Source organism: Lissotriton vulgaris, chromosome 8 (assembly GCF_964263255.1).
Source record: "Lissotriton vulgaris chromosome 8, aLisVul1.2, whole genome shotgun sequence".
NCBI lineage: Eukaryota > Metazoa > Chordata > Amphibia > Caudata > Salamandridae > Lissotriton > Lissotriton vulgaris.
In genome coordinates this window covers 884,947,653-885,019,741 of record NC_141696.1, presented here as the reverse complement: position 1 = coordinate 885,019,741, position 72,089 = coordinate 884,947,653, and positions in this window count along the sequence as shown.

Below are 72,089 nucleotides of genomic sequence, written 5' to 3'. Positions count from 1 at the left end.
TATGCCGGATTCTTAACGTTTTGGTCTTGTTTTGAATATATAAAATATTGGATTTTTTTTGGTGTCGTATCCTTTTGTAGTGTTTTCACTGTGTTACTTTTGGTTATGTGAAAATGCTTTACAACTGCCTCTGAGTTAAGCCTGACTGCTCATGCCAAGCTACCAATGGAATGAGCAGGAGTTATTTTAGGAGTGTATCCCCCTTATCTTGAAAAGGAGGAAGGGGCCCTATTTGTACAAAGGTGCAAACCCTTGCCAACTAGAGACTCCATTTCTAACAGGGAGCCAAGGTAAAAACAGCCACAGGATAGCTACAAACACATTAATGCTTGTTATGTAGCCTAGTTCAATGCTGCAAAAGGAAGAAGGGATCCTGAAAATGCAACTATGTCTTCCTCTGCAATGCAACACACCATTGCGCTAGGAGGTACGTACACATGTTATCCTGCAGGATAAGCAAGAACCGATTGAGCCCTGCTTTCTGAATGTGGGTTTCCATTCATAGCTGAGCCACAGGGGATCTCTTGAGCACCACAAAATGCAAAAGCATAAAAAAATCAAATGCTTCTTCACCAGGAGAAATGTAAAAACCCAAGTTTGTTTCCCCTTTTTGAAGATGTATTTTTATTTTGTTTTCCCCGAAACCATAAAAACACAATAATAAATAAATGATCAAGGGTGTTCCTAGTGTTTCTTTCTCCATTCCTGAAGGGCTACAAAGGAATTACCTCATCATTTCCGGGCTTGATGCTCTTAAGGGCTACATTTTGTAATCCTCTAATTAGCAATCCCCCAAGGCAACTGACCAATCAACACCAACATTGTACTGAAACCTGACTAACTAATACAAAAACACGGTTCTGGATTGATTGCCATTGATTGACCTATGATTATACTGTTGAATGCATATAGTCAGAAATCTTAACAGTAAACAAGCCAAGTAACAACTGTCGCCTGTCAGTTTGGCACTCTGGAAATCATACATATATTCATATATTATGATTGCAATCTCTTTATCCCATCGTTTCTCCTGAACATAATGTTATGACGGGATTGGATGCAACCTAGACTTCCAATAGTGCAACGAGACCATACTGATGGCAGGCTGTGCGCTGTACAAATGTAATATAATAACATAACCTAATGCAATTTTGGAGGCCTCCTTGTGAGATAATGCAAATGCAGCTGGACTTGTGCTCAAAAGCCAATCTCTATCATACAAGGCCAAATTTGAATAAAATGCATTCAAGAAATAGCAGACATTATATAGATCATTGCTAGAGAGGTGAAAGGAGTATCTCAAGCGTTGTAATGTTAACATTTATGGAATCCATAGTGTTATAAGGCATTACCCACACATCTGCAAAGACACTATAACACTCCATCATGTGGGTGATCCGTAGTGTTGCTTAAATATATTTTAATAATAATCAATCTCGAAGATCAAAAAAGTTTGAAATTTCATCAGAGACTCCAGAAAAGGATCCTGAGGAAAGTGAGGTGCATCATGACCACAGCTCAGCTTCTCAATCAAGGTACAGGCCAATAATAATGCTGAAGTAGCTTTAACCTTTGCCGTCCCTTTACTTCGAAATGGCACTTGAACTTTCCATCTATCAAATTTGATTGCAGTACTTGTAAAATGCAAGAAAAAAGTAGCAGTCTTAACGTGGATAGAGAGCTGCGGGAGGGGGGGCGGGGAGGGGGGGATGCTGAGTGGAGCGACAGTGCAAATAAATGGAGTTCTTGTTTTACAAAGACCTCCAAAAAAGGCACATACATTAATTTAACTATACATTTTTTAGATTCGGAGGAGTGCTATTGGTGTTCTAGGGAAATGAAGAAGTCATGTTGTCTCCCCCTCCCCATTTGGAGGTTTGTATGGTCAATAACCATGTTTTTATCTGGCCCTATACACATCCTTGACCATCTTAACGAGTATACTTTTTTGCTGACTCTCCGTTCCTTGGCTGGTAATCTTTTGGCCAAGACGCACATCGATCAGGCTTTCTAGGGGGGCAGGGCCTTCTGCTATCTAGCCCAAAGCTATGTACCTCTCTTTCCTTATTCAACAGGAAGCGTTCCTAGTACTTTTTCTTCCCTAATGCAATTAAAAAACAATGCTATTTATGACACCTATCACCTGGTAACCTCTCATCTCAGGTTGTGTGTGACAGTGCAAGAATAGGGATATCTTGCTGAGGTCACTGCTGTGCTATACCTAGTACATTCACTCACAGGTGAAGCCTTCTGCGAAAGCCTGAGGCTATCCATGTTCGTACGCCATTAGAAATTGTCTTCTACATATTTTTTTTCTCTCTTCTCATGTCTGCTGTAGAGTGTCCCCTAGGGGACCCGGTTAGGGTCCTGCAGGCGTTATGCATGGGTAGGCCTCAGGGTAGCAACCTTGATCTGAAGCATGGTGTACTGAAAGAGAGAAAGAGGGATGTAAAGTTGAACATCTTCAGAGGGCAAAGGACTAGTTACTGAGGATGGAGGGACAGGAGGCAGTCTGTGATAGTGATGAGCACACAGTTGGTAGTGGAGGACAGTAGCATGCACTAGCACCGCATCAACAATTTTAAGTGCAATGGATAATTACCAGGTGGGGCAGGAAGTATCCATAACACCTCTGATTATTATATTGCAAAGGGAAGAGTGGGTGGGGACAGTGTGACCTCTCCACAAATAATCATCAGAAGAGGAAGAGTGGAGCAGGTGGGGGTAAACAAGGTACTTGCCATCGAGGTCTAGGAGGGATAATCGTAGGCTACAGGGGGCTCCCAAGCCTATGATCTTTTGCAGAAGGAGGCTTGAGCAAATGGGGGTAAAGAGCATAATCATTATAGTACTTGTCAAAGTTAAGAAAATGTAGGACTCTGTATGGGCAAGCAGCGGAGAGCATGAGCTGCAGCTGGAAGGCTATTTCCTCTCTGATATTCTAACTGTGCAATCAGATTAGAAGCCTGTGTTTCTCCAACTGGTATGGAAATATCCTGATGTTTACAGGATTGTTTGGGCACATTTTTAGGATGCAACCAATCTGTCATGTCACGATGATGGCCACATAGCAGTTGTTTTATGGGATCCAAACATAAACAAACAACACTATTTTCTGCTATTAACGTGTCCTTTTGTGGAGTAAACTTCATGTATATGAGTTTTGTGCCATTAGAAATATATCACTAGTCAACAGTGTATTATCATTTGTCACTTTGTTTTGTGCACCAATATTCACCTCTATCCAAAACATTTGCACTGTGCCATTTTCTTTGGAGCATCAATACAGACGTGTACTTCTGTGTTGTAGAAAAGAAGTCAAGAATTGAACAAACAACCAACTGTGTGTGTGATATCTTTAAAAACAAATGCAAAGCAACCATAGGCTGCAAGCTCTCTCTGAGTGAGCTATTTGTTTATGCTGTTATTGCTTCAATTTGAAAGCAATAGAAGAAGGTATACTAGGCATTCTGCCTGGGGAGACATCGTGTACTACGAATGAGCTACAATGCATTCCAATGCAACGCGGTCATTACAACAACCCTGTTGTTTCAACGCAAACCATTACATTGCAAGTCGTTTCAAAGACTTGCTGTAGAGGCCACGCTTGTGTTGGATTTACAATCAAACACCTTCCTGCTGGTGCACAAACTGGAGTAGGAATAATACATTATACTATTCCTAAGTCCAACACGCCCCCTACAGCAAGTTGGTGTAACGACTTGCTATGTAATGGTTTGCGTTTAAATATCGCAGTCGTTGTAACAACTGCGTTGTAATGGTATGCGTTGTAACGCATTCATAGTAAAGAGACATATTCTTCTGCCTGCCATCCATCATTGCTGAAAGGACTACAGAGAGAGGAGGGCATGAAATATCTACCCAGCCCGCTATCATCACTGATAAAAATTGGATTGACTTGTGGACCTAGATAGGGAAGGTCAGAAGAAGGTCATATATCATCAGGGCTGGACCAGAGGGAGGTCAAACTGTGTTTAGAGGGAGAAGTGTTGGACTAGGAATTAGCTGAAGAAGAGGTTCACAACAGGGAAATTTGGGGTGAAGATAGTGAACTGGTGGTTGGAGAGCTGGTTCAAGGAGAGGAAAAGAAGTGTGGATAGGTCAATCAGGAAAAAGGGTGAGCAAGTAGAGGTACTGTGTGAGATAGGGTAGGAAGGACAATGGTGGATGGGAAGTACTGTGGGCCATTTCAAAAGCTGATCAACCCAGAACAGAGTTAAGCTAAGTAAAATCAAATTTACACAATACAAGGTTCAAAGTCAAAGCCATGAAGGGTTTTTAAATTTAGAAGGTAAAACTGGCCAGTTCATATCAAAATGCAAATATATTCTTAAAATAAATATAGGGGAATTATCATAGGCATCAATCTCTATTCATGTTATGAAGCCAAAACAAATACAGATTAGCACAAGGCAAAATAATGTATTAGCAGGAGGACACACATGAGGGGACCTATTTTTGAGGTGCTTTATGTTGCTCTTGCACCAAGCAACATGGTGCGAGAGTGATGCAAACCTTACTTGGGATTTATGAAGCCACACAAGGCCACTTTGCGTAGCCCTACCTGGCTCCATAAATTTGTAGTAAGGTCCTGCCATTGTGCACCAGACCGGACAGCACATCGCTGCTACCTTTTTCATCACCATCGAATAATCTTAGCCGGCGGACCAACCATCCTGGTTAGGCGACCCTGTGGCCCGACTGGCGGGTCCACAATCCTCCGGGAGAGGACGGCGCTGCGTTCTCGTGCTAATAATCACCCCTACAAGTTTGACAGGAGCCCCACGCTGCATACATCCTTGCACGCTGTAATTAAGAGCGGTTGACTCGCTATCATCCCACTAAACCCCGGGCAACTTTGCCCGCCTAGGATTGCTGGACATTCCAAACGTAATATTCCTACTGGCATCTACTGTTCTAACCAGGCAAATGTTATGATCTAGTCCTGATGATGATCCCGTTAAATAATGAGCATGGGATCGAAACGTCGACATTTCTAAATAGTGCCACAAATGTCCATTGTGTCTAACTATTGTAGCGTCTATTTTGGTTAAACTTGCTGCAAAGCATCTCTAAATGCAAGTTGCCACAGCTCAAAGTCTTTGCCTGTATTTTTGTTGTGTTTAAATTGTTTGTATTGTTTTTCCACCCCGCCGCACCTCCCCCTCGTTGCAGGGTACATGCTTATGCCCCACTATAAATGTTTGTTTCAAATACTTTTGACTTAATTCTCAACATTGTATGAATAAAACTCCTTGTCCAGCTGAACATTGGATATATATAGTAACCTATTTCGGTCTATATTTTATCTTTTGTGTTAATTACTGTTTGCTTAGGACCATTGTTCTCTGAAATATAAGTGCAGGGGAATAGGCAGGAATGTGCCGTAGTTTCAAATTTGGCGCATTCCTGCCCTTTCCCTGTTATGCAGTGCAGCACAGCAAGTTGACTTGCTGTGCTGCCCTGCATGACATTCTCGTAAATAGACCCCTAAAAGGGTTTTTTTGGGGTCTTTTCCTTGTCTTTTAAATTGAACACACTTCCGGGCCTATTTATGAGTATATTGCTTTTTTTTCACTAGGCAGCACTCTCCACAGTGAAATGGCTCAATGCTGTATCACAAGGTTTGTGAACAGGGTTTAGAAATACAATCCAAAACTGCAGAGTCCACCCTCAGCCCTACATTAAACAAATGTGTGCTTTTATGCACTGTCCAAGACTTCATCTCCCGTTTCTGCACAGCACAAGACATCTGGGTAAACCTCCCATGTCCTGAGGAGGCAATGGCACACAGAATGGTTTCAGTCAGTCCAAGGCCATCACACAATGCAATTGTATTGTAATTGCATTTATATAGCCCTCATTAACCCTGACAAGGCGTCAAAATGCTTTTTTGGCGAGGAGCATGCTACTCAGGAACCCATAAAGGATTAGTGGTGAATTAGTTTAGTGAACTATGAAAGTAATTTGAGTGGTGGATATTAGTTAGTTATTTGGATTGAAAAGGATAGCGGCGGGATAGAAAAGGGAAAAAGGTTTGCATTCTTATAGTGTTTGCTACCCCTGATGATGCGATGAAGCGCTTTTTCAGCAAGTAGCACGCTACTCTGGAACCCATAAAGGATTAGTGGTGAATTAGTATAGTGAAATATGAAATTTGAGAAGTAGACATGTTAGTCTATTATTTTGATTGAAAATGATAGTGGAGGGATAGAAGAGTGAAGGATTTAGACTTTTGGTTTTTTTTGGAGGTCATAGGAGTAGGAGGATGCTTGGGATGAGTAAACAGGGATGTGGAGTGGAAGAGTCAGAGAGAAGATTTTAGAAAGGCTTGTTTTGGGGGATCTGCTGGAAACAATCCCTGTGATAGAGTTTACAGCTCGCTACATATTCCTTATGTGACATTGTATCTTCATCACATGTCTGAGAGAATGATGCTGATTCTGTGACATGCGGCGTCATTGTGGAAGTTTGAAGCTCTAAAGTTAAGCCTAAGATGATCTATTGAGCTGTAGAGTCTCTGATGGTCCCGGAAGGTGGAGGAGTGCCGACTTGTCTGAGAAGTAAACGAGGACCAGTTGGTCCAGGAGACTGAAGTTCGGACTAGGACGTGGAATAAGTAAGGTAGGACATGTACGGCTTACCGCCAGGCCATACTTTTCACAGCGAACTTGAGGGTAGACCAGGTAGATCCAGAAAGAGGCATGGATAAACTCAAGTGAGTAGTATATCTATGACTGGAGAGAATTACAGGAGTTACTAATTATTATGGTTGGTTATAAGACAATGGAGTTATGTGCAGGTCATATTATATCAGCCTTTTTCGACCATATGGTGCCTGCCATAGACTGAGCAGCGTTTTCATGGGCAGAGATAGCAAGCAAAATGGGGACTTGGGGGCAGACGAAAAGGGAGGTCTGCTCCAGGGCGATTTGGGCGGGTGGTGCAGCCTAGACAGACTGTCTGGCGAGGACTGGAGGGACTGGCCGGGTGTGGGTTTAGTGCCATATCGATCAGCAGCAAGGGATTACCAGCCACCATTTTGCTTGTATAACAGCACGGTAGGCAGTCAGTTAGGCAGGGACAATTTTGAGTCCTGCCCAGTCTCCCTCATCTACTGAAGCTTGGGGGTGATAACAAGGCCCTCCTTTTTCAGGGTCAGGTGCATATAAGAAAGATTTGCATGTGTTATTGGTTTGTTGTTCATAAGGCGGGTTCTGCGGTTTGACAGGAGCTTTTGCGAGTTAAAATGGTTACATTGACATTAGTGCGGGAAACAGTTTGAAAGTGGGGAGGTGGGATAATTTGACATTTTTGCAGAGGACAAGAAATTGAGGGATTACAGCGTTATCATTTTGATGCGTTTTAGGATGTAAGGAGGTCAGGGATGAAGCATGCATTGGGGATTTTGTGGACGGCGGGGAGTAGGGGTGGGGGTATAAGGCAGATAGGTAAATATCCAATGTATAGTCAGGCAATTCTAGTTTTGTAAGGCATGTTGGCCTAGGGATATTGATGTGAAATGTGTACTTGCTTCGTTAAAAGCAGGCTTTTACACACTAGAAGGTGTCAGTGGTCTGTTCTCCGCCCTCTCGCCGAAAGCAGTAGCACCATTATGCGAGCACGCTTTCGTAAAAGGAAAGCATTGTGAGACGTTTTCTTGAAAAATAATGCACTACCCAAAATTGTGTTAACCTGCTTACATCTTTTGCCACAAATATTGGCTGGGAAAAACTGTATATCCATAATAAACTGCTGCCACTGAAATGTTTTGTTGTGTTACCTTCTTTCTATTATTTGGCTACTCAGCCACACGTCATATCTATCTATCTATCTATCTATCTATCTATCTATCTATCTATCTATCTATCTATCTATCTATCTATCTATCTATCTATCTATCTATCTATCTATCTATCTATCTATCTATCTATTATTATCTATCTATCTATCTATCTATCTATCTATCTATCTATCTATCTATCTATCTATCTACACACATATACACACATTTGGTTATTGTGGTTGCAGTGCGCGCCAAGTGTGCTCTACGTCTTGAAGACTCTTCCTTGCATTGACCATTTCAAATAAATGAACTAAAAAACAAATCGTTTTTACATCCACAGTATAGTACAGACCCCTCCCCCTTCATTCCCCCTACTCAAACACCCGTATGTAGTTCAGCTTGCCCGGAGAACGCGTTTCTCGTCCCATTCCTAGAGCGCGGCCTATTGTTTTGCATTAGTGGAGTTGAACGGAGTTAACTAATGGATTACTGCGGGGGTGTGACATGGAGTGATGTCAGACTACGTTCAGTAGGAGAATGTCAGGCAAGCTCTGGCCAGAGGCTGGAGCTGCGGGCTGCCGTGCCTCTGGCCACGCCCACACATTCTTCTTGTCCAGTTCCCACAGGCACAGAGGGGCTCTGGGGGTCAGAGTGGATAAAAACAAAAGAGGACCCCCTGCCGGTGCTGCCAGCATGCTGGGCTGTCACTTCCACTAATTCATTACTTCACCTTTAATCTGGCGGATCCATTATTGGTTAAAAAGAGACCCATTTTCACAGCTGACAGGAGAGAAGAGAGCGCAGCTTCAGGACCAAAAAAAACCAAAAAAAATAAAGTTGCAGTTAGCACCCAAAAACACAATTTTTTTTAACGCATCCTGGTAATTGTAAAATGTATGCATGTTTAAAAATACATCTTTGTTTGTGTGACAATTACTGCAAGAATAGTTTTTGAGAGTGGCAAGAAGACTTGTCGCAGAAAGTAGAGGGTTGCATGATATTTTGTGTCTGTGTAATTTCGGGCATCTAGCAGTCTATACAAGTTAGAGACAAATGACTCGTGCTAGTGTTAGTGTGCGCGTGCATGCACCCCAGAAACGACTAAAAAGTGGGTACTTCGAGCTCACAAAACATTTAAAGGGAATGACAGATAATGTGTGTTTTTATAGATTCGTCAGAATGCACATTAAAGAACTGTGGGGCAGATTCACAAGGCCCTTGCGCCACTTTTCCGTCACTTTTCTCATGTTAAAAATGACGCAAAAGTGGCACAAGGGCCTTGTAAATAAGCCCCTGTTAATCCTGACCTTCCGCATTGCACCCTGAAACAGAGTTGCGATACATTTTAAACACTGCAATCTCTGGTTATAGGTGATATTATTACAACCAATATGGCGCACCTTGCGTTCGCTAATTTAAGTTTAGTCTGAAAACTTTGGGGCAGATTTACAAGCCCCTTGCAACAACTTTACTCCGCTGTTGCATCACTTCTGTGATGCAGCGGCATCGTAAACAATGCGCCACGTTGCGACATATTTACAAAGTGACTCATCTAGGGAGATGCGTCACGTTGTAAAGCCCTGCACTACATTATACATGCGTCAGATATAATGTATGCAGGGTGGGCGTTCCGATGTAAGAAAGTTGCGTAACAGTGACGCAGTGAAATTTACAAGATTTCACTGAGTCACTTTTATGACGCCACTGCGTCAAAACCTTGCGCCTGCCTGATGCAGGCGTAAGGAGGGACGCTGCATGATAGGAATACGCATTTCCGACCATTGCTGGAGTTGCGCCGCATTGTAAATGCTCTGCATCCATGGTGGCACAAGGGAGTTTTTGCATGTCGCAAATTAACTGGCGCATCTCTGCTAATATGCAGAGATGCACCCGTTCTTGTTATTCTGCCCCTTTGAATTTAAAAACAGATTTCCATCTTGGAGAAATTACCGTGATTTCTCTTGCTCTCTTTGATAAGTAGGAGCCCTAGGTTATCCTAGAACAGATGTGAGTACCTCTTCCAGGCTAGTGTTTTTCGTTTTTCTTTTTATTTGTAGTAAGAAAAGATAAACCAGAAAAAAATATTTAAAATAAAAAACAAAAATGAGCAGACTACTCACGTTTAACAACTGGCCACTTAAGATCTCAGGGGCATATTAACAAGTGCTGGCGATAACATTATCGCCGCTTTAGCGTCCGTTTTCGGGCAAAAAGCGACTATACTTTTATTGCAATATCATCAAGGACACACTAGCGCGTGTTTCCTTGACTTAGCGCCCATTTCCAGCACGCCTATCTTTGCATCTCTAATAAGATGCAAAGTGGGCGTCACTGGGCGTACCTCTGATGGACTACCCAGTAAAATATCGCGAAATGTACATCGCAATATTTACAAGAAGGCCCACGCATTTTTGCAGACTTACCGATACCTAACAAGGTGGGTGGATTATGCTGATATGACCACGGGGTCGTATCAGCAAGGTTATCACTGTTTACTATGGAACATCGCTGGGAAACCAGCGCTGTTCCATGGAAAATACTGCTATCGCTGGAAAATTATCGCCATTGCGCTATGCATTGTTAATACAGCGATAATTGCCAGCGATAGCCGGCTAAAAAAAATCTCGCTAAGAGCGGTCAGTGATAATTATCGCTGCTGTTCGATGATATGCCCCTCAGTTTGTTCACTTTTGTGATACTTGCACTGGTCTAAGAGAAAATTCAGTGAGGGCGTTAGGCATTTTTTAGTAGCAAAGTCAGGAACAGAAAACATGTAAACAGCAGAAAATCACACATCACAGCCTAATTTAATTGTATTAAATATATCTATATGTATATCGTGACATAGCATTAGTCAATGAAAGCAAGAAAAGCGTAGGTGCCCCTCAAGGTTTTTTGTCTGTTTCGCTTCTTTTGCAAAACTGCCAGGCAAGAGTAGTGCCGGATGTCTTTCGTGTGTGTGGTGTTCGGTCTTAAAGACCATGAGACCTCGGATGCGTCCTGGTCTTAACAACTCCCAGCTATTTTTATCACCTTTCATTTCGAATAAAATCACATTTTAGAGCAATGTCAACGACAGACAGTGCCTTTTTCAACTTATTTCCATCTGCCTACATTGGGCCGACATTTTTATTATTATTTGGCAAATGCTTATGCCTTTCAGTAAATCTTAAATATTGGCATGTATCTGGTTGTTTGACAGCTAAGACCCCGCCTCTGGAAAATAATTGGGTTTATTCGCCCATCAGTAGGCCTCTAGTTTTTTCACTGCGTAAAATTCGAAGAAGATAGTAGCTTTGTGCTTATTGGGGTTTATTTGTCAGTTCACTTCTGGAACTCAGTGATTCGCAGGGGCTTTCGAACAGAACATGTTGAAAACAGAGGGGTTTACATATATCAGTTCTCATATTTGCACAGCAGAAATGGAGGTTCCAGATAAACCTAAGACATAAAAATATTTTTATAGATAGAATAAAAAATGGCAATTGTAAGGAAATGCCTCTTATTGCATGATCACCGTCAAGTTTTTGGACTGATGCTGCTGTTTTTTCAAGTCTGCCAACCAGGCCTCAGTGCCAGCGCTCTGACTCTTAAAAAGCTATATGTCTAATTGGCTTACCCACAATTGGCATAAGTTAACTTACTTATAAGTCATTAGTATATGGCACCAGGTCCTGTAAGTTAAGTGCCCCCCATGGACTGCAGCACTTGCTGCGCTCACCACAAGTGTGACAAAGCAAATCATGACACCCAGTCGCCATTGCTGGCTGGAAGAGCAGTTTGAAACTGTTAACTCCACTTTGCCTACTAAATCAAAGGCAAAGAAAGGCAAGACCTTCCTTTTTTAATATTTATAAATTACCCCTAAGGCAGGCCTACTGAGCCCTACACTTTGACAACTCAGCAGTGCTAATTCCAAATGGGACTACTAAATGTGACTCTGCGAGGTAACAAATTGTTACATTAAACCCGAATTATTTTTGAAGATACATTTAATGTAACTTCTACACAAATGGCAACTTCAGAATGTTGCCTCTTTGTTGTCCGAAGTTTCAAGTAGCTGTATTCAGTTGCACAGAAGCCACCTTCTGCTCTCCTGGTTAGAGGTGAGAAGGACTCTCAGGAAAAAGAACAAAGGGCATGAAGAGAGTAGGGTGTGACCTCCTCCTGGCAGGATGGCTAGATTAGGTGTGAACCATGGCATACAACACTAGCAAAAAGAAGCTGCTCAGTAGATAGAGCTGCAACCCAGCTCCCCAGAACCAGTGGAGTAGCTATATATTTGTTCACCTGTGTGATGGCTGCAGGTACGAGCGCGGGGGAGGCCAACCCCCCAAAACTCGTGTCACACGGAGCAGACTGCCACTCTCCCTTGCTACACCACTGCCCAGAACAGCAGTAATCTTTGAGCCTCTCAGTCTCTATCCTGGGTTCTGATTATGTAAAAGGGAGCATGATCAAGGCTAGAAGACAAGGAAGACTGGTATATATTAAAAGGGTAGCTAGGTGAAGAAAAGTGTGAAGAAGACAGGAGGAGAAACATGTTGATCGGGAATGGCAAATCAGTTGGTGCCACTAACAGCACTGGAGCGAGGAGAGAAGGAAATGTCGAAGCTGAGCATTCAGTGATGTGAGAGATTGAAGTGAAAAATGGCGAGGGGTGACAGGTATGTTTTTGGGATGCTAGACCAAGATTTTGGACAGCCATTTATATGTAGGAGGAATCACATTATCAAAGGCTAAATTATCCAACAAGGGGGGATCAAATTAGGATCAGTGCTAGAATGGTCATGGGGTTAATCATTGTAACAAGTGTTCTTGTAAAGAGAAATGGTTTTCTAGATTTGAAGGCTACAGGTAACGATATGAGGAGACATAGGTTGAGATTTTATGGCTGCCATTTACAGAGTGGCAGAAACAATAGCCATAACGCACATCATATGGCTCGGGTCTTACACGGGTAAGAGGTTCTGAGGGGAATAGCTTGATCGTTGCAGTAGGATGACAGATTAATATAGTAAACCATCAAACCTACCTCATTGCATTTGTGCTACTTCATATAGGCCCACATGCATCAAGCATTTTTGTAGTCGCAAAGGGTGCGATTCCTTAAAATCGGCCGTTTGCGAATGCAAAAGTGCTTTTTGGGATGCATGAAGCAATTTTAGAATTCGTAACATGTTTGCGAGTTCTAAAATTGCGGGTGTTTTTAAGAAGTCGCAGATGTGCGATTTCTTAAAAGCAATGCATCATTAAATTTAAAACTGTAAATTCGCAATTAGGGTGCCAAATTTACCGAGTGGTTGAACCACTCGGTAAATTTGGGAAAAGTGTTTAAAATGCTTAAAATGTTTTTTTTTCAACATTCATGTTTCACACACACATGTCCTTAGGACATGTGTGTGTGAAACATGATGCGAAAAATACATTTCAGGGGTGCATGGGGGGTCCTTTGGACCCCCCCCTGCACCCATGAAATTTTCAAAGTGCCACTCGCAATTCCCATTGACTCCTATGGGCCTTTTGGCCCATAGGAATCAATGGGAATTGCGAAAATTAACTTAAGAATTCGGTATTCATTTGGGATTCGGTAAAAATTGCGATTTTTACCGAATCACAAATGAATACCGAAAATAATGATGCATAGCATTTTGCACTTCTTAATTTGCGATTCCTTATTTTTCGCAAATTAGGAAGTGCAAAATGTCACAATGATGCATGTGGGCCATAGTCCATAGGATTTACAAGTCTACCAATAAAGGCTAGCAGACAGTGTAAAGGGAAAAGCCCCAATGTTCAACATGTTTACTAGGGACACTACCCTTCTGTTAACCACTCTTCCCTTCCATGATATATAAACCTGTTGTCTCATTAAGTAGCCACAATTGGGAAAGTCAATAGTTTGACCGTTTCTGCAAACCTTTATTGTTGGGGAAGCTTCCGGGTTATCTGCAATCTAAATAAAAAGCATTTTCTCAAAGCAAAAATGTTTTTCTAGTCTCAAAAAGCACACATTGCCATAGTAGTCCCTGGCACATAAGGGTGCTACTTTGTGTGTGAATGTGTTTCTTGTGAAAGGACAGGATGTGATCACTTGCGGTGAAGATAGGCAATTGCTGAAGTGGTCTGACCATGGGGCGGTGAAGATAAACAATTGTTGAAGTGGTCTGACCATGGGGCAGTGAAGATAGGCAATTGTTGAAGCGGTCTGACCATGGTGCAGTGAAGATAGGCAATGTTGCCCCATGCTCAGTACTGTAATGGGCAGAAGAAAAATGTGAAAGACACAATGACAGACCAACGGATAAACAGGGCTTCCTGATTGCCCAAATAAGAAAGTGTACTCTACATATAATGCTAGTAAAATCAAAAGGTCCTAAAACGACCTCCGACAGGGCAAAAGTATTTTTACTCTTTATGTGTGTAATGACTGGATGCACAGGGAGACACCGGGCAGTAAAGTATCTTCTAAGGGAAAGTGATCTTACGGCATCCCCGCTCACAAGAAGGAGGATTGTTATTGTCCTGTCATCTCAGTGGAATGGAGGGGGTCCCTTGGAGCCCCAGTACACGGCATCAGTTCTCTTACAGACCCAGCAATTCTCCTTGCACACAACTACCCAGAAATAGACTTTAAAAACAAACCCTAACCCATTTGTGGTGTGTCCCCTTCATCTGCTTGCTTGGTAATACAGAATTTGTATCCAAAAGCAGGCGAAGAAAGGCAGCAGGACAGAATTTGCTTAGCATACCATCCCTTACACATCTGGACTGTTCATACAGCCAGCATTAACAAAAGGATGCAAATCTCGACCCTCCCGGTCCACTGGCAGTGATGAAAGGAGGTTTCTGCTCCCAGAACTCCCACTGAACCAAGCACGGTCCTTTGCCAAATGCCTGGTAATGCCTGCCCAGAGGTCCTGGGGTGGTGGTAGCTCCACCTTCCATCAGAGTGGAGCTCCCATCCTTTCTCTCATGAAGTCTCACTCTTGCATTAAAAAAGAAATTGAAAACTTCTTGTTTCCTTCTCTTACAAAATTATTTTAGGTGGTGTGACAGTAATCATCAATTAATATTGAAATAATGACATGGGATATCTTCATTAAAATCTGTATTGAGGGAAATTGCAGCAAGCAGTAAAATATGTTCACTAGTGATTCGTAGCAGCTGAAGCTTGGCAGTGAATTACTCCCACCTAATGTCAATCATTCCCTCATGTATGATCTACTTCTGATTCATTGAGTGGAGACAAGTGATGCATCATCTTAAAGACAAAAGTAAAAGTGCTTTTGAGAAGTGCCTAAATTAACACACAGTGTTGATGGCTGCTTAGCAACAAAGGACGCTGACCATTCTTCTCTTTACATTAGAAAGAAGGTTTTATGTGAAAGAATCACTTAATGAAGCTGTGTGGGAGGGGTACAGTGGACGTTCAGGTAGAAAATAACATTTGGGTAACAAAGGAAATGGGAACCACCTCATGCCATATGTTCAGTTATACTTTCTTGCTCTCGACCTTTTACCACCACATTATGTGGGAGCGTATGGGGAACAAGAGGAATAGAAAATGAAATACGAGACATATAAAAGCTAGGGTTCTTTACTTTCTGATATTCTCATACCTTCCCTCTAAATCAGTTTAAATAATGGCCATTTGCCTCCTTGGTACCTAAATGCTCAGAAGTGGTGCTCCTTTCTTTTGTTTGAAAGACCCTCTACAAACTGCTTGTATATATAGTTGCATGGTACTGTCTGACCTATGTTTTTTACCTCTATTATCCAGCCGTGAATGTCCTTGTTGTTTGTTTGGCTTTTAAATGAGCTATTTACTATTGCATTTAATCTACTGCCTGATCCCCATTACTGATGTTTTCAGGTACTGGAATATCACCCTAGAGGTCTCGATCATGGTTGATTTATCTTGTGCCTTTTCACCAAAAGCTGTGATTATACCGAGATGAGGGATAGTTTTGCCCTGAGGAAGACAACCGACAGGGTCAGGAGAAGCAAAGACACAATACTGAGTACCCCATCTTTGTTGTTTGGGCCTGTGAGGAGGATGTTCCCCGGTACTTCTGGTGTATAGTGTTTGATTAGGGTGTGTAATCTGGCAGAAAGCTGTTTGAGAGTGCATTTTAATTCCAAACTGTATTACATATCTGTATCTTAATACCCCAGAAACGTCAAGAACATTGAAAAGAATCCTGTAAAAGCTCAGCCACTAGTACCAAAATGCAGTTTCCTACAGGGGATATAGGTGTAGAATATTCTACTTCTGAGTCCTTGGCTACCCTGTGGTGTCAGTTAAATGAAGTAACTGTTATGGGTGAACAAATGTCAGCCTGCTGTGTCCTGTAACCAGTAAAATCAATGCGTGATATATTGATTGTAACTTTCTATCTCAAGAGATGAGCACTACTATTCAGCTTGTTGATTGTGAATAACCTATTTTTGGGGATTTAACATTTGAGACTTTAGCTGTATCCCCAAGCTTCAGAATTTATCTGGGCAGCTTTGGGTTTTTTACGTTTAGCCTCGGGACCCGAGCCCGCAGCCTCTTTACAAAACCGATCTCTTCCATTGAGTTGCATTGAGCACCGAACGCTGTATTGGCACTCTGCAGCCAGCCACCACTCTGCTCCTGAGGGTATAAGTTTGGTGCTGCCACCCTCCTCCCCTTTGCTTTGGCCACCCCAGAAGATTGACGCCTGACGCCGCTTTACTCATCTGTGAGCAGAGCATCTTCTTTCACCCCCATTCTCCATTGGTTAACATTTTGCTCCTGACCCCGTGTTTGGCCTCTGCACCTGGCCTGGTGGACTGGATTTGTAAATTGTGTACTTACCTGCAAAACTGCATTCTTGTTGCTGAACTAAAATATTGCACAGAATTTTTGAATGTGAAAAGTATTTTTCTTTAAAATGAACTTAGCTTTTAACATACATCTTGTTCTTAAAGTAAATCTTGAAAGAAGCTTATTTTTACAAAATAGGTGTGGATCTCCTTTTTGTCATTTTAGTCACTGTGTGCATAACAAATGCCTTACACTCCTCTGAGTTAGGCCTAAGGCTGCTCGACCACCCTACCACAAACAGAGCACTTTGGGTTTACATTGAGCCCCGTACACTTCTGAGGGAATCTCTGGACTCTTTACACTATATACCTAGTTATTGGTATGCCACATAAAGAGCTAGCTTCCTACAGTCTTTTAAAAGTTTACGTGTAGTGCAATTTTCAGGAGCTGCAGTGTAATCCTATGGGAGGAAAAGCAAGTGCGGCATTCAGGTGCAGTACAGCGACTTATGGGACCAGTCTCCAGGAGTTAAGGTGAGTGGTAGGCAGGGTCCAAAGCAGAGTCAGCAGAACACCACCGGGGGCACTGATGCGGCCGGGTGCAGGGCATCGTTGGGTGCCCAATTCTACTCTATGGTGAGCTGTCTTTACGTAAAGTGGTTTCAGGCTTTGTCTGTGAAGCCAGGTGGGCTGAACCAACAGTGGGGCTCAGGCCTCACGTTGCTTTGGAATGTAGGGTGACCTTTGGTCCTCTTCTCCATGGCCCGGGGGCGACTGATGCAGAGGTGTCTTTAGACGTCAGGTTTTCCTTACCGGGAGCAGTTTCATTAGAAGGGGCCTGCATGCAGAGTCTGCAGGCGACGTCGGAGTTCACTGGGGGCAAAACCACAGTGTACTCTGTCTCTGCAGAGCTGGGAGACCACAATGGCACAGTTGGTCCACTTCAACTCTGGCTTGGAACGATGGGTGCAGCTGTTTCTTCAGGCATTGGGGTTTCTGCGGTCACTGAGTCCTCTCAGAAGTCTTTGGGTGACTGCAGTATGCAGGGAAGCAGGTCTGCTACTTTTCGGGAGTATTTGAGTCCTGGGTGAAGAGCTGTCAGGTCTCCTGGACTTTGGGGACTCAGCAGCTGTAGGCAAGCTGTAATTTGGCACAATTATTGAAGTCAGCAGGCAGGCTATCAGAGTTGGCGCCAAGTCAGTTGCTGGGGCTTCAGTTCTTGCTCTTAGAGACGCTTTGTATTCCTCCTTCAGGCCGGCAGGATCGGATTCTCTGGTGCCAAGGGCTCCCCTAAATGCTGAATCTAGGGGAGTTAGGGGAGTGTAGGATAGTAGCCAATTGGCTACTTACCCCTGGGGTCACTATATGCCCCCTACATCATTTTTTTTCTTCATATTCTCTTATGTATTGGTCTCCTTTTAATTTCTTTTTCTGCCTTTTTGTTTGTGTGTTTTTTTTCTTTTAATAGCTCTCCATATAGTGATACAGGGTTGCTCACTTGCAGTTCGATTGATCACCAGTCCTACATGGCTTCTAAAATGGTCGGACATCTTGGAATAGTATTGTCCATAGGGTATCATTATTTTCCATTTTAAGATGGTGGCCAAGCTTAGATGCAGCATATTCCTACATCTTGGGTTGGAGGAACAGGGATCTACTATGCACGGTGCCCTTCTAAAATGGCTCCTCTGTGTGATGTTTGCTGAGCTGCCATCATGGAATGGTTTTGTGCCGGGCGTATTGTTGGTTTACCATTCCAAGATGGCTAATATTTTACAATGTAGGAACTTTAAAACTATATTATGCACAATACCATTCCAAGATGGCCATCTGCCACGAAGTTTAACAATGATAGTGCATTAATATTATTGAGTGGAACTTGTATAGACCCATCACAAACTGGAATAAGCATTAACTGTTTGTCTTCACTTTGCTCAGTCACATGCCTTAATGGAATAATCTGTATTGTATTCAGTATTCTTCTTATGGACGATGTTAATAAACAACTGAGCCAAGCCAGACACAACCCAGTATTCACCGAATGCGCCCAAGAATGCCTTTCATACTTCACAATTTATCATTAGCCCAGTCGAACGCTGCTCTTCTTGGTGCATTCTAACCTCAGAAAATTCTATCACATTATCACATCTAATCCTGGCTTGAAAAATCATAAACATTTTTACCATACCTCCAGTTAAAGTGACTTGAAGAATCTACTCAACCTAACTGTAATGAAATCCTCTTAACCTTTAAACTGGTCACAAGTTGTGTGATCCTGGGCAAATATTTTATTTTGCTGAGCCCCCCTTTCTTCGTTATTGCATTTGAGAGCACCTTTAAATGTGGGAGCTCAGCATGTTTGCTGTACAAACAAACTTGACTGATTTAATTGACTAAACATTTTCCCCATGTATAATGAGAATCTAGCCCGCATATACAGTACACACGGCCCCATTCATCAGGGCGGTGGCAGGAATGTTTTTCAGTTCATGTTTAAAAATTCTCACTTGTAATAAATACACTGAATGCAGTGATGTCATCTGAAGTGCTAAGATGGAACACTTCTGCATGTGAAAGAAATACACTTTCACATTTTTGGAGATCCACTTATGTTATAATATGATCTCAGGTGCATGATTAACATTCCAAATATTTTTAAGGCTGTACACATGCTCAGTGATAGAGAGCTGACCCTTGTCTCGCCTCTTCCTCTTAATTTGTTGGCTTGTCCACCTATACAGAGCAGAAGGTGTCAGGTGCAGCACACGAGGGATGTTGGTTTGGGGAGAATGGAAAGAAAAAATTATGTTATCTAAACTCATAGGAACCTATATCAACTAAATCAAACTTTTAAGACACAAATAGTTGTGCAGAATTGTGTCACTGCAAATAATAGATCTTACGTTGTCTTGCCCAACAAAGAGGCATTAAAATGATGGTACTCTTTACCCCTTAATATAAGATCCACAGACTTATCTTCAGAAAATGACCACCACACACAAACAGATACAAATATACAGCATATCTCTCTGTATATAAGCATTTATTTGTACTATAGATATGTACCAACATATATGCCTTGCTTTGTATAAATGTGTAGAATATTGTATGTTTAAAAATTATTGTATATAGATATTTATTAGTTCTGTTTTAAAAATGTACATATTACTGATAGTTACATTATTCTGTTTTTAACATGTATAGAAGTGACTACATAAATAGCTACATCATTTTTATCATAACTATGTATCTACAATTGTTCACTATTGAGCTAAAATATATATATATATATATATATGAAAATAAATAAAACGAATTTAAAGTACAACATTTGAAAGCTAGATTTTATTTAATGCATCTTTAATTTACATATACTGCCTTATTTTGCTCCCACGAGAAACCTCAGTTCAGCGACCTCTCCCTGACCACCATCCCACACTTCTAGAGGAACAGAGCGGGTGGAAAGTCCTTCTCCAACCTTGCAGTCAGGACCTGGCACGACCCCACCCTCCGGCTAAGTCCTGTACTGCTCCAGTTCAGGAAAGACCTCAAGACTTGACCTCAAGAGATGACCCCAAATGAGCTGCAACCCCTCCCCCAGTGCCTTGAGACCCTAATGACTGAGTAGTGCGCTTTACAAACCCTTGATTGGTTGATTGATTGAAAACAAACTACAACAAAAATTGTATAAATTCTTCCCTCTTCTATTCCTCCACTACCCTTTCCAATCCAAATGACAGACTAACATGTTTGCCTCTCAAATTAATTTAATATTCCACTATACTAATTCACCACGAATCCTTTACGGGATCAGGAGTAGCATGCTACTCGCCGATAAATCACTTCAAAACCTCATCCGGGGTAACAAGCGCTATATAAATGCAAACCTTTTCCCTCTCCTATCCCTCCCCTATCCTTCTTAATCCAAATAACTGACTAACAAATCTACCACTTAAATTATTGTCGCAGTTAACTATACTAATTCACCCCTAACCCTTTATAGGTTCCGGAGTATTGTGCTACTCTCCGAAAAAAAGGCTTCAACACCTCATCAGAGGTAGCAAGCTTTATATAAATGCAAACCTTTTTCCCTCTTCTATCCCTCCGCTATCCTTCTCAATCCAAATAACTGACTAACATATCCACCACTCAAATTACTTTCATATTTCACTATACTAATTTACCTCTAATTCTTTATGATTTCCAGAGAAGCGCACTTCTCACAAGAAAGCGCTTCAACACCTCGTCAGGGTTAGTAAGCACTATATAAAAGCAATTACAATACAATACAGTATACCTTCCATGTACTTTTGGATCTATATCGTTATTACTTTTGGATCTATATATTTATTATTTATACTTATTTATTACTGTTCTTCTAATTCAGCATATCCAAGGCACTACCCAATTTTTACCCCATACCGCTCTCAATATATCATCTAGCTCAACTCTACCTCATCGCAAACCTCTTGCTACTACTCTTTCCAATGCACTAGCCTATTTCTCACTCTACAGCTCTATCAAAATATCAATCACCTCCACACTCTCATTCATCCTAAACCCTCTACCACTACTATGATCCCCAAAATAACCCTTCCAAGACTCTTCCCTACTCCACCCCTCATTGCATCATCTCATACTTCTTTTTACTATTCCGATACCCAAAACAAGTCTTTTCAAACCCTCCCTCTGACTCCTCCCCCTCCACATGCCTTCAACTTATCCCCTCCACCTTCCTTTTATAGATTCCAAGCCTCCTTCTACTGCTATGAGCTCCAAACCAAACAAGCAAACAAAACAAATGTAAATCTTTCCCTGCTATCCCTTCACTATCCTTTTCAATCCAAATAACAGACTAACATGTCCACCACTCAAATTAATGTCATATTTCACTATACTAATTTACCACTAATCTTTTATGGGTTCCAGAGTAGCATGTTACTCGATGAAAAAGCACTTCAGCCCTTCCCATCAGGGGTAGCAAGCTCTATATAAATGCAAACCTTTTTCCTTCTCTGTCCTTCCACTATCTCACTCCAAATAATCTGACCAACATATCCCCCACTCAAATTACTTTCAGATTTTCACTATACTAATTAACTACTAATCCTTTATGGGTTCATAAGTAGCTTGCTAAACACTGAAAAAGTGCTTCAACACCCCCTCAGGGGTAGCGAGCCCTATATAAATGCAAACCTTTTCCTCTTCTCTATTCCTCCACTATTCTTCTCAATCCAAAGAACTGACGAACATTTTCACCACTCAAATTACTTTCATATTTTCACTATACTAATTCAACACTAGTTCTTTATGGGTTCCGAAGTAGCGTGCTACTTGCCAAAAACGCACTTTAGCAGCCAATCAAGGGTAGCAAGTTCTATATAAATGCAAACCTTTTTCCCTCTTCTATCCCTCCCCTATCTGGCTCAATCCTAATAACTGACTAACATATCCACCACTCAAATTACTTGCATATTTTCACCATACTAATTCACCACTAATCCTTTATGGGTTCAGGAGCAGCATGCTACGTGCTAAATAAGCGCTTCGACACCTGGTATGGGGTAGTAAGCGATATATATATATATATGCAATTTCAATTCAATACAATACAATATACATATCCAATTTAGAAGGCCTTGAATAAAGGGTCAGCCTTTTTGGCACACTCCTAACTTTGGCGCATATTTCAAACAGAACACTGATATTAAAAGGATTTGTCCAAGATCACACAATTTAATCAGCATGGCATTCTAAGGTCGGAAGCCTGTATTTGAGGTTCCAAACTGCCAACTGAATCTCCAGACTACCCTGGGCATAAAACTCCACTCCACTCTTGGCTATTGCGTAGTTTTGGCAACTCCACTTCCATGTTGAATACAGAGTTGCCAAAAAACTTTCTATGCCACTGCATTGGACACCAGGGTTTCAAATTACCTCTATCGGCCACAGTTTCTCATACCAGCCAATGGGTCTCATCCCTCGAGGGATGATAGAACGCCGATCACGCTCCGACTACCGATAAGGATTACGGAAGGAGTGGCTAGGTTACTCACGAATGGAGATAACCTAAATACCTTTTACCTAAGACCCATTGGCTGGTATGAGAAACTGTGGCCGATAGAGGTAATTTGAAACCCTGGTGTCCAATGCAGTGGCATAGAAAGTTGTTGCCCTGAAGAAATTGCCTGAATATCACCATGGCAATGAAACATGTTGGCAAGGAGAACATGGCTCTATAGGTAGTAGCCATCTTCACTTTTTTAATATTCGCAAACAGCATAGAAGAACAAGAATAAAGTTATCTGTTCATGCTTTTTGCGGGGTTTTTGTATGTATATGGTTTATGGTGTGTGACATCACTGTCTTTGTATATTTTTCCACTGCATTTATCACTGGTAACACAGTTGTTTTTATTTTGGACACGTTTCTTTAAGCCCGATAGCACCGATGATGATAACAGGGCCGTCCTGGTGAGTACCTACCAGGGGTCCCATTGGTGGTGCGCCCGTGAGGTGTTATCGTGCTATCACATATTTTTTTCATCACATTTGGGTGAGGGTTTCGCGTCTGTCTGGATAGGGAGCGGGCTTGTTTTTAAGATGGGCCATTGACTGGTGTATTCCCTACCTCTTACTGTTGAGAAGTGGTTGGTGTATCTGTCGAAAGAAAATTATGATAAGCTATACGCCAGCTCTCTTAAAATTTAATACCCTAAACTGACCTAGGTCATTTGTATATTGATGACTTTCTGAGTGGAGGGTGACCTAGGTCTGGTTTTCCCTCTTAGCTCCGTGTTTGATGTGGCCATTTTGTGAAGGCAGCCAGTGTGCTTTTGCCATAGGCCTGCTTTGTCTGTCTTGCCTTTCTTGTTGTTGGGGCCTGGCCATATGGCTGGCGGACATTTGGTGAAGTGGCAGGCAGTGTGCTTCTGCATTAGGCCTGCAAGCCTTATTTGTGGTGGCCATGCCTTTTTGCTGGTTGTTGTTCTGCAGGCAATGTTGTCTTCTTTTATGCAGCAAAAAATGTAGCACAGTTCACTACATTTTCTAATAAATTTGCAATATTATCGAGTTGAATTGATTAACTAAGTGGCCTTGTCGGCCAATGGGTTTTCCACTCAATAGGCCCGGAGCTACTCATGGGTGGATGAAACAACTGTTTCTGTGGTGTGTGTTGAATCTAAACATCATTGGATTGAAATGCAAAATGTGTTTTTTGGTATTTCACTTTTTTTCATGTGTGTTAAATAAATGCCTTTCTTGGCCATGTGTGGTTGCTGTAACTTGCAAACCTTTTTTAGCTCTGTGGATTTTCATTTTTGGCATTGTTGCATTAATGATTAACGCTGTGTTGTTTAGCATGCCTCCTTTGTCTGGTCAGTGTGTGAGTGTGTTTGTAATAGTAGACCAGCATTTGCTTTGGCTGAGCCTCCCCATGTGATCAGGGGCCATTTTGTAAAGTCTGTGTCCATATAGGCCTGCTTGAGGTAATTGTTTTCCATGCCTCCTACTTGTTGTTCTTTTTTTGTTCTCATATGCCAGAAGATATTCTCAGAGTACCAAATCCATGCCATCTACTACGCAGCAGATAGGCCCCTCCTTAAATAGATTGTAAACTCTGAAGATCTTAATGGATGCACTTTCTGCAGATACCCACAAGATACCAAAAAGAGGTAGTCAATTCAGTTCATCTATCTTCCCAGGCCCTAGAACTGATCCTGGGGTAATTCACACTGCAAAAAGGCATAATCATTGGACACCAACAGTTATATCCTATCCAGCCAATTGATACAGGGAATCCAGAAATGCTTCCCTCTCTTCCAATCTGCCCTGTCTAAGTTCAATGTGTATTTGATTGCGTTTATCCAATCTAGGTATGAAGGTGCAGTATCTTTAACCCAAATTTTGCATATTTCTCTGCGTGCCAAAATAATTAAATATAAAGACAACTTATTTATATCTTGAGGAAGGGACTCAAAAATACCAACAAATACAAGTGATATACAAACCTGCATATCAAAGTTACAGTAGACCAAAAATTGCTTAGAACAGGACAAGTTAAAAACATGTGAAGATCGTCTGATTTTTTCCTGCTTACACTTTGGACAACAGGGAATCGGGCCTTTAGAAAAGTTACCAAGCCTAGCAGGAGACCAATATACTCTGTGAAGAGAAAAAAGATGGTTGCGTTTTAAATTGGCGGGAGAGACTGTGGTATGTAGTAAATCAAAGGATACTTGCCGCATCCGGAACATGCTCTCCCCATAGTTGAACTGGCAAGGTAAAATCGCCATCGTCTGCTTCCAGGATGGTCCAATACAGAATTGATGTCTTGATCTTCCTGCTCTTCCCCTGAAGAAGTTCCTCCAACACAGTCTTAACTCCAATTTCCAATCCAATCACCTGACTCCAGCTCTTGATTTGTAAATATTTGAACTTAGATAAATTATTCTCGGTCAGGATGCAGATCTCATCCCAACTTAACAACAACCCTTCAGGCATCAGCTGACCCCAACATTTTAGATTAACTTCCAACAGGGGTGTAACCAAAGAATCTTTAGTCCACTCTGGAGAACCCGGCGACTCCCAAATAGGAGCCATAGCTGAGTAATATGGAATGCTCAACGATCTCCTTACTCTGGCCCAAATATAGGCCATATCTCTCAACTTCTTCAGACGAACTTTCTTTAAGAAACGCGGATCTCCGAACTTCAGAAAAAAACCATAAGATCCTCCTTGAATTCCTGATAGCATTGTCTCAAACATTATACCTGTTTCAGTACTATCTGGATTATCAAATAGCATTATCCCTGCCTTTAATAACAAAGTCAAGGCATAAGGTTTCAAATCTGGAGCACACAGGCCTTCTTTACTTTTCTTTCTTCGCAGCTTTTTCCATGCGATCCTTATACCCTTTGAGGCCCATACAAAAGAGTTCCATTTAGCTTGGATTTTCCTTAACTTAACTTCCTTGAAGGCTAACGGGATGTTCTGGAATAAGAATATTAGTTTGGGCAGCAGCATCATCTTAATGATATTAACTCGCCCAATTAAAGTAAGAGGAAGAAGTGATCAGCTCTTCAAGGATTCAGCAGATTCTCTCTCTATTTTAGCCAAATTTCTGTCTGTTAATTGTTCTATATCCTGCGTGATTTGGACCCCCAGGTATCTTATTTCGTGTTTCCAAATCAAAGTTGAAGTTGTTAGGTTCCAGGCCATACATTCAGACTTGGACTGATTAATCTTGTAACCTGATATTTGACCAAACTGGGCAGCAGCACTATAGATTACGGGGATTTCTTGTGTTGGATCTGAGGTATGTATCATCAAATCGTCAGCATAAAGATACACTTTTTTCTCCCAGTTCTTATATTTAAAAGCGGGGATATTCTGATCCTGCCTGATTTTTTTAGCCAGCGGGTCTATATATAAATCAAAAAGCAAGGGTGAGAGGGGACACCCCTGTCTTGTGCCTCTATTAATTTTTATGGGTGCTGAGAGACCGCCACTTATCAAAACTCTATCTATTGGACAATGATAAAAAGAGGATATAGATCTACAAAAATTCCTACCCAAATTACATCTTTCTAAAACTCTGGCCAAATATACCCAGTTTACGCGATCAAATGCCTTAGTGGCATTGAGTGTTATAATCGCCATTGGAAGTTTATATAGAGATGCAACATAAATCCACTAATGCTTGAGTCAGATCTTGTATGGTCCGCCCCCTCACAAAGCCCTTTTGATCCGAATGTATTATTCTACCAGCTACTTCATTTAATCTCTCTGCTAATATTTTGGCAAGAAATTTATAATCCAAATTTAGCAATGAGATAGGCCTATAAGAATTACACTGCGACGTGGGTTTAAGGGGTTTAAGGATAAGAACAACCGTGGCCTCATTCCAAGAAGAGGGAATTTCACCTCCCTCCTCAAAAATAGATGCAAAAGCATCTGAAGAACGGGAGAGATAACTGGAGCTAATGATTTATATAATTCGGACGGTAGCCCATCCGGACCCGGGGCCTTACTCCTCTTTGCCGAATCTATTGCACCCACCACTTCTTTTGAGCTAATTTCTCTATTTAGATTATTAGATACCTCATCATCGATTTGCCATACTGCATATTGTTCAAGCCATGATTGAATTAAATTGTCCTGTGGGGCTAAGTCTTCCTTATATACCAGATCAAAATAGTTAGAAAAGGCTCCCTCAATGTCAGAGATATTTTCTGAGATCACTCCCGTATTACCCAACTGAACTCCTTTGATCGTATTCCTGCATTGCTCTTTTTTTGTTTTGCAAGCTAAAAGCTTTCCACTAGCTTCCCCATATTCGAAATGAGTCAGGGAGCTGGCCTGCCATCGCTTTCTGAGTCTGGAAACAAGAATCTCTTCTAAATATAATTTATATACTGACAGTTCTTTCCGAGTATTAACTTCCGCCGGTAAGTTTGGAACTAAGAGATCGCACTCTAGCTTGGTGATTTTGGTCTCGATCTCAGATATCATTGCCTTAACCTTTTTATGTCTAGAGGACTGAATGGCAAAAATTATCCCTCTCAAAAATGCTTTATAGGAGTCCCATACAATTGGAAGTGCGGCCGTCCCTAAATTTAACTCAAAAAACCTTTCCGACTCATCCGTCAGTTTCTCTACTACCTCCTCCTCAAGCAAGATACTTCTGTCCATAGTCCATCTTTTATTACTTTGCAATCCCGAGAGTTTCAAAACTAAAGAAACTGCCGAGTGGTCTGAAATGTGCGCTCCAACATGATTAACTTTGTGAGCAGCACCGCATAGCTCATCTGCAATTTAAAACAAATCTAATCTAGACTTATGTCTCAGTTTTTTATTATGGAAAGTCAACTCCTTTTTTGTCCCCCATTTTTTCCTCCAAATATCCTTCCAGCCTAAATGATGCATTGCATTTATTAGAAGAGATCCGGTTTTAAGATTATGTGTAGACTTAAGTTTGTATGTTTTATCCATTTGGGGATCCAAAACTAAATTAAAATCCCCTGCTACGATTAAGGGATCATTCAAGTCTAGAAGCTCAACCAACAATTCTCTAAGGGGGAGAAGATCATCTGAATTCGGACCATAGTATCCTGCTAGTGTAAATTTATAAGAATGATACTTTATTCTTACTATGACCCATCTCCCTTTTTTATTGACTCTTGATTCTTCCACTGTAATAACTGAGTTTGCTTTGATCAGAATTGCAGCCCCTTTTATAGTAACTTGGTGTGATGTGCATATAATGTGCTCGATCCATTTTTTGCTACTGCAGACCTCTCTTAACACTTGTTCTGTACAATGCGTCTCTTGAAAAATAAAAATATGTTCGGGCGCATCTTTCAGATATTGAAATAGCCTCTCTCTTCTATGTTTTACCCTCAAGCCATTCAAATTCCATGTTAAAACCTTCATATATACCTGCGGGGCTAATTTAGCCTGTGACATATTTTTCTAGATAGGCGTAAACTATTAAGTAACCTAATTTGGCGATTTGGACATTTTCTTTCCACATGCTCCCCACCCAGTGCCCTTCTCCCACCCTATTTTAACCCTCCCTATCCTCAAGGTGCACCCCTGGAGAACACCCCTTTTTCTTCTTGGCCCTTCTGAAGGCCTTGAGGCTCCCTCCCCAGATATCTGGATGAGCTGTTACATCTATAATAAGAATAACCAGAATTAGCAAGAGAAATAAAAAAAATTAAAAAAAATAAAACGAAAGTGCGGCTATTTACAAAAAATATTCTCGAGAGAGAAAGCCGAGTTCCTTAGCCTTTATCCCTGGGTCCCCTCTGCTATCCTATCTGTTACCAGTTGGAGATAAGCTTCAACCTCATCTACCCTTTTAAAAGTTCTCATTTTATTCTTATACATTACTTTTAAGGATGCAGGAAATTTCAATTGAGCTGTGGCACCCGTTTGCCAAAAAGGATCTAGTAGTTTGCCAAGCACCCACTGTCTAGATGCTGTGATGGTAGAAACATCTGACCTAATCTGAAAAATGATTCCTTCTTCTGACAGGGAACTGCATTTTAAAGCTTTATTAAGGATTTCATCCTTTAAAGTGTAAGTCAGTAAATGAACTAATATCTTCCTGGGTCTAGTTTTATTCGGATTTAACTGAAACAGATCTCTATGAATTCTTTGAATGTCTCTAATCAGATATTGTTCTGAGACTTCCACTGCAGTAGCTTGCTTGATAAGTTTAACAACAAACTCCTTAATATTACTTCCTTCTGCCCCTTCCGGGACTTCCAGAAGACACAAGTTGTTCCTCCTTTGTGCATTTTCTAAAGATTCAATTTTCTCCTGGTATCCCTGTTCCCGCTGTCTTAAGTCGTCAATTTTCTTCATGTGTTGCAGGGCCAGCACTTGTAGATCAGTGACGATAGATTCTAGTGCAGTGGTTCTAACCTCTAAGGAATCAATGTTTTCCTCTAGCTTCTCACAGAATGATTTTATTTCTTGCTGATTCTTCTGTGAAACCGCAAACCCGTTTTTCATCTCACGGCTTAAGGACTGAAGGATTAACAGAACAGATTGATCACTAAGCGTTGGCTCCACATCCTTGTCCTCACCCTCGGAAGACATAATGCTCCTTGAAGATATAGTCCTTGAGATTTTAGCCAGAGCTATAATAGCTGGTATATCTTTTACAGCATTAGCATTAGTTGCTAGATCATCATTATCATATATTGCTAGTTTTGGGCTATAATCACTTTCGCCCATCTCTGGGCTCTGCATCCTTAGGATATCTACTTGATCTAGGTCTTGATCTTGATCTAATTCCCTGAATAAGTGATATCTGTTAGGGCTAAGGAGGCCCTCTGGAAAATCGAGAGCAGTAGAGACCGTTGAGGTAGACGCTACAAATGAGGGTTTTAACTCCAAAACAGAGGGGATTACTTTGAAATAGGTTTTAAATGAGGGTGGAGGTTTAACTTTATACACAGCCTCTTGTACTTTAAGATTACTTTTTAGGCCAGTCTTCTTGGTTTTTTTGGACTTATATTTAGCTGATGCAAGTGGTGAAATATCTGTCCGTCCACCTCCTTGTTTTCCCCCTTTACTTCTAAGCGTATATCTGGAGACCTGGTCCCTCTGTTACTCACTACTGGACATAGGCGAGGAAACTCCTCCAACCAAGCGCACTTCTCCGACTGGACTCACTGATATATTTTTAATGCTGTTTTGAGCAGCTTCCCTAGTGCATTCTGGGGGAGATAGTCCTTGCTGCTTTAAGCCACAGTTTCTCCCCATGTTTGATATCCTTGTTGCTGCCCTACGACCTCTCCTCACCTCACTAGCTGCTCTTGACCACTGCGCGACCCCCCTTCAACCCTAATGTTCTTCTGCCCCCTCACCTTCAGACAGTCCGTGTGCGGGCTACAACGTATGGCGGCTTCCGCCGCTCCTTCACTGTGTGCTCCCTCCAGGTCCACGAAGCCAGAAACACAGCGCCAGGAATAAACCCGTCTCCAGCCTTCTCCGACCGCCGCACCACTACCTAGAGCTGCCTCCAAACCAAACGACAAGCAAGATCCAGGGAAGCCACCGACACCTCCTGACACCTCCCTCTCCTCCAAACAGCGCAAACCGCAGACTGCAGTCCACAGACGCTGCCGCTCCCAGGCGCGGCGGTGACTATAAACTAATCAAAGTTAGTTTAAATGTGCATTTTTTTACAGGAACAAGCGGGAACAAGCGGTGCCTCTACTTCACAATACCATCTTCCTCACGTAGAGATTTTACATTGAGATTTTCACAGACGAGCCATAATCAACCGAATATCTGAGCCTCCCAGAGTCTCCCGACTAGTTGCTGCTGCTAGCCGCCATGTTCTACTTGTTGTTGTGAGTGACCATGTGGCTAATGGCCATTTTGTGGTGGCAGTTAGTTTGCTTTTGCCATAGGCCTGTATGTTTTTCCTTTGTTTATCTTGGCTTATTGTTTTCATCCATTGTCATTTGAAAGCTGCAGCTCCCTGAATTCTGCATCCCACGTTATGCACAAATTGTATTTTTGTTGTTGTTGTTCTTCTTTCCAATCCTTCTTGAGTGTACTGTACAGTACACCATGAAAGCCCTTGTTGTTGTCAGAGTCTCACAAATGGCTACACAATATTGTTAATTGTTTTAAAAACGGAGGTGATACAAATAATAATATTAATAACAGTAGCAAGTGTGACCACATACTAAGTTATATTATATTTGTTTGTACTAGTAGTAATTGAACCACAACAATGAATGCCATGTTTCACTGATGTTCTTCTTGTTTCTTTGCTTTTGAGTGCACAAAAAAGGAGGAGACATCACCCATTGTACTACCAGACAGAAGGCCTGCACACAATGTCACATGACATGTGACCACAGATATCTCTTCAAATTGTGCTACTGTGTGCTGACATCTTCAGGATGGCCCTAAAGAAAGGTACCAGGTCCAGTACCAAGAAAGTTGCCAGTGAGAAGAAGACACTGCCACTTACAAAGACCGGTATGTCGCCCAAGTCCTCGGCTCGAGAGTTGAGAGGACGCCGACTGCTACTCTAAAACCGTGACTTGCTGGTACGGAGAGTAAGGACCATGTTCACCTAATGGGAGCTGGTTCCCGTTTTTAATATTACTTCATCACTGGTATGAGAGGCAAAACTGCATGCAGGCACTCAAGCTTCAGTGTCTCTTGCAGTGGCATTCAAAGTGTATTGCCCTGAAGAAATTGCCTGATAAAAACCAAGGCAATGAAACATGTCGGCTGTGAGTAGAGAGTAAATCGATAGGTAGTATTTACTCTCTTCTTTTTTAGTATATGTGTGTTCACTGTTTTGCAACAGAGAAAGGGAAAAATAGTAAAGTTTATGGTCCCAGTTGCCCAGTGTCTTATATGTTAAATGTTGTCAGTTTTGTCACACATAAGTTGTGTCCACTGCACCATTCACTGTCTTTTTATTTTTGAGGTTTGAGACACGTTTTTTGGTTTTAGCTTGATGACACCGATGATGAGAACAGGGCCGTCCTGGTGAGTACCAACCAGGGGTCCCATTGGTGGTGCGCCCGTGAGGTGTCATCTCGCTTCTCACACATTTTTTGTTTGTGCTGTCTTGTATGTATCAATCAGAGAGGTTGTGGTTTTAATGAGGCAATAGATTGAAACATCTTAGGATTCTCTCGAGACTAAAGAGATCCCTTGGATAACAAATTTTGACCATAGATGTTTACAGTGTAGCGTAAGAAAATTGCCATGAGAACTAGGACCTTTGTTGTTGACTAGCTTTCAGAGTGGAGGGCGTCCTAGTTCCGTCTGTCTTTCCCTCTAGACTCCCCTTTTTTTGTAAAACCAAAAATTGCGCCTGCAGCAGTCGTGTCTAGGGAACAAGTTGGGAGCAGCACCCACGCATCAGTGGACCCACCCCATCAACCTAAGCCCAAGCCCAAGTCTGTCACAGAAGCAGCCAGTCTAATCACAGGTCCAATGCCGACAAGCAGTGATGTTGAAATTGACTTATCGTTATCGCAAAGTACTACTCAATCAATGCAGGAAACTCAGATAATTGTGGCAAAAACAGCTGTAACCACCCCCAAAGGTAGTTGTTCCTCCTGAAGTAGTGGCAGTTCAGGAGATTTAACTTCCTGCAGAGGAAGAAAAGAGGAAGCTACTCTTTCAGAAGTTCCATTGTCTTCCAGATCCCCAGAAAGAAGGAGGGTTAGTCCATCAACTTCTTCTGCAAGCCCCCCTTCTGATGATCTAGACCGGAAACAGCGTTTGTTACAATGACCGCGTTGTTACCACATGTGGCTTTACATCGCAAGTCATTTCGGCGACTTGCACTAGGTGGCGTGCAAAACCAGGGAATATTTTGGATTTTAAGTCCAACACATTCCCTGCTGTTGCGCTAGTTGGAGTAGGAATAGTAATTTATTCTATTCCTATATATAGCGCGTCATCTAGCGCAAGATGTAGAAAACACTTCCGATGTAAAGCCACGCGTGGTAACAATGCGGTCATTGTAACAACCGCGTTGTAACCTACCGAATGGTATTTGCTCATGTAGTAATGTCATACATTCATCTAGACACCACTTGGGAGCCACCTCAGTCTAAGAGTGAGACATGCCAGGCGAGGCTAGGGAACAGGAAGGTTCCAGAAAGCCTTAGAGTTATAGAAGTAGATGTAGACGAGGATGATGATGATGATGAGCCAGTCATCATGTTAGTCGATGTAAGCTCAGTACAAACGATGGTACCAGAGGCCAAACAACCCATCTGAGAAAACACCACTTGATCCAGTAGGTGGTGCACCTTAGCGGCCAAAAAACTACAAGTGTTGTTGATTGAGGGGATGAAGAAGAGGATCCGATCATGGTGGAAGGTGAACAAGAGAGATACATTTTCTCTGTTACACAAAGTAGCCCTGTCCCTAGCAGTGCAGGGCACTACCCACATCATCATCAGCAACATCGCATTGGCACAAGAGTCAGGCTGAGAGTATTGTGATGAAAAAATACGCATTGAGCCTAATATCTTGTTTTAAGAAGTCACCTGCATCAGTGACTCCAGAAAAGAAAGAATTAAGGCTACCATTCTCAGCATGTTTAGGTCGGAGGGGCAGTATGAATGCAACCACCCAATGGCACGTTTTCACAAAGCGAAGCTGGCTAAAATGTTAGCGCTGGACCTCCTGCCTTTTTCTTTTGTGGAAGGGATGGATTTTCTTGAATTTGAGGCAGCCATGAGCCCATTCTGGAAGGGTCCCAGACAGTCCTATTTCACGAGAGTTGCTGTTCCAGCACTCCACCATGATGTGCTGGAATTGCTTTAAAATATTAAAAATCACAATTAATATTTTTAATGAAATGTTTAACGTTCTATATCTATATTTTTTAATGATTTTTTATCACTGTGATAAAATGTCTATATCTGAATAAATACACAAAGTATATATATATTTTTTTCCAAAAAACTACTTTCTGGTTTTCCATTTTTTATCCTGTTTTTGACATTATGTAACGTGTGCTATTGTGGTTTAAGCTTGCAACTCTTGATGGTTTAATGACTATATTAGTTGTCCTATGTTTTGTAACTCAGCCCCCTGCATCTTATACAATTGTGTGATTGGTATTGCCAAACATCAAAAACTCACTTGGTACCATTATTCCACTCTTTACCAATTTAGAGGTAAATCGGTGGGACAATGTTTGTTTACAATAAATTAAATTTACACCAATTATTGATCACACACTTGCTGGGGCGAATGTGGTAAAAGCAACACTAACTCAAGGAAGGGCGAGGATCTTCTTCTGCTCTACGTATATATACTATAGCACACAATGGCAATATATAGAGATTAGACTGCCCACCTATGCACAGTATTCAATATTCATTATTTTTTCCAGAGGATGATAATCCAATATAATATATTTGCCAGCAGTAAGTCATCAGTCATCCTAGTTCCAGCACTACAAAGCTGCATGTCCACTTCATAGCTTGACTCAACATCAGTTAGTAACTTGTACTAGGCTAGCCATCCATTTGGTTTTATTTTACTTTAGCATTGCTTATCATCATGGTTTCTTGTTTGACAGTCTTCTTGTGTGCTATACTTTTACTGCTCGTTCCCTAGTCTCCCTCAAGCAACTGACGGTCTCATTTTAATTTTTTGCAAATGCTTCTGTCAGTGTCTACTACTTTTACCATCAGCATGGCAACTTGGGAAACCTAACCATCACCATGCAGCCTTCACTTTGTCTAAGTGACCTCTGACATGCCTTTGGTCAGGAGCTCGCTCCCCCACGCGTGCAGCACCACCTAGCTGTGCCCGTGTCCCTGACCCCCACCCACGCTGCTGTTCGCGTGTTCGAGGCCCTCCTCCACCCGCAGGCACCCACCTGTGCCTCATCCCTGGTGTCTAGTGGGCTGCTGGTAAGCGTTACTAGACTCGTGTATTTGTGCCTTGTTTTGATTGTGCCTTGTTTTATTGTGCCTTGCTTTTACTGTGCTGCTATTGCAATCGTTTTTCATTTTGTGCCATTTTCACCCCTTGTACACTCCCCTTGCTGGCTCTCCCTGAGCTGCTCTCAGCCTTCCTGCCGCTGCGTCCCTGCGGCCCCGCCCCCTAGCACCCCCATTCGCTTTCCCCTCCCCCTCCTAGCTGCTTCTCCCTCCCTCCTCCCTTCTTAATCGTGGTCGCCACGCGTCACTGGTGTGTGACCTCTGACCTGCCTGTGGTCAGGAGCTCACCCCCCCACACGCGCAGCACCACCTAGCTGTGCCCGTGTCCCTGACCCCCGCCCACGCAGCAGTTCACGTGTTTGAGGCCCTCCTCCACCCGCAGGCACCCGCCTGCGCCTCATCCGTGGTGTCTAGTGGGCTGCTGGTAAGCGTTCCTAGACTCATGTATTTGTGCCTTGTTTTGATTGTGCCTTTCTTTTACTGTGCTGCTGTTGCGATCGTTTTTCATTTTGTCCCTTTTGTGCCATTTTTGCCCCTTGTGCGCTCCCCTTGTTGGCTCTCCCTGAGCCTCTCTCAGCCTTCCTGCCGCTGCGTCCCTGCGGCCCGCCCCCCTAGCACCTCCATTCGCTTTCCCCTCCTGCCTCCCAGCTGCTCCTCCCTCCCTCCTCCCTTCTTAATGGCGGTCGCTGCTTGACTGTGCACAGCGGGCGCGCCAAAGGCAAGCCCGTCTGTGCCCGTCCATGCCTGAACCGCACCCAGTGCCAGTCCCCCTGGCCCGGGCCCCCCCCACACCCCCAGACGCCATTACACCACTAGCAACCTCCACGCCTTCAACCCAGGACGCTCTTCCACCTGTTTCCAGTCCTCCCCCAGGACCACCAAAGGACCCTTCGCCTGCCAAGCCTGCCACTTCACCTGTACCTTAAAGCACCACAACTGACCTGCCAACAACCACCTGAGCTGCATTCTACTCAACACCCGCTGCATCCACAAACACGCCATAGAACTTTGGGACCTGCTGACCTCCACGTCACCGGGCATCGCCTTCCTCACCGAAACCTGGACAAGCTCGGCCTCTGAACCTGACATTGCCATTGACATTGCCATCCCTGAAGGCTACAAGATCACCAGAAGAGAACGCACCAATAAACCAGAAGGAGGAATCGCCATAGTCCACAAAATCACCATCCAAATCTCGACCAGCACCCACGACACCCTCAACTCCGCCGAACACCTTTACTTCAACATCTACGTCAACGTCAACACCACCCTCAAAGGAACACTGATCTACAGACCCCCAGGCTCCCGAGCACAATTCTGCGATACCATTGCTGACATCATCAGCGCCCAGGCCCTCGCCTCAGCGGATTACCTCCTACTCGCCGATCTGAACTTCCACCTAGAAAACAACAACGACGTCAACACCAACCACCTGCTGGATATTCTCGCTAACCTCGGCTTCAAACAACTCGTCACTTCGCCAACTCACACTGCAGGCCACACACTCGACCCCATCTTCGCTGCCAACAGCCACGTCTCCATCAGCCACACCACCGAACTCGACTGGACAGACCATCACTGCATCCACTTCTCCTACCAGAAACCACCTACTCACCACCACCGCACACAACCCCCCCGATGCAACTGTAGCAAAGTCTCAACAGAACAACTGATCTCCACCCTTGCCGAGACCCCACCACCAGGAACCTCGGACCCCGACACAGCCGCCACCGACCTGCATCGCTGGTTAGCAGACTGCGCCAACACCCTCGCGCCACTCAAAAAGTCCTTAAACACCCAGCACAGTGCCAAGGCCAGCTGGTTCACTCCTGATCTACAGAACTCCAAACGAGAACACCGCAAAAGAGAGAAGGCCTGGCGCATGGATCCTACCGAACCCAACCACATCGCACTCAAAGAGTCCATCCGCAAGCATCACCAACTGATCCGCACCGCCAAAAGAACCCACTTCAAAAACTGCCTAGACAACAACGCCCACAACAGTAAAGAACTCTTCGGCTTCGTCAAAGAACTCTCAATCCCCAGTACCTGCTCCAACAAACCCCCTCTGTCACAAGAGCTCTGCAACTCCCTCGCCACCCACTTCTGCCACAAGATAGGAGAAATTCACAACAGCTTCAGCCCCAAACAGACCACAGACACCCACAAGCCTGACCCCCCGAGCAACACCAACCTCCTCCACACCAGGACCCTCGTCAACGAAGAAGATGTCACACACACCATGGCCTCCATCCACTCCGGATCCCCATTGGACCCCTGCCCTCACCACATTTTCAATAAAGCTATCAACATCATCGCTCCCCACCTCTGCAACACCATCAACAGCTCCTTCGAGTAAGCCACCTTCCCGGAAATCTGGAAACACGCAGAAGTCAACACACTACTGAAGAAGCCCAAGGTGGACCCAGACGACCCAAAGAACTACCGGCCGATCTCCCTCCTAACCTTCCCGGCCAAGGTCATCAAAAAAGCCACCAACACCCAGCTCTCCCGCTTCCTCGAAGACAGCAAGGCGCTCAACACCTCCCAATCCGGATTCTGAAAAAAATCACAGCACCAAGACCGCACTCATCGCTGCCACAGACGACATAATGATCATGATCGACAAAGGAGAAACCGCAGAACTCATCCTGCTGAGCCTCTCTGCCGGATTCGACAAGGTATGCCATCACACCCTCCTCACACGACTCCACAACGCCGGAATCCTTGACAAGGCTCTCAATTGGATCTCATCATTTCTCAAATGCAGAACGCAGAGAGTCCGCCTTCCGCCATTCCTGTCTGAGGACTCCAAGACAACCTACACAACAGACTACACGCCATCTCCAACTGGATGGAATCAAGCCGCCTCAAGCTAAACATCGATAAAACAGAGATCGTCATCTTCGGCTCCAACCCCTCAGCATAGAACGACTCCTGGTGGCCCAACTCCCTAGGCACCGCACCCTCACCCACCACCCACGCTCGCAACCTGGGCTTCATCTTGGACTCCACTATCAGCATGACTCAGCAGGTCAACGCAATCTCCTCCTCCTGCTACAGCATTCTACGCATGCTCCACAAGATCTTCAAGTGGATCCCCGTCGAGACCAGGAAAACCGTCACCCATGCCCTGGTCAGCAGCAGATTGGATTACGGCAACGCCCTATATGCAGGAACAACGGCCAAGCTACAAACCAAGCTACAACGTATCCAGAACGCATCCGCCCACCTCATCCTTGACGTCCCACGTTGCAACCACATCTCCCCCCACCTCAGAGACCTACACTGGCTACCCCTACCGAAAAGGATCACCTTCAAGCTCCTGACCCACGCACACAAGGCTCTCTACAACACTGGTCCAGCCTATCTCAACGACAGACTTTCCTTCCACGCTCTCACACGCCATCTCCTGACTGACCATACTAGTAGGACAAGTGAAGGTACCACATTTATCTGTTGGTGTGTTACACTATCAGCAAATTTCAATCAAAAACTGCCTGGGCCCTGCAGCAAAGGAAACAGTGTGAAGTAAAGGGTCAAGACTGATTGGCATATAGCTGTGTCTGAACTGGGGTGGCAAAGTGAGCTAAAGAATGATGATGGAATCAACTCAGATATGAAACTGGGGTGAGTGTTTGAAAAGTTTCAGCACTCCATCCATCATCTTCTTGTGTTTGCTTCGTTCACCCTAAGCTGGCAGGGTATGCCCAGACATGAGTCCCTTGCTCACTTTGCCACTGGATTCAAGCTAGCCTGGCTGAAGAGATCTGTTAGCCCGAAACCGGTCCCAGAATGCTTGTTTCTGGTCCAGGGAAGACATGGCTTGGCAGTTCGGGCTGGACTGTTCCCATGAAGCACAGGGTCAAGACTGATCTGCGTAAAGCTGTGTTTGAACTGGGGTGGCAAAGTGAGCTAAAGAATGATGATGATTCAACCCAGATCTGTGACTGGGGGTGAGTGTTTAAGAAAAATTCCTAATTTACGACAAAATCCTAACTTAAGACAAAATCCTAATTTAGGACAAAATCCTAATTTAAGCCAAAATCCTAATTTAAGACACAATCCTAATTTAAGACAAATCCTAATTAGGACAAAATCCTAATTTAAGACAAAATCATAATTTAGGACAAAATCCTAACTTAAGACAAAATCCTAATTTAAGACTACTAAATGCCTTCTGTGAATACCAAAAGTAGTAAGTTTAGGATTTTGCTGTAAATTTGTTCTGTGAATCGGCCCCTTGTGTTTGGGTCACCCTAAGTTGGCAGGGTATGCTCAGACGTGGGTCCCTTGGTCACTTTGCCAATAGATTCGACCTAGCCTGGCTGAAGAGGCTGTTAGCCCAAAACCGGTCCCAGGATGCTTGTTTCCGATCCAGGGAAGACATGGATTGGCAGTTCGGGCTGCAATGTCCCCCTGAGGCCCAGGGTCAAGACTGATTTGCGTATAGCTGTGTCTGAACTGGGGTGGCAAAGTGAGATAAAGACTGATAATAGATTCAGCCCAGATCTGTGACTGGGGGTGAGTGTTTGAAAAGTTTCAGCACTCTGTCCATCATCTCCTTGTGTTTGCTTTAAAAGAGAAAACCCCCACTAAAGATTTACATCATATGTGAAATGTAAATAATGTATTCACCTAACAAATAAACTTGAAAGAGAAAAAAAACACAACACCTGACCCACCCCTCTCTCTAACCTCAACCTATGTCCAGCATTAAGACCAATTGTCCAATGTCCATAAATTAAAAACTCAAAATGTCCATAAAGACAACCAAGTTTTCACCAATACCCAATTCCCACCCACCAAAAAACTGATTTAAAAAGGGTCAAGGGTCAAGACAGAGGTCTTGCCAGATTTTCCTCTATAGGGTGCTGAATTGCTCTTCAATCATGGCCTCTAGATGCGCAATCCGCAGTAGCATGCAGTGCTAAAATGTCTTGCATGAACAACAGGGGTAGGAAGCAGTGTTTGAAGTGTTGTGGGCGGCGCCAGACCACGGCGCCGTACCACCGGAGGCCCTAGGGGGCCTGGCTGGGGTCCGGGGCATTGGAAGAGGCTGCAGCTGCTACGCCTCCTCCGCCAGAACCACCTGCCATCGATAATCATCCCAGATGGCCTCCAGCTTCCATTGCTGGTACTTGGCTGCTAACTCTTGCCTGATGGGTTGTTTTTGTTGGGAAGGAGTACCTATATAAAAAAAAGGAAAAAGACAATTATAACCAATACTGTTAGCAAAACAGTAACACAAAATTATACACATAAAAGTTTAGTGGTACAGTACCGCTAGCAAGCACAGCACATAACATTTGTGGTATCTTCCCACTTCCTATGACCCCCAAAAATTGTGGAGGTTTAAGACATTACTAGGCACTATGGAGTAGACAAGTCTTCTTCTCTCTCGTGTTTAGCTAAATCAGCTTGCACCCTAGACAGACATACTCATGTCGCAACCGGAGTTTCATTTTACTTTACTATTGTCTGCTAGTGGGGCAGCTATACTACACAATTATCTATTTTTCTATTATGGCCATCTCTGTTAAATCAATGGCACCTGTTCAATTTCACTTTCACCCTGACTAATACAACAAGGCAGATGATATCTGATCACTAATATGAATAATGATATAGGGGACGACGTGAGGTACTACTATTGTTTAATTGTGTAACTATGCAGCCGACAGACCACCCATGGCTGACACTGTCGAAATGACATAGGAGGGGAGTGGGAGTGGCCTCGGAGTCTGAGGGAGGGGATTGATAATGGGCGGGTATGCTTGCATACAAATACAATATATATGTTGTGCTTGCAAACTACTGTGAGTCAAGGGAGTTTTCTGAAATACAACCTTCAATCAAAAACCTTGGAAAAAACAGTCCTTGTTTAACATTGCTATCATTATTCTTAATCTCAACAAATCTTTCTCCAACAACATACATTTGTCATTTTTTTAACCACCACCCTTGTGTCCTTTCTTGCCTTTGAGTTTGACCCATCAAACCCCCCTGGAGAATTCCTTTCACCCACAACATTTTACCCACCCAGGCAGGCATCCTTTCTTTCATCTTTCACCCATCCTTCAGGCATACATGTGCCTGATAGGATTCATGGGTGGTTACCCATGCATCCCATCAGCCACCTGTCTGCATCCCGGGCCCCCTTCCTTCACTCACGCATTCATCTCTGCCAGTCATATATTGCATGTCACCCGTCCTTCCTCCTTCGATCCTTCTAGTTCTTTTTTATCCTTTTGATCCAACCCATCCATCAAGGTCGTTTGACTCTTCTTAATCTTTTTCATAAAACTTTCTCAGCTGAGTTGAAGTCAGATAGAAGAGGCCACTAGTTACTCAACTCCGGCCGCTAATGCTATTGCTAATGCTAAGTAAATGGTTTCTTCTTCAACCGTTATTCCAACAACTTAGTCTCTCTCAACAGTACAGTGTACACCCTTGCAGCAATATAACTTACCACCACTCTCCACTGCTGCTGGCTCACCCCCTGCAAAAGCCTCATCTGCTGCTCCCTCCTTATTGGTGTCGCCTTTGCCACTGGCAAATGCAAAAACCACAGTTGATGGACAGAATGCAGAACAATGTATACACTCACCCCAGTACAGAGATCTGGGCCCAAATCCATTGATTTTTTGCACTCCACACCACCCCAGTTCAGACAATGGCTATATGCAAATCCGCCTTGACCCTGAACTACCAAGCCATGTCTTTCTTAGACCGGAATCAAGCATCCAAGAACCGTTTCTGGCTATCAGCCTTCTTCAGCCTGGATAGTTCTTTTTTCTCCTTTTGATCCAACCCATCCATCAAGGTCGTTTGACTCTTCTTAATCTTTTTCATGAAACTTTCTCAGCTGAGTTGAAGTCAGATAGAAGAGGCCATTAGTTACTCAACTCCGGCCGCTAATGCTATTGCTAATGCTAAGTAAATGGTTTCTTCTTCAACCGTTATTCACAACAACTTAGTCTCTCTCAACAGTACAGTGTACACCCTTGCAGCAATATAACTTACCACCACTCTCCACTGCTGCTGGCTCACCCCCTGCAAAAGCCTCATCTGCTGCTCCCTCCTTATTGGTGTTGCCTTTGCCACTGGCAAATGCAAAAACCACAGTTGATGGACATAATGCAGAACAATGTCATACATTCACCCCAGTACAGAGATCTAGGCCCAAATCCATTGTTTTTTTGCACTCCACACCACCCCAGTTCAGACAATGGCTATATGCAAATCAGCCTTGACCCCGAACTACCAAGCCATGTCTTTCTTAGACCGGAATCAAGCATCCAAGAACCGTTTCTGGCTATCAGCCTTCTTCAGCCTGGATAGTTCTTTTTTATCCTTTTGATCCAACCCATCCATCAAGGTCGTTTGACTCTTCTTAATCTTTTTCATAAAACTTTCTCAGCTGAGTTGAAGTCAGATAGAAGAGGCCATTAGTTACTCAACTCCGGCCGCTAATGCTATTGCTAATGCTATTGCTAATGCTAAGTAAATGGTTTCTTCTTCAACCGTTATTCACAACAACTTAGTCTCTCTCAACAGTACAGTGTACACCCTTGCAGCAATATAACTTACCACCACTCTCCACTGCTGCTGGCTCACCCCCTGCTAAAGCCTCATCTGCTGCTGCCTCCTTATTGGTGTCGCCTTTGCCACTGGCAAATGCAAAAACCACAGTTGATGGACAGAATGCAGAACAATGTCATACTTTCACCCCAGTACAGAGATCTGGGCCCAAATCCATCGTTTTTTTGCACTCCACACCACCCCAGTTCAGACAAGGCCATATGCAAATCAGTCTGACCCTGTGCCTCATAGGAACAGTCCAGCCCGAACTGCCAAGCCATGCCTTCCCTGGACCGGAAACAAGCTTCCAAGGACCTAAGGTGGTGTGGAGTGCAAAAAAAAATGATGGATTTCGGCCCAGATCTTTGTACTGGGGTGAATGTAAGACATTATTATGCATTCTGTCCATCAACTGTGTTTGTTGCAATTTTCACCCCGAGTGGGCTGGGTATGCTCAGACGTGAGTCCCAGGCTCTCCACATCACTGGAGTCAAGCTATCCAGGCTGAAGAAGGCTGATAGCCAGAAACCGGTCCTTGGTGCTTGATTCCGGTCTAGGTAAGACATGGCTTGGTAGTTGGGGCTGGACTGTTCCCATGAGGCACAGGGTCAAGGCTGATTTGCATATAGCCATTGTCTGACCTAGGGTGGTGTGGAGTGCAAAAAAACAATGGATTTAGGCCCAGATCTTTGTACTGGGGTGATTGTAAGACATTGTTCTGCATTCTGTTCATCAACTGTGTTTTTTGCAATTTTCACCCCGAGTGGGCTGGGTATGCTCAGACGTGAGTCCCAGGCTCTCAATATCACTGGAGTCAAGCTATCCAGGCTGAAGAAGGCTGATAGTCAGAAACCGGTCCTTAGATGCTTGATTCCGGTCTAGCAAAGACATGGCTTGGTAGTTCGGGCTGGACTGTTCCCATGAGGCACAGGGTCAAGGCTGATTTGCATATAGCCATAGTCTGACCTAGGGTGGTGTGGAGTGCAAAAAAAATGATGGATTTAGGTCTAGATCTTTGTACTGGGGTGAATGTAAGACATTGTTCTGCATTCTGTCCATCAACTGTGTTTTTTGCAATTTTCACCCCGAGTGGGCTGGGTAAGCTCAGACATGAGTCCCAGGCTCTCCACGTCCCTGGAGTCAAGCTATCCAGGCTGAAGAAGGCTGATAGCCAGAAACAGTTCTTGGATGCTTGATTCCGGTCTAGGAAAGACATGGCTTGGTAGTTCGGGCTGGACTGTTTCCATGAGGCACAGGGTCAAGGCTGATTTGCATATAGCCATTGTCTGAACTAGGGTGGTGTGGAGTGCAAATGAAAACGATGGATTTAGGCCCAGATCTTTGTACTTGGGTGAATGTAAGACATTGTTAAGCATTCTGTCCATCAACTGTGTTTTTTGCAATTTTCACCCAGAGTGGGCTGGGTATGCTCAGACATGAGTCCCACGCTCTCCACATGACTGGAGTCAAGCTATCCAGGCTGAAGAAGGCTGATAGCCAGAAACCGGTCCTTGGATGCTTGATTCCGGTCTAGGAAAGACATGGCTTGGTAGTTCGGGCTGGACTGTTTCCATGAGGCACAGGGTCAAGGCTGATTTGCATATAGCCATTGTCTGAATTAGGGTGGTGTGGAGTGAAAATGAAAACGATGGATTTAGGCCCAGATCTTTGTACTGGGGTGATTGTAAGACATTGTTCCGCATTCTGCCCATCAACTGTGTTTTTTGCAATTTTCACCCCGAGTGGGCTGTGTATGCTCAGACGTGAGTCCCAGGCTCTCCACATCACTGGAGTCAAGCTATCCAGGCTGAAGAAGGCTGATAGCCAGAAACCGGTCCTTGGATGCTTGATTCCGGTCTAGGAAAGACATGGCTTGGTAGTTCGGGCTGGACTGTTCCCATAAGGCACAGGGTCAAGGCTGATTTGCATATAGTCATTCTCTGACCTAGGGTGCTGTGGAGTGCAAAAAAACGATGGATTTAGGTCCAGATCTTTGTACTGGGGTGAATGTAAGACATTGTTCTGCATTCTGTCCATCAACTGTGTTTTTTGCAATTCTTACCCCGAGTGGGCTGGGTATGCTCAGACGTGAGTCCCAGGCTCTCCACATCACTGGAGTCAAGCTATCCAGGCTGAAGAAGGCTGATAGCCAGAAACCGGTCCTTGGATGCTTGATTCCCGTCTAGGAAAGACATGGCTTGGTAGTTCGGGCTGGACTGTTCCCATGAGGCACAGGGTCAAGGCTGATTTGCATATAGCCATTGTCTGACCTAGGGTGGTGTGGAGTGCAAAAAAAACGATGGATTTAGGCCCAGATCTTTGTACTGGGGTGAATGTAAGATATTCTTCTGTATTCTGTCCCTCAACTGTGTTTTTTGAAATTTTCACCCCGAGTGGGCTGGGTATGCTCAGATGTGAGTCCCAGGCTCTCCACATCACTGGAGTCAAGCTATCCAGGCGGAAGAAGGCTGATAGCCAGAAACCGGTCCTTGGATGCTTGATTCCGGTCTAGGAAAGACACGGCTTGGTAGTTCGGGCTGGACTGTTCCCATGAGGCACAGTGTCAAGGCTGATTTGCATATAGCCATTCTCTGACCTAGGGTGGTGTGGAGTGCCAAAAAAAGATGGATTTAGGTCCAGATCTTTGTACTGGGGTGAAATTAAGACATTGTTCTGCATTCTGTCCATCAACTGTGTTTTTTGCAATTTTTGACCCCGAGTGGGCTGGGTATGCTCAGACGTGAGTCCCAGGCTCTCCACATCACTGGAGCAAGCTATCCAGGCTGAAGAAGGCTGATAGCCAGAAACGGGTCCTTGGATGCTCGATTCTGGTCTAGGAAAGACATGGCTTGGTAGTTCGGGCTGGACTGTTCCCATGAGGCACAGGGTCAAGGCTGATTTGCATATAGCCATTGTCTGACCTAGGGTGGTGTGCAGTGAAAAAAAAATGATGGATTTAGGCCCAGATCTTTGTACTGGGGTGAATGTAAGACATTGTTCTGCATTCTGTCCATCAACTGTGTTTTTTCCATTTTTCACCCTGAGTGGGCTGGGTATGCTCAGACGTGAGTCCCACGCTCTCCACATCACTGGAGTCAAGCTATCCAGGCTGAAGAAGGCTGATAGCCAGAAACCGGTCCTTGGATGCTTGATTTCAGTCTAGGAAAGACATGGGTTGGTAGTTCGGGCTGAACTCTTCCCATGAGGCACAGGGTCAAGGCTGATTTGCATATAGCCATTGTCGGACCGAGGGTGGTGTGGAGTGCAAAAAAACCAATGGATTTAGGCCCAGATCTTTGTACTGGGGTGAATGTAATATATTGTTCTGCATTCTGTCCCTCAACTGTGTTTTTGCAATTTTCACCCCGAGTGGGCTGGGTATGCTTAGACGTGAGTCCCAGGCTCTCCACATCACTGGAGTCAAGCTATCCAGGCTGAAGAAGGCTGATAGCCAGAAACCGGTCCTTGGATGCTTGATTCCGGTCTAGGAAAGACATGGCTTGGTAGTTTGGGCTGAACTGTTCCCATGAGGCACAGGGTCAAGGCTGATTTGCATATAGCCATTGTCTGACCTAGGGTGGTGTGGAGTGCAAAAAAAACGATGGATTTAGGCCCAGATCTTTGTACTGGGGTGAATGTAAGACATTGTTCTGCATTCTGTCCATCAACTGTGTTTTTTGCAATTTTCACCCCGAGTGGGCTGGGTATGCTCAGACGTGAGTCCCAGGCTCTCCACATCACTGGAGTCAAGCTATCCAGGCTGAAGAAGGCTGATAGCCAGAAACCGGTCCTTGGATGCTTGATTCCGGTCTAGGAAAGACATTGCTTGGTAGTTCGGGCTGGACTGTTCCCATGAGGCACTGGGTCAAGGCTGATTTGCATATAGCCATTGTCTGATCTAGGGTGGTGTGGAGTGCAAAAAAAACGATAGATTTAGGCCCAGATCGTACTCGGGTGAATGTATGACATTGTTCTGCCTTCTGTCCATCAACTGTGTTTTTTGCCTTTGCCACTGGCTCCAGCACTGGTGGTATTTTCACCTCGAAAAAATATTGCACATTTTTTATATGCTATATACACCTTCCCCTAAGTTTTTTTTCACTAGCAAGATTGTAAATACAATACATACATACACAACACACCTTTCAAGTACAAATCGGGTACTTGCATAGAGTAGACAGTATGTCCTAGCCTATTAGAAATAATAAAATATCTGGTTGGGCAATTTGTTAGTGGCAATTTTCAAAAAGCCCCTCAAGAAGAGGACAACTCAAAGGGCTGGACTCAGTGGCTAGAGCTATTGGTGAATCAGAATTATTTAAAAAAAACAGTGGCCAACTGGGTGGACAATCGGATATGAGGTCTCTCGAGGCCTCTCTCTTGGTTGGAAAATGCAATGGTGCCCACCACCTCCTCATACTTAATTCCAGCCATGGTGCACAGTAATCAGTGGTTCACTATCAACGGCTGCTAATAAGGGTACTAGGCCTAGACAAGAAAAAGTAAAAATACACCACTTTGTGTGTCCAATGTGACCATAATTTTATTTACTGATTGAGCATGAGAAAGAAAGTAAAAGAAAGCCTTCTACTCTTAACAAACATGCATAGCATACCTTAGTTGGGCATGCAATCTACACAGCAAAGTAGTAGTACTACTAGTAGTAAGCACTAATGTGTTCTCTGAGTCTTACAGTAGTACCAATAGGCAGCCTACAAAATAGTAGGGCAGAGGGAAAGCTGATAAAAAACCAGAATAAAGCAAGCTATAGACAGACTAATAGTACAGAGTCAGAGGAAGTTAGATTTGACATATTTAAAAAAACAGACAATAAATAACTAAGTTGGTAGGTAATGCAGGGGTAACAAGACTTTAGAAACAGATAGATCAAAGAAGATTTGGTAAAAAATAGAATTAGAAAATGGAAATATTAGTTCGAAAAAAATAGGGTGCAGTAAAAGTTAGGGAAATACAATTATTAGTATTAACAACAGATGGGCTTACTGGGGCCAGCAATGCCATCTGCAGAGGAGTGATCCTAGGAAGCACCTCCAGCTCCCACCTCAACAGACCCCGTCTTCTTCTTGCCCCTGGATGCTGATCATGTAAGACATAATTAAAGAGACAAATATTGATTTGTTTGGAATAAATATAAAAAAATGAGTTTTTGACAGGAAACAGCAATTGAAATAAAATGTACCTATCTAATCAGATCGACTAGTAGTAGACTAGTATTGCGGTCGCATACCGTCCTGTCTCTTAATTATTCCACTGTTCCATTCCGATTCCGGAATCCTAAAGCTAAGCACCACCTAGCCCGCCTATTCCAAAGACTTTGGAATGAATTGCCCTAAAATTATATTTGCTTCTTCTAAGTCCTGATCTCATTTGCAGTCATCAACCCCCTTTGATGGGTCAATTCACTGAGTTTGCATTTATTTTAGTCCTCAGAAATGCATAGATGGACACATGCATATTGCATAAACCAAATTGCTGGTTGGCTGCTATGTTGCTATACTCTTTACTCACTAACAAACTACAAAAGGTTCTACAAGGAATCAGCAGCATGTGAGAGGAGGACGAGCGACTTGGACCGCCAAAAAAATTACCACCTAATAGTAAGTAACTAACTAACTACCTACCACTATCTTAGTGACAGAAGAAAGAAAAGGAGTCTCTTTAGTCCGCATTACCTAACTTAAGTTCTCCAACCTCTCTTACATAATCAGCCCAAGCAAGAACAAAGTTGCAAACAAGTAAGATTAGTGACACCAAGCACCTGCCTAGAAGAATAACAATCACATAAAATAAGATTTTTATACGTAACTTACCTGCATGTAAGCAACAGCAGTCTTCTTGCTATTTGGGAAAAAATAATATTTGCAATAACACAGAATAGAACACACAATAGTAATATAATTAGCTACTCACCAAGCCCCACAACCTCAACACCTAGCAGGTCCAGCAGGTCCAGCAGGTCCTACTCCCGGTCCAGGATGTCAGACCACCGGTGCGGCAGTTGGTTATGGGTGCGTCGGACCTCAGAGCAGCAAAACACTTCCCAGAGCACCCTCACCCACCTGCAGTGACGGTCCTGGATCCCGTACCCTAAACCAGGCCTGTCCCCTGCTGCCAGGGTTATAGGGAGGTGGTGCTGCACAAAACACTTAGCACAGCCACCTCCACCCCAGAGGATAAGGCCAGAGGCTGCATCCCTTCCAAGCGCCGCCTCCTCCTGTTTTACCAGGAACTGGAGGAAGCACTCTTCGTAGTCTTGGCTTTGGTTCTGGGGGGCACGGTCGGATAAGAAAACCTAGGAGTAAAAATTAAGTCAGGAGAAAAAGAAGGGAAGTGAAAAAATACATAAACTAGTATTAGAAAAACAGTACAAAACTCATTAAAACACACAAAAAGTAGAAAAAGTAGAACAAAAATGCTAAATATACACTAGGGAAGAATGAGGGACAGATAATAAATAAAAAAGATCAGAAAAAAAGTTTTAAGGACAAAGGATTGGAAAGATGCAGAAAGGATTGAAAAACAGGCCCCAGAACCATAACCAGAAGAGAAAAAGAAGATGGTCGCACTCATGTGCGAGTTCCTGGTGAAGTTTGTGTGATATTTTCCCCCGAACACGCAATCCGTGTTGCCAAATGTCAGAAACGTCTTGCAAGCATGCAGGACAAGCAACTCGGCATGCTTGCAGAGTTTTTTTACTGCTTCATGGAGTCCCGCGTAGCATGACTATGCAAACCCCACCCAGGCTTACTCCAGACCACCTCTCTTTTAATTAAGTTGTGAACTTATCCTAGTGTATGGCAAATAACTTGAATCTGCCCCAGATACCCTTTCAGTGACACATCTGGGCCAAATAATAGAGAGCCTCATATATTTCCATCTGGAAGAAAATACCATATGAGTTTTGTAATTGTGACAGTAAGGTATGCCCATACACATTTACTAACAAAATATTTAGAGGCATCATCATTGGTAAGCAAGCACTGTAAAAATTCCACAATTCAACAGATACAGCAGCACCTGCAAAGAATACCAGAGATGTATTACATATAATTCTGTTCAGTAGTTTAAAAAACCTTCCACTTCATCCATCACTTTTTTCCAGTAAGCTTTCTCTCTTACAGATGCCACTATGAGCCCCCTTCCTGCTACCCTCTAGTTCATATGACTCTGAAGACATTTAATGACAGCCCTCTCAGATTTCATGCAATAGTCAAGCGCATAAGATAATCTTGTGAAAAAAGTAAACTAATCCTATCTGCATCCAACTGCACCAGAGCACTCCCCCAAGGCAAAACCAATATACATCATACTCTCCTCAACCAAATACAACTCTAGCTTAAAGGCACAAGACTCCACAAATGGTAGTAGTAATGGCCTATGGGTGGTCCAGAAGAAGTATTTACAATATGGATTAAGCATGGGATTAGTTATAAAATCTGATCATTACACATTAGTGACCCCTACATCATGGTAATACGCTTGGTGGTAAGCCTCTCCCACTCCATTAACAATGATAGAGGGAAGATGGGCAGATTGAAGTCTAAAGCCTTGACACGCCTAGAAAATCACCTAGGGGTTCAATATGGCACGCAATTCAATTAAATTTAGCTTAATTCGGTTTGAAAAATACAACCATAAAAGCATTCTAAAAACAGTTATCACATGAGAAGTCAGATAGCTAATACCATTAAATAACACATTTACATAAAAATAAGTTATTTTTAAAATAATTCATAAATCAATTAACATGATACCCCAATTATGCAATATATGGGATAAGTTACAGTCCAATTACTCGTGGGAGTCTTGATGGAAATCAATAGGAATTACTAGGTTGCTTTACAAATATTAGTATATAGCCATTTTTTAATTATTTACTGTATGGCATGTGAGTATTTATTGTAAAGTGCATCAGTCTATGGTAGGTACTATATTTTTTCATTAGGGCCTCAAGATGTGAATCGTCTTTTCTTATTTTGATCGCCAATTCTATAAAAACAACTACCGCATTGCATACTTTTTCATTTTCTAAACCACAGATGTAGTCAAAACTTAAGCGGATTTAAAAAAATACAATTTACTGTCAATAAATAAATGTTGTAAAACACACTTCCTAATATCTCTGTAAAAATTACAAAACAGGATAAAATGCAATGTCCACTGCAGTGACTTTCCGTCACAAGGGGAATTTGGAAGGTTTCAGTTCCATTTACCCATAATAGGAAATGCAATCAAATAACAAACAGTACTCGTTCTCAACCTTGTGAGACAAAAACTGTGTTGTAGATTTGTTACTCACAGTAAGTATTATTGAGTACCTAACATAAAAGGTCCTTCACAATATAATTTAGTCATCTGTTTTGAGCTTGCTACAATATCTCTAAGTGTTTCTCTTTCTCCTACAAGCCCTAATTTAGGCCCCTTTTACTATAGTGTGAAATATCCGTAGGGTCTTTAAAATCTGGCCTTCCCATCTAATAATTGCTGGTAAACTTTAATTCCACGTTCAAGCCTTTGAACACTGAAGATAAAAATGTAGCTTTGGAGGAAGACGAGATGTCGGGCCTCCTCGCTTGGATTCACGAGTGAGTCAGCACTATCGACCAAGTCTTTTGCTTTTTACTTTTATACTGTTGAACTGTAGTTATAGGCAAGGGCAGCAAGTATGATGCCTTTGTCAACCTTAAATCGACTTTTGATCGGGTCTCCCGCAACAAGCTTTGGCTGGTTTTATCTGAATTAGGCATGCCATGGGATCTGTTATCCTTGCTAATTTGACTACATGTTAACCAACTTCACCCAGGTTCACTGAGCCATCCTGGGCGAGCTTACTGACCACTTTCCTATTCACAAAGGGGTTTACCAAGGTGTGTTTTGCTCCCTACTCTTTTCTCATTGTTCCTTAACGACATCTTCCAACTTCTCTCCTGCCTCCCTACCAATGCTTGTTCATGGGCATTTTCGAAAATCCCCATTTTAAAGTTAGCAGATGACATGGTTTTAATTTAAAAAAATCCAAGTGGATTACGGCATGCTTCGATGAAGGTATTGTTTTTAGCTACTTGGGTATCACACTGGCTACGAACATGTCCTGTAATCCACAAGTAGAAATAATGGCCCCACAACACCGACAAATTGCTGGTGAGTTACTAAAAGAATTTCATGGCTCCTTCTCAAAGCCTATTAGCCCAGTCCTGCAGATATATGACACCAAAGTTCTCTGAATAGTTTTTTATGTCTAGGAGCTATCGGGCTTCTCCAACGTAGCCACTCTTTTTTTTTTCCTCGTATGACCTCCGTAGCTACTGCCACCTCTCGACCTGTCCTGCCACTGGCGCAAATAGCTTTTGGTGGATACTTTGCCTCAGCTGATTTATTTAAAACGGGGATTACCCGTTTATACTCAACTTGGGCTGACCCAGAGGTATTAATCATTGGAAGTGTATTAGGTCTAGGTCTAACCAATCCAATCCAAAAATCTTTATTTCGGCCATTTAGACCATAAAAGATACATGCAAATACATACAACAATATTAAAATCATCATTGGGATATAAACAACTACAAGTAACATTAAAAAAATCGAATAGATAAAATACATGAACAGGGAACAGCACAGTTCATGTCATGGAGATAGAAAAGACAATATGATAAAAGGCATTTACCAACGGAAGCCATAGGTTACAGTGGGGCAATGGCAAGGACATTCATTCTATGTTGGTTTATCCTTAATCAACTTGGACCTAATACGCCACATGGCAAGGAGAAATTTTGAAACTGCAAAAACAATGTGGGTGGAGTCAGATTTCAATATTCTGTAGGATGTCAAACAGTTCCTTATAGCCATGTTCCTGCATAAGGGCACCAACCAATATTTCCTTGGGGATTTATAGGAGGGGCAAAAAAACAGAACATGGATTTCCTCCTCATCGCACAGGTTGCAGCCAGGGCATAATTTATCCCCTCCATTGGTCCATTTACTAGTGAAGGATTTAATAGGTAGGGAGCCAAACCGCCACTGTATAAACATCTTCCTTGCCATGATCGGATAAATAAAATCCAAAAAAGTTTCAAACTTGTAAGAGTTTTTGGATTGAGTAAAACAGTGAGTTAAGGTGCCGATATTAAGTGCAGTCATGTGGGATGCAAGATTTTGTTCCTTGTATACTTCCACTAGTCTTTTCCTGGGGACCTTGTTACAACCAATTTCTGGAGTCACCCACAGCTCGTTAAAACCAAGCCTAAACAATTCTTTTTTAACAAAGGCTAGCCAGGGGATCTTGTCATTGTTGTTTAGGTTCATAACATGTACAAGATCTTGCCTATAGTGACTAAGCTCCTTTGTTGACCAGAGTCTATGCCAGAATCTTATGGGTTTGGATTTGAGATCCTCCCTGATAGAAGGTAAACCCAGGTCAAGACGTAAGGGAAGTAGGGGAGTTGCAGTTGGGAGGGCCAAAAGACGCCTCATAAAGCTATTTTCGGCACTTACCAACTCAGTTGCCGCTTGGTGCCCCCATAGCTCGCTACCATAAAGTGCGGCAGGTTTCACTTGCACTTTATACATCTCAACTGCAGGAGCTATAGGTTTGTATGTTGAGGTGTTAGTAACCTTTAAAATAGCCCCAGAGAGTTGAGAGAGCCTTGATCGCGAGCTTGCGATCTGTGGGCCCCATAGGAGGTTCTCTTGGAGGGTTACGCCCAAATACTGAAATGTTTTAACCCTCTCTAGGACCGTAGAATTTAGGGATGGGTTAGGTCTAGTTGTAGAGGAGGGGTTAAAAATCATGTATTTGGTCTTCCCTGCGTTTATCTCACGGCCATACTGCCTGCAGAAGAGATCGAAGCCATCAAGGATTCTCTGGATTCCCATGGGTGATTTGGAAAGCAGGAGGGTGTCATCAGCAACATGATTGCTGGTACCCTCCTGCCTGCCAAGACTGGGGCGTCATTATCCCCAACATTAGCTAAATGTGAGATGACGCTGTTCACATATAGACAAAAAAGAGTAGGGGCAAGGCCGCAGCCCTGCCTGACCCCCCGGGAAACAGGAAACCTATTTGTCAGTGCTCCGCCCCGCCCACAACGTACCTGGGCGAAGTTGCCCTGGTGCAGTCTAATTATAGCCTGGAGTAGATTAGTGGGCACTCCCATCTCCTTCAGGACCTCCCAGGGCTTTCCTCGCGGTACCAGATCGAATGCTGACTTCAGGTCCACGAACACCATGTACAATCTCCCGCCCTCGATGGTCACCGTTTTCCAGAAGAGGAGAACTAGGCGGAAGATTTGATCCATGGTGGACGTATTTTTCCTGAAGCCAGCCTGGAGAGGGCTTAAGATTTCATTTTCCTCCATCCAGTCCATCAGTTGGTCCAGTAGGAGTCGCGAATAGATCTTCTGGGGGACATCTATCAGGCTGATCGGCCTGTAGTTGGATGGGAGCAGAGGACAGCCCTTCTTGAAGATAGGGACTATCTCTGCCCCCAGCCAAGTACAGGGGATCGCCATACCACGTGCAAGTGAATTAAAAAGGATGTGAAGGTAAGGTGCCCAGATCTCTGGATGGGACCTAAAAAGGTCACCAGGTAATTTATCAAGGCCGGGGGCCTTACCCATCGCTAAGCCATCTATTGCGCTTGCCACTTCCCCTAGCGTGAACTCCAAAGTATCTCCAGGGAGGGAGAGGAGTGTTGCAACAGTGGCATCAGTATTCTCAAGGACATCTGCATAGAGTTTCCCGAAGTGATCTTCCCATATTTGTGCTGCTATATTGGGTTCGACTGCAGCTTTGGGTTCCCCTGAGCCAGTAGTAACTAAGGACCAAAATCTTCTTGAGTCCCTAGTTATTAGGGCTGCTGAAAGGTCCTGCCATCTGTCCCAGTCCCAGTCTGACCTCACGCGAGCCATTGTGTCTTTGTACTGTCGCCGCAAAATGGACACCCTGGTCCGGGGTAGACCCTCTTTGATTGCAGTGATAAGGTCAGCTTTGGCCTTTCTGCAGTCAGAGTTATACCAAGTAGATGTTCTAGTCTTGTGCTTGGGCTTAGGCACCTCTGGATAGAGGACCTCTCCCAATACTCCCACTAAGTCTTCGTGAATGGAAGGTAGGGTTTTCTGCAAGACCTGGGTACTAGATAGACTAATTAGTTCTTCCAAGGCCTCAAATTTGGGCAGCACCAGATTATAGATTTTCCCAATATTTTCTTCCGATTTGGAAAATTTCTGCCATCTCACCCTACGCCTGTTTGAAGTTAGTACCAGGTTTCCCCGGTCATCTCTTTCCTCTGAGGGAGAGGGTCCTACAGGTTCGGGAAGATAGGCCAGGAAGAGTAAGAGAGCATTATGGTCGCTATCAGTATGGGGGTTTATACTAAAATCCTCCACCTTTGGCCATAGGCTGGTATCAACAAAAATGTAGTCCAGTCGTGACTCGTGATTAGGTCTATTAAATGTGCACTTAGAAGGGGTGTCTGAAGGAGTGCGTCCATTACAAGCTCTTAACGCAAAATTAAGAGTTAATGACATGATTTGGACCGCAAGTGGAGACCAGGATCTAGGATGGGGCGAGTGACACACTGGTATACCCCAGAAGTCGTCTTCTGTAGTGAGGGCCCCTTCCCTCAAGCCCTCTAAGGGCTCAAAGTGGCAGTTAAAATCACTGCCCATTACCACCTTGATGTCTGTCGGCAACTGGCCCAAAAAGGACGCAAGGTCTTCTAATGTGGTGGACTCCGCCATTGGTCCTACTGGGCGGGAATAAGCATTTATTATTGCTAACTTAGGGGCGCCTTTCCAGTTTAGTAGAACGCACTGGATGTCTTGAGAAGACGTAGCTATAATTTCCGCTTTGCAGCCAATATGAGATGCTATCCACACAGCCAAACCACCCGAGGGCCTCCCCTTGCCATTCCAGGTAGCGTGAATTTCAAATATGGCATAGCCAGTTTTAAGGACCGGCTCCCTCGCCCATGTCTCTTGGAAGAGGCAGATATCATTGTTTGTTATTAGGGAATCCCATTCTTCCGTGTGTATTTTGTTGAAAATACCTGCAACATTCCAAGATAGTACCCTCAGGGCTCTAGAAGGAGTGTGCAAGTTAGGACCCTGCCCCCCTGAGGTGTTACTACCTCTACATACATTTGAGATGGGAACCCCTAGAGGGGAGGGTAGACTATAGTTAGATGTAACTGGGAGGGGTGGGATCGTACCATAAGGGTCACCTGACAGCTGGCGAGGGGAGTTGGCACCGGGAACATGAGAATTTCCATTCGGTCCACTTAAGGCCCTCTCTACAGCAAAATAACCAGGAAAGGACCCCAGGCGTCAATCACAGGAGTCCAGGCCAGAGAGGACTCCAAATCTATTATTAACTTCCAAAGGTGTAAAAGGAAGCAAATGGTCCATCCCCCCTGATTGAGAAAAGTGGTCCATACTCCTATAATTAGTGCCATAGCCTCTTTGTGGGACAGGTTCCCACCCATGAGCATTCTTTGGGATCGTGGGGCCTGGGTGTGGAGGGAGATAGTGGTTAGTCTGTTTTGGACCATTAATCCCTGTCGGGGGCATGGGGGACCATGGGCATGACAGGGGAGCTCTAGGGTAGAAATAGGTGAGATCGCACGGCATAATTGATTTGCCTAGGTTCCCCGGCATCAGCTCAGAATATGCCTAACAGCTTCTGGGTCCCTGAAATTAATCACAATCAAGTCACCATCTATATCTTTCTCCCGCCCCCCTAACCAGGAGAGTCGGCGCACATGCACTATGTCCCCATTAACATTCGCCGGGAGTGGTCTATTTTTAGACAACCAGTACATGGTTTTGTTTTTGAGTTGCTCTGGACCTTCTCGCTTATCAGGGTCCAGGGTGGGCACACCCGTGAGCACCACTACATAAGGTAGTGATTCTGGAGGAAGTTCAACCTGGGGGATCCTACGTTTATGTATATTGCTAGAGGGTACCCTCTCTCCCGCCGGGTGGCTTGGTCTTGTGGCTGTACTATTTCCACCCTTCGAGTTGGTACCGTTCTTGTTCGTGGCAGCTCTAGAAGGAGTGGCGGGGGTTGTAGTACCTAGGGGGATATGGTACACTGTTTTAGTGGGAAGATTAGGCATGGGAATTGAGGCTGTTGTAGTGATGGTGGAAGTTGTATGGGCTGCCTTGGCTAGATTGGTAGATGTTGGATGGGGCGTCTTAGAAGTAGAAGGTTTTGAGCTATTAAGTGAACTGCCTGCAGTTAGAGCTATACTAGATGTTGAAGGGGCCGGTCTATTTAGAATAGCCTGTTCCAAGTTCCCTAGCCGTTGTTCAATGGCCAATAATCTATCTACAATAGGGGAAGTGAGCGTCCTGAGCATTTGCCCAAGGAACTCCAAGGTAGGGGCAAGCGGGAGAGTCTCCTCCGGAATTACAGTTGGAGGGGTAGTAACTTGTATAAGGGATGATGTTTCTCGTGCAGTCACTGTAGAAATAGTAGGTCTAGTACCCGCAGCTGGTTTAGAAACAGAGGCTGGACCCCCCCCTTTCCCCTTGCCAAATTCAGAGTGGCTAATTTTGCCCTTTTGTGTTATACCCCCCTTCCTCATTCTCTTTTTGGGCGGAGGACCATGGATTATCTGGGCCTCAGTTTTCCTCAGTTGAATTTTTGCGGTGGTTTTTCCCATAAGGATAGGAGCTGGCGTAAGTTTCTGGGCTGCATCAGGATTGCAGGGTGGTGGGGGAGCGACAGTGGGCGAATTAGATAAGTTCCCAGAAGGGGGTGGTGTGGAAGTAATATCCCTTAGAAGTTCTGGGATTCCCTGGGATGTGAAGGGATCCTCAGTAATAGGGGTCACCTCTGTACTGGGTATTAAAATATGCGGGGACGTAGCCAGGGGGGGTCTTGCCTTATAACCCTCGATAGAGCGTCGACGCTCCACACTTCTCTCCACTAGGGCTTCTTCTCTTTCAATTTCTGAGATAGATTTCTTGAAATAGTTATCTAGTGTGCCCTTGTTAGGGTTAGCCCCCACTGTCCCAGGAGAGGCCGTATCCATATGGCAAGAGGATGCACAACTGTGATAGTTATACAGGGGTAACTATCCTAGAATAACCTAACCGGCAATAATAAGGGAACTTTACTAACACAAGATAGTAGGTTCAGAAGCGCAGTGCAACACTTAAACAGAATGTACAAAACAGTGTTAAACGTGGCGAGCCCGGGTCTGGATAACACACATAAATGGAAGGGACGGGGCCCAGCCCAGCCTCACCAGCCACCTAACGGCCACACAACGGCCCGCTCTTTGCCCGGTCTTCGCCCGCTTCCTCGTCCGCACGCGTCCCGCGTACCCGTTCAAGGCGGGGTTAAAGTAGAGGAGAAGAGAAGGGGGCGGGAAGAGGAACCAGGTGCGCGCGGTGGACGGCGCAAGCACTTCTGGACCTCGCAGTCCCGCTCCCTATGCAGGTGGCGTTTCAAACACTCCCCCAGCCGAGGTGACCGAGCCGAAATGCTCCCAGGTCACGAAGAAGGTCTAGCAAAGGGCTCCGCTGCAGTTAATGCCCCTAAAACGGCCACAAGCACAGTCCAAAGTTCCTCACGCTACACGAGCGGCTCCCGCGCCAGCGGGGGCCGCGAGGAGTTTAAAAAGCTTCCAGGAAGGTCCAGGGAGGTCGGAGGGAGAAGGGGCGGGAAGAGGAACCAGGTGCGCGTGGTAGACAGCGCAAGCACTTCTGGACCTCGCAGTCCCGCTCCCTATGCAGGTGGCGTTTCAAACACTCCCCCAGCCGAGGTGACCGAGCCAAAATGCTCCCAGGTCACGAAGAAGGTCTAGCAAAGGGCTCCGCTGCAGTTAATGCCCCTAAAACGGCCACAAGCACAGTCCAAAGTTCCTCACGCTACACGAGCGGCTCCCGCGCCAGCGGGGGCCGCGAGGAGTTTAAAAAGCTTCCAGGAAGGTCCAGGGAGGTCGGAGGGAGAAGGGGGCGGAAGGAGGAACCAGGTGCGCGCGGTGGACGGCGCAAGCACTTCTGGACCTCGCAGTCCCGCTCCCTATGCAGGTGGCGTTTCAAACACTCCCCCAGCCGAGGTGACCGAGCCGAAATGCTCCCAGGTCACGAAGAAGGTCTAGCAAAGGGCTCCGCTGCAGTTAATGCCCCTAAAATGGCCACAAGCACAGTCCAAAGTTCCTCACGCTACACGAGCGGCACCTGCGCCAGCGGGGGCCGCGAGGAGTTTAAAAAGCTTCCAGGAAGGTCCAGGGAGGTCGGAGGGAGAAGGGGGCGGGAAGAGGAACCAGGTGCGCGCGGTGGACGGTGCAAGCACTTCTGGACCTCGCAGTCCCGCTCCCTATGCAGGTGGCGTTTCAAACACTCCCCCAGCTGAGGTGACCGAGCCGAAATGCTCCCAGGTCACGAAGAAGGTCTAGCAAAGGGCTCCGCTGCAGTTAATGCCCCTAAAACGGCCACAAGCACAGTCCAAAGTTCCTCACGCTACACGAGCGGCACCCGTGCCAGCGGGGGCCGCGAGGAGTTTAAAAAGCTTCCAGGAAGGTCCAGGGAGGTCGGAGGGAGAAGGGGGCGGGAAGAGGAACCAGGTGCGCGCGGTGGACGGCGCAAGCACTTCTGGACCTCGCAGTCCCGCTCCCTATGCAGGTGGCGTTTCAAACACTCCCCCAGCCGAGGTGACCGAGCCGAAATGCTCCCAGGTCACGAAGAAGGTCTAGCAAAGGGCTCCGCTGCAGTTAATGCCCCTAAAACGGCCACAAGCACAGTCCAAAGTTCCTCACGCTACACTAAATTGGTTAGGTCTAACCAATTTAAGCCATGAACTATGAACTAATCCCCAGCCCGGGGATCGTCCAGCCAATTCCAGAATAACCCCAACTCAGGCCTACCCCTTGAGATAGTAACCCTATGGCCTATGACTCGATAGAATTAAACAGACTTCCACCAATCATTCCAGCTGGGGGATGTTTCTTGTCGCCACAACAGGCAGATCTCCCTCCTTGCCTACAATATCAGTTTGAACACCAATTTACATTGAGACCCAGACTGAGTTCGTGTCCCAGCCATCATGTCTACCACACCAAAAAGAATAAGAATTGGGCTTACCTCTATTTCTAGACCCATAACCCTGGAGATGGTCTTACCGACATCCAACCAGAATTTATGTATTCTGGGGCAGGAAGTAAAAATATGGACGTCATCCGCGCTCTGGAAGTCACACCTCCAGCAAGTTGCAGCACCACCACCCTTAAGTTTAGAGATCTTTAGCGGAGTCCAGTATATCATTTGTACTGTAAAAAAATGATTTCTTCTGAGAGCAGCAGATTTAATCACTGAATAAAACATGTCAATAAATACTTGCCATAACTCCTTCCAGTTTTCGCATGGCAAGTAGCTCTCCCAGACCCGATACGGCTTATCCCTTCTTTTTTCTGCAGCAACAATAAGATGGGAGTACCAAAGGGCGAATTCTTTCTTCCTTAACAGTCGATTTTGCAGATCATTGTCCATTTCATCTTCCAGACTACCAGACCATCTTTGAGAGTTAAACCATGACGCGAGCTGGTAATACTTGAATATGGAGAGAGTTCCAGCAGTGGTTTGGTTCCAGAATTCCCAAGGAAGACATTTACTTCCTGTACCAGGTCCCCCCATACCAGAACTCCTGCCGCTTTTCAGGGATTAGATAGGGCGCCTACAAGGCTGTCCGGCGTTCCGGGAGAGCCCCACACAGGGGCCCACTTGCTATAATAGGAAAGCCCAAGACAGAAACAACAGTCCGACCACAATTGGGCCGCCATCCCCAGTGTTTTCAACCGCACCTTTTTGTAGAATTTGGGGGACCCAAATTTATACATAAAATCAGATTCCCCCATCCCCTCCAACATGACTTTAAACATGCTACCAATGAGGGACTCATCTGGGGAGTGTAATAACATCCGAGCATTTTTTAGTTGGTAGGCCCATCAATAAAATTGAAAATCTGGTAAACCCAAACCACCCTGTGAAAGTTTGTATCTAAGTTTTTTCCATGATAATCTAATCCCCCTTCCTGCCCAAATAAATGAAGAAATCCTACCCTGGATTTTCAGAATCTCGGTTTTTGAAAACTCCAAAGGTATGTTGTTAAAAAGATAGGTGTATTTAGGGAGAACACACATCTTAATTAAATTAACACGAGCATAAAGTGATATTGGTATGTTCTGCCATCTCTTTAAAAGAATCTCCACTTCCCTTGAGATTCTAGCTAAATTCACCGTTGGAATTTTCCTAATATCTTGGGTTATTGTGATTTCAAGGTATCTTAATTCTGTCTCAAAGACTACTCCCTGATTGGCTATATTCCAGGCCATTACCTTCGTTTTATCTTTATTGATCTCATACCCTGAGAACTTCCCGAAGGTATCAGATTAATTTATAAGCTCATACAGGGTAGTATCCACACATGAGGAGGGCAGGACTAGATCATCTGCATAAATTGCAAGTTTCCTGACAAGCCCGCCCACTTTAAATGGGTTAATCTTTTTGTTTAACCGTAAACTCTGAGCAAAAGGTTCCAAATATATATCAAATAGAATGGGGGACAGCGGGCAACCCTGCTTCGTTCCCCGTTCTATGTTCACAATCGGGGATAGATTACCAATAACTAAAATGTGTGCATGAGGTGAGCTATACATTTTTTTTATTACCTCTCTAAAGGCTCTAGTAAAGCACATAACATTCAGGGTTCTGTCCAGAAAATGCCAGTTGACGCGGTCAAAAGCTTTGGCCGCGTCAACCGTAATAATTGAGAAGGGGCAACCCGAAGCTAAGGCCAGGTCCACAGAACCAATCAGAGTTTACACCAGCTCTGACATTTGCCTACCCGGAAGAAAACCCTTCTGATCTTCATGGATTATCTGGGGTATAATCTTGCACAGCCGTTTGTTCAAAATCCCTGCAAATAATTTATAGTCCACATTTAATAAAGATATCGACGATACGATTGACACTCCAGCGGGTCCTTATCCGACTTCAGGATCAGAGTTTGAACCACATCAGACCATGACTTGGGTAAAGGAGAAGTGCCCTTTAATATTTAATTAAACACAACCAGCCAGACCGGAATACTTTCATGTTGAAGCATGTTATAGACCTCAATCGGGATTGAGTCTGGGCCTGCAGCTTTCCCCTTTTTGGCCAGGTTTAACACATCCAGTATCCCACTCCCTGATATATCTCGAGAGAGAAATTCTTCACTAGCCTCTGTTAACCGCCAGGTGTTTGTAAGCTCACCAACCCTTGGAGATCTTCATGGTATAAATCCTGAAAGAACCCTGTGAAAACCTGGGCTATTTCATCTTTTTCCTCTATTATTTGGGTGCCCCTCTTAATCTTACCTACATACGTGCTAGCTGTATCAAACCTAGACTTCATAGCAAGAAGCTTGCCGCAGTTTTCCCCTTGATCGAACTCCCTCATTTAACTTAACTCCAATTTTTGGCGCAAAATTTCTTCTGATTTTACTTTAATTTTAATTGGCAGTCCTCCACCTTCTTTACCCAATGCTCATACCACGGATCTTCAGGAGATCTCGCCCTAAGCTCAGCTTCGGCCCTTGCTATCTGCAGTTCTAACTCAGGCCCTTCTTCCCTCTCTGACCTGGCCCAGCCTGAAACCGCCCCTTTTAGTGTCCCTCTAAGCCACGCCTTAAAAGTATCCCAAACGATATAGAGTGGGGCCGATCCAAGATTATTCTGGAAGAACATATCGGTTTCTAATTTCAAGAAGCCAGGCGTAGTGGTTAATAAGAGAAACCGCCTATTCAGTGTCCACCTCCTGATTGAGAAATCTGGAGGAAAGTCTAGATTAAGGGCCAATGCACCATGATACGATAGATGAATTGGCATGTGTTTAATTAGGAGGGCCTTATCGATATCAGCCTGTTCCATAAATATGTAGTCTAGTCTAGAATAATGGGAGTTCTTCTTACTGTAGAAGGAGTACTCCTTAACCTCGCCATGTTTTTTCCTCCATACATCACATAAGTTAAACATTTTCAGAATGTTTAGAAGATGCGCTTTTACCCGGGGACTAGCTATCTGAATACGTTGGGAGGACCTATCTAACCTATTATCTAGCAGTACGTTAAAATCTCCAGCCAAAATGAGCGGAGCCTAGAAGTCTGCGAGGGCCAAATAGAGTATTCAGAGAGGAGATATCATCTTCGTTAGGCCCATAAAAACTCACGAAAGTCCGTTTTATCCCCCTAAACTTAATCTCTGCGATGACCCAACGTCCTCTGCAATCTACGTGGGACTTAGTTACCTCCAGACCAGAATTTCTTTTCATTATTATCGCAGTCCCCTTTGAACAGCATTGCTGATGCGAGTCAACAATTGTGTCCACCCTTTTATATTTGCCAAATAGAGCTTTACTCTATGCTTGCATGAGATGAGTCTCCTGAAGCAAAATAATTTTTGCGGGACTATTCCTTAAATACTGAAAAATAAGCTGTTGTCTTCTAGTTACCCTCAATCCATTGACGTTCCAGCTGAGACAATCAAGTTGTTGAGTCCCCACCTGGGTAGTACTATCCCCAAACATTAAACTGGGTCTACTTTCTACCACAGCTACTAGAGGTTGTAATGTCACGTGCCTTTATTACATTTTTTTAAAAACATTTTCCCAATGCTCCCCACCAACCAACGTGAAAACTCCTGAAACTCTCAAACCCCCTCCAACCACCCCCCCACCCCTTGGGAACCCTCCCATACTACCTACTGGCAATAAGTATTGCCTATTTGAGCTTAAAGCCCATCGCCTCTATATATATACATAACATTAAAATAAGCAGATAATGGATGCCAGATCCCTGACCCCATCCTCAGACATCTACTTTATGTTGTGCCAGAAAGCTGTCTACCTCCTCCAGAAACCTAAAGTTATACATCTTATTTGCGAGGACTACTTTCAGAAAAGCTGGAAAACACAACTGCACCTGGGCCCCTAAATCCTTTAGAGCATCCATCCTTTTTCCCAGCTCCCATCTACTGTCCTCAGTTACCCGGGAGATATCTGAACAAACTCTGAAGGAGGCGCCTTGCACCTGAATAGAATTAAGTTTAAGAGCCGCCCCCAAAAGCTGCTCTTTAAGAGTGTTAAGACTGTATCAATACCAGAATCTTTCTGGGTTTTTTCCGAGCACGATTTAGCCTGAAGGGGTCTCTGTGTATTAGCTGTATTTCTACATCCCAGACTGCGGCGGATGCAATCTGAGGGAAGGCATTGGTCAGAATGTTAACAACATAGGACTTTAGATTGTCTCCTTCCAACCCCTCCTTTAGGTCTAGGATCCTAATTTTATTCCTCCTAGACATATTTTCCAATCTCTTCGTTTTTTATGTCTAGGAGCTATAGGGCTTCTCCAACGTAGCCACTCTTACTGGTTCTGAGAACAAGTTTGTGAAGAATATGGTGTGCCTTCCGCAAAGCACACCCCTAAAATCACTGATGCTAGACCTAGGCATGAAATCAGTAGTCAACAATGCTAGAGTTCACCCAATATTATGCTGGTAAGGACTGTGGTCTACCCCAGAGTTTGCCCACTAGGCCACAGCCCTAAGGGCTGTAATAGATGCTGATCCATCTCAAAAGATTGGCTCCAAAACTTTTTTTAAAACTCAGATGAACTTGGGATTGGAGGAACATGGGATAATACCAAATGAACCACTATACTTTCAGCAGAAACATGGAAGAAGTGTTACTGGTTAGCGAACTTTCTAGATGAGCTGCGAGTTGCAGAAGGTATATCCTGGAGGTTTTCAGAATTCAAATCTTATTGCTCCCGGAAAGCTTATTGGGACATATGTCGGCAAGATGGCGGACGTGAGGACGCCCGTGTGAGGAGCAGCGCTAGTGGTCTCACCACTATCTACATTTTTTACCTGCTATGGCGTGTTAGTAACTAGGTTTCTTTGGCGATCCACATACGCATGAGTTGGGGATGCGGAGAGATTTGCATCGGAGTCTCTACCGCTCACTGCTAGCAGGTTGGCGCCGGCGACCTGCAAGGAGAGGAGGAGTGCTCGGCTCCCGTGAGCTCCCTGTCCGAAGCCCCTCCCGTAGAGCCTGTTGTGCCTCCAATTCGACCGGCCATTCTCAGAAAACGGCGGCGGCAGATTGCAGTGCTCTACCTGCTCTGCACAACATGCCGGTTAAACCGAAGCCGAAGACCCGCGCCGCGACAGCTGCGGCAGTTCAGGACGCGGCTCACACCCGTGTATCTGTTGTACCATCAGCGGCTCAGAGCACTCAAAAAAATAAACCTGATGGCAATACAATTCAAAACATGAACGCTCCTGCTCCTGCTCCTGTCCGGGACCAAACAGATATCTCACCGGTGCATTCTGGGATTGGTAGTCCCAGCTCAGTTACAACTCCGAGAATTCATGGTATGTTCAGGAAAGTAAATAAAACTACCAACAAAGGAAAAGGGGAGCAAGAGGTAGTTCCTGAGCAGCTTGTACAGCCTGAACAACTTTCAATCCAACAAACTACCCTGGCTAATAATGATTCTTTAACCCCTACAACTGGCCTGGCTGACACTGCACAGCAGATACAGCAGCTACATGTGGAGATGGTTCTACCTCCTGGCATCATTATTCAAGACACAATGGAGATTATTGAGACAGCTAATCTGCGAGCAGAAGTGGAAACAACTGATTCAGCAGGACAATTCTATTCGATGTCAGATTTATCAAGCGCACTGGAAAGCCGGCAGTTGTAACGAGGATGGGGCAGAAGGAGGCGGTGAGTGGGAGGATGATGAGAGTGGGAAAAGTACGTATAGCTCCCCCCAAGATTCTGACATTGATAATAATAAATTCCCGGAGAGACCTGACTGGGGGGACGAGGAACACACGGTTCTTGCAATTCAAGGTACCTCCACTGAGATCTCTCCTGCCCCTACTCCTGTGGTATTAACACCTGAGATCTCTGCGACATCTGAAATAACATTAAATACTTTATATCAAGTTATGCTTCAGCATCGTGAAGAGACCAGAACTGAGAACTTACGCACCCAAGGCGCAGTTCGTCGCCTCCAAAATAATCTTCGACGAGTTGGTAAAACTTGTACTGAGATATCTGCTAGAGTGGTGGAAGCAGAAGCTCGGATCTCAGCAATTGAGGATTCAATGACTCATCAGAACAAACAGTTGTCTTCACTAGAGGGGCTGAAAGAAGAGATCAATTGGAAGCTTGTTGATCTTGAAAATAGATCACGCAGGAATAACCCGCGAATTCTAGGTATTCCTGAAGCAAGCGAGGGGGGAGATATCAGAAAATTCGTAGCAGATCTTTTTACTGAAGCCTTCCCGGAGCTTACCCAATGGAAGTGGGATATAGAACTTCAAAAGGCGCATAGATTTCCCTTTCAAAAACATGCAAGAAGCGATTCTAATACCAAACCCAGGGCTATTCTTATTTGTCTAAATAACTTTTTGGCAAGAGAAGCCCTCTATGACCTAGCTAGACCTGATAGAAAGCGCAGGGGGAAGGGTCATGAGTTTTTTGTCCGCCCCGACTATTGCCATTCTACTGTACAACTTAGATGGCAATTGCGACAGCTGATTCCAACATTCCAAGAAAAGGGAGCACAGGCCTATCTCCTTAATCCTGCTAAATTGAAGGTTATCTTCAAGGAGAAAACACATTTCTTAACTTCAGAGGGGGCAGCTAAAGAGTTACTGGCATGAATATGATTTAATATGACTTAATTTAGTCCTCCCTCATGGAATATCTAGCAGTAATGATTGCCATAGATAGTGTTATTATTCATTTGGTAAGATCATCCACGTCTATATTTTCTTTTTTTTAGTTTATCTTGTATATTAGCTCACTTTTCTTAGATGATGGAGGTCATATATACTTTGATGTTTTTCTGGAGATTAGTGGTGAGCTCCACAAAGTTGCATCTCACATTTTCATCAAGATGAGGGACTTTTTAGTCTCTCTGCCCTTTTTTGGGTGGGGGTGGGGGTGGGTGTGGGGGAGGGGTGGGGCCAAGAGGGAGGGAATGGGAGGGGAAGGGTGCGAGATTGATCAGGTGAAGAACAAATCTCTCAAAATGAAAGCAGAGACTACAATGTGGTAATTGTTTTGAAAATGAAACTTAACTATTAAATCTCGATTTGCTGATATGTGTTTTTGGAAGTGCCAAGAAGGAAACATGTGCATTATTTTTTTCTGCTTTTTTTTGTTGTAATGGTCTGGGTATCTATGGTGGGGAGTATCTTATCGAAAGGAAATGCTGGGTAAATTAAGGATTTGCTCATGGAATCTGTGTGGGTTAAATAACAAAAGGAAGAGGGGGATTTGTGCACAGATGATACAGGCTATGCGAATAGACCTGCTATGCATACAAGAATCGCACTTGACCTGGAACGATCGGCACTGCTATAGCGATCTAGGCATGCATCTATTGGCCTGTACACGTCAAGGAACCACTACAAAAGGAGTAGCCATACTTATGAGAAGAGGCTTGGGCTCTTTTAAGCGCAGTAAGGCTGATCCATGTGGCAGATGGGTTATCCTGGAAATGAATATTCATAATAAAATCTATACCATCTGCTCAATATATGCTCCCAATATAGACGATCCCGAAATTTTGAATTTCTTAAGTTTAGAATTAGCTCAATGGCCATCCCCCTTGATATTCTGTGGTGATTTTAATATCCATTTATATAGGGGCCTGGATCTCTATGGCAGTGCCGGCTATACGGGCTTAAAGAAAAAGACCTACAAAGCCTTAAAAGGTTTAATAGAAGAATATGGTCTGTTTGATGTAGCATTTGCTAAGAATCCTTTATCACCGGACTATACTTTTTTTTCCGCTCCTCATCAGAAGATGGTGAGGTTAGATTATTTTTTTATTGAAGCCTCCCTCATTGATAATGTTATATTTGAGATATTCCCCCGAGTAATATCGGATCATAACCCAATCATGATAGAGCTAAAAACCTATTCCAGCATCAACGTAAAGCAGTGGTCGTTTGATCGAAAACTGTTGGCGGATTCAAAATATATAGAACATATGGGCAAGTGGATTATGGAATTCTTTGAATTTAACAGGGTTAGTGCCCCTTCTAGAATTGTATGGGACACATTTAAAGCGGGTGTGAGAGGAGAGACTCTCTCATATTCAATCAATAAACAAAAAATTATTCGTGATAAAATGGACCGTCTACACAAAATAGTTAGCGATTGGGAACAGAAACTGACAAGAATAATCAGAATATCGAACCCATTAAATCTTCATTAGCTATTCATAAAGCAAAACTTTATGAAGCGTTTGCAGCTAAATTGGCAGAAGAGTCTGCAGTTATGAGAGCACAGATATTTGAGATGGGAGAACAATCTGGTAAAATTTTGACAAAAAGAATGAGACAAAAGGTGGCATCAACTTTTATTGGCGCAATCAAAGATGAGCTTGGTCTGATACACACTAAGCCTGACGAAATTTTAGAGGTTTTTCGACAATTTTACCTCAAGTTATATGCTCAAGATACTTTAGATTATACTAGCGAACTATTTTTAAATTTCATTCAAAATGACAATGTGTCCAAACTTTCTTTTGAGCAGACTGGGAAAAGATAAATTCTGCGCTTCTATCTCTTGCCAGTGGTAAAGCCATGGGACCAGACGGGATTCCATTAGAATTCTATCGGATGTTTAGAAATGTGATAAAACAAGACTTGCTAACAGCATTCTTGATAGTACAGAAAGGAGAAACCCCTCCATCTTGGGCCGAATCGACCATCATGGCATTTATAAAAAAGGATAAACCTCCCTTAGATCCGGCCTCCTATAGGCCGATATCACTGATAAACGCCGATAGTAAAGTCTTTTCAAAAATCTTAGAAAATCGGGTATCTACGATAATCTCAACCATAGTATCACGTTGGCAACATGGGTTTATACCCAAAAGGGATACCACTGATCATGTTCGTAGAGTAATTTCCCTGCTTGATTGGGCAGAAGGTACAAACACATCAGTGGGGGGGAACTCTTTTAGATGCCGAAAAGGCGTTTGATCGAGTGGCTTGGCCCTATCTATGGGATTTATTAGCATTTAAAGGGTTCGGACCAGGTATGATAAGAGCACTAAAAGCTCTGTATAATACTCCTATATCATCTATCAAAATTGGAATAAATAAGTCAACCACTTTTTCTATTTGCCGTGGTACCAGACAGGGGTGCCCTGCTTCTCCTCTGCTCTTTGCAATCTATATTGACGTTTTTCTAAACAAATTAAATCATGAATATGATATCACACCTGTAGTAGCAGCAGCCATACACTATAGGGCACTAGCATACGCTGACGATGTGGTTGTCCTTACTACAGATATAGTTAAAGCAATCCCAAAAATAGAAGACCTGGCTAATCAATTCGGTGCCTTTTCGGGCTATAAATTAAATATGGCCAAGACGCAAATTTTATTTACTGGCCAAAATCCCCCATTACTTAGTAATATAGTTCCCGTTGCAACATATCTGGGTATTAAGATCACCTCACCAGTCTCACAAATTCCCGAAATAAATATCTTACCCATGATAAAGGAATCTAATACTCTACTAGAGCGCATTAATCACCCACACCTTTCTTTATATGGCAGAAATAATGTTATGAAGATGATGATTCTCCCAAAATTTTTATATCTATTTCGTTGTATTCCTTTAGAATTTTCTATCCCTATTTTCAAACAGCTGAAGAAAATGACAGGAAGATTTCTTTGGGGGTATAAGCGACCTCGAAGAGCCTATCAAAAAATGATAATCTCAAAAGATAGGGGGGGCTGGGGTACACCATATTTCTTTTATTGCTACTTATCATCAGTATTGCAGTTCATCTCTCCCTTAATAGTTAGTGAAAAGGCTCCGATCTTAGATTCTCATTCTCCATCTATTTATGAACTGGTTCTAGGGACAGAGGCTAAGGGCTGCTTACTAAAATTTGTCGAGCCTAGCTACTACAAAAAAACTAAATTTAAAATTGTAAAAGCTGCTTTTAGGGCTTGGAAATTCATTAAACGAATTTTTGACATCCCCAGAATTACGAGATATACTCCCTTGACCTCCTTTCATATTTTCCAATTTGTGGGTATAGACAGTACTATGAGAAGATGGCGTAACCTTGGTATTAACCAGTTTAGTGATCTCTTACAGGATAATAAACTTTTGTCATTTATCGAACTTCAAATAAAATATAAACTCACGAACGTTGATTATTTTAAATACTTACAGTGGCATAGTTATTTTAATACACTATCAGAACGAGAACGAACATCGTTACAACGAATCTCTTTGATTGACTCTTTGTATCAAAGAAGGAAAATCAGTTATTTTTACAATCAGTTGTTGTCTAAACACCCAGATGATATATTGTTTAGGCAAAATTTATGGGTTGAGAAATTGGGATCAAACTCAATCAAGATGGAAGAATCCATCCATTTGGCTAATTCTATTTTGCTTTCGGGTAGGAGTAGAACTCAACATTACATGGTGTTATATGATCTTTATTATTATTATTATTATTATTATTTAAAATCTTATATAGCGCGCAGCTACCCTTGGGCATCCCGGCGCTTCCAGACAACATCAGATGGTAGAGGGGACAGCATCGAGGCGTTATGCCGGAAACAGAAAGGTTTTAAGACCTTTGCGGAAACGCAGTGTACAGGGTTCAGCTCGAAGTTTTAGGGGGAGCGAGTTCCAAAGCTTTGCCATATTAAATGAGAATCTTCTCCCACCAGTGCGGGCCTTTTTGACTCTAGGCACCATCAAGAGATGTTTCGTGTCTGATCGCAGCGTTCTGCCAGCTTTGTAGGGAGTCACTAGATTTTTTAAAATAAGGGGGCCTTTACCTGCGAGAATTTTATGTGCGGTGCAAAGTGCCTTAAAGGTCACTCTCTCCCGCACGGGGAGCCAATGCAATGCCTTCAATGCCGGTTTCGCTGATTGCGTCCTCGGAATGTCCATAAGCAGCCTTGCCGCGGCATTTTGGACATGTTGAAGGGTCTTAAAGGTTGATTCAGGGGCGCCCAAAAAGATGGCATTACTATAATCGAGTCTAGATGTTATAAGACCCTGAATCAGCAGCTTCCTCGATGTTACCGGTAGTAGAGGGAAGATTTTCCGAGCCGACCTGAGCAGGGCATAACATACTCCTGCTGTTTTCTTGGCTTGGGTGCGGAAAGACAAGTCTGGTTCTAGCCAGACTCCAAGGCTTTTGATCGCATCTTTGGGGGCCGGGGGATCGCTCATACATCCCGGCCAGCTGAGCGGCGGGAGAAGGGTAGTTTTACTCCCCAGCAGCATTATTTCCGTCTTTGAGCCGTTTAACTTGGGGGAGGAATCTCCCATCCAAGTGTGAACATCTGCCAGGCAGGAGTTCAAGATGTCAGGATTGTCGGCCAGATGTGATAAGGAAACCACTAGCTGCGTATCGTCAGCGTAGCTGACGATTTTGATGTCATATGGGGATACTACGTCCTCCAGGGGGGCCATATATACATTAAATAATGTGGGGCTCAATGACGAGCCCTGTGGCACTCCACACTGGAGGGGAATGGATTTGGATCTCTCAGGGCCATTCCACACCTGGTAGGAACGATTCGAGAGAAAAGATCTCAACCACTGCAGGGCCACCCCGGAGACCCCTACCTCAGCCAGCCGTCGGATCAACACCTGATGGTTCACGGTGTCAAACGCCGCGCTGAGGTCCAGGAGGATCACCGCCACTGACCCTCCTGAGTCCAGGATGCATCTTGCTTCCTCGACAACTGCCAAGAGGGCCGTGTCTGTGCCCTGACCTGGGCGGAATCCAGTTTGTGATGGTCGAAGGAGTCCATTCGACTCCAAAAAGGCTGACAGCTGCCTGTTGACCAACCGTTCAGCAACTTTGCCGAGACCTGGCAAGAGCGAGATAGGTCTAAAGTTCGCCAGATCATTAGGGTCCAAATTGGTCTTTTTTAAAAGAGCCTTAACAACAGCCATTTTCCAAGTGGGTGGCACCACACCCTGGACAAAAGAGGCGTTCATAAGGTCTGTTACGGGAGCTGCAATGGACGCTGTTACCTGCTTGAGAAACTTCATGGGGACCGGGTCCATGGGAGAACCACTTTTATTCGACGATAGAGTTTTGGCGACGTCGCTCACTGATACTGGGCCAAAGGTGTCAATGTGGAAAACGTTCTCTCTGGCCCGAAATCCCACGACCTGCTTGCCAATGTCCTGAGATAGGTTCGGCTGGGGCAGAGAGATTAAGATCTTCTCAATTTTTGTGTGGAAGAACTCAGCCAGTTGTGTGCTTTTTTGTTTGTCATGCACCACATCCGGCTCCGGAACTTTGAGCAGTTCTTTGACCACTTTGAAACTCTCCCTAGAAGAGCTCGAAGCAGATTTGATGCGGTCATCAAAGAATAGGGCTTTCGCGCGTCGCAGGGCGGACTTATAGCCCCTAATTGCAGCCCGATATTCTTCTCTCCTAGAGACTTCCCAGTTCGTCCTCCATAACCTCTCCAGCCTTTTACATCCCTTCCTGAGGGTGCGAAGTTCTCCGGAGTACCACGGAGCCGAGCCAACTCGTTTGTCCCTCTTAGGAACTCTCTTTTTAGGGATCAGAGCGTCCAAAGAGGCGGAAAACCAGCTGTTGATATTGGCATCGGCCTTAACGGGATCCGACTCAGGCAAAATCTCAAAATGGGGCTCCTCAGTTGGTACTGCTTGTAACAGATGTGGCTTACATGCAGCTGACTCTGTACACATGTTTTTTTCATGCCCACATTTAAGTAGAACTTTATCAGAAATACAACATTTTCTTTCTTTGATACTTGGAATCCCTGTAATACTCACATCCGAACTTGTTATGATAGGAATCTCTGATATATCTATG